We start from the raw sequence: 72,089 nt of genomic DNA, 5'->3' as shown, positions 1-72,089 counted from the left end.
GAGGAGCCCATGATGCCACTCTTCAGATGAGATTCAAACAGGAGAACAACTTGCAAGTGGCCACTTTAAGTAGCTTTTCTCATGATTGCATACACCTGGCTATGAAGTTCAAAGCTCAATGAGGTTAGAAAACAAAAAAAAGTGCTTTAGTAAGTCAGTAAAAAGTAGGTAGGAGTATTCAAAACAAGAAAATGATAAGGGTGCCCATACTTATGCACCTGTCAAATTTTGTTTGAATGCAGATTGCACATTTTCTGTTAGTACAATAAACCTCATTTCAAGGCAGAAACATTACTGTGTCCAACAGTTATTAGATATATGAAACTGAAATAGCTGTTGCAAAAAAACTATTTTTATAACACATTAAGCTTAAGATTAATAGGGGTGCCAAACTTTTTCATATAACTGTAGTTGTTCAGGGGAAGGATACAAAAAGCTGTCTCAGAGATTTAACCTGTCAATTTCCACTGTTAGGAACATAGTAAGGAAATGGAAGAACACAGGTACAGTTCTTGTTAAGGCCAGAAGTGGCAGGCCAAGAAAAACATCAGAAAGGCAGAGTAGAAGAATGGTGAGATCAGTCAATCCTCAGACCACATCCAGAGAGCTGCAGCAACAACTTGCTGCAGATGGTGTCACTGTGCATTGGTCAACTATACAACGCACTTTGCACAAGGAGAAGCTGTATGGGACAGTGATGCAAAAGAAGCCGTTTCTGCAAGCACGCCACAAACAGAGTAGGCTGAGGTATGCAAAAGCACATTTGGAGAAGCCAATTTCTTTTTGGAAGAAGGTCCTGTGGACTGATGAAACCAAGATTGAGTTGTTTGGTCATACAAAAAGGCGTTATGCATGGCGGCCAAAAAACATGTCGGCACATAGTGATTCATAGTGATCCATTGTGCCAAGTACCGCTCATATCAGAAGGTGGTGGCCACTCCTGCACAGCGGCCCACCAGGGGATTCTCCTGTTGGCCAGTCCAAGCCTGGTTGTGTCTATAAAAGATATATCTATAGGGAATGTATATATTAATATTTAACCCCTTAATGACCAGAGGTATTTTAGGTTTTGCATTTTAATTTTTTGCTCCCCTTCTTCCCAGAGCCATAACTTTTTTGTTTTTTTTAGTCAAAGTAGCCATGTGAGGGCCATTGAGGTTGAGTTGTACTTTTGAACAACACCATTGGTTTACCATGTCGTGTACTAGAAAATGGGAAAAAAAATTCCAAGTGCGGTGAAATTGCAAAAAAAGTGCAATTCCACAGTTGTTTTTTGTTTTGCTTTTTTACTAGGTTCGCCAAATGCTAAAACTGACCTGCGAATATGGTTCTCCCAGTCTTTACGAGTTCATAGACACCTAACATGTCTAGGTTCTTTTTTATCTAAGTGCTGAAAAAAAATTCCAAACTTTGTAAAAAAAATACAATCTGATACCCATAGTGTCTCCAATTTTCGTGATCTGGGGTTGGGTGAGGGCTTATTTTTTGCGCACCGAGCTGACATTTTTAATTATTCCATTTTGGTGCAGATACGTTCTTTTGAGCACCCGTTATTGCATTTTAATGCAATGTCGCATCAACCAAAACGTAATTCTGGCGTTTTGACTTTTTTCTCGCTACATAGTTTAGCGATCAGTTTAATCCTTTTTTTATTGATAGATTGGGAGATTCTGAACGCGGTGATGCCAAATATGTGTATGTTTGATTTTTTTTTTTTTTTTACTGTTTTCTTTTGAAAAGGGCGAAAGGGGGTGGTTTGAACTTTCATATTTTTTTTTTTAAATGTTAGATTTTAAAAAACGTTTCTATTACTTTTGGCATGCTTCAATAGTCTCCATGTGAGACTAGAAGCTTCCATAACCCAATCGGCTCTGCTACCTATGGGCGATGATCAAATCACCTGTATGTAGCAGAATACCTCACTTGCTATGCGAGCTCTGCTTGGCATGCCAACCCATCGGTGACCCGCAATCACGTGACGGGTCACCGGTTGGCGGATTTCCAGCACAATTGCCAGAAGCGCATGTTAAATGGGTTAGCAGCCACGGGAGGATCGCGATTCCACCCGCGGCTGTGGCGGGCACATGTGTCGGGAAAGATGTGGCTCACCGCCGGACCCCACATCAAGGGAAGAGTGTCTGACATCAGTGAACTATTACGACCGATGTCGGAAAGAGGTTAAAGGCCCTGTATCTATAAATAGTGTATATATAGAGGATGACCTTACAAACTGTACATTGTATTTATAAGGGAAGCACCTATAGGGTGCATATGTATGAAGGTTTTTCTACAAGGGATGTGCCTATTCGGAGTATATCTAAAAGGGAATGCATCTATATGGTACATGGTAAATGCAGAAACCTCAGTGACATATTCAATGTCATAGAAAAGGGGGATGAGAGGAACCTCCCCACAGAAAAAAACAAGTACCCACTCCAAATATCATGAAAAGAGAAGAAGACGGATCAAATAGGTATTCATAGTAACAATAACAAGTATATAAACAAAAATAGCAGAGATTACAAATGATAAAATCACAGGGTAGAGACAGAGAAACCCAAAGGGTCCATACTCGGCTGCTGACGGACACGTCCTCAAGGTACAGAGATATTTAGGCTGGGTGGCCATTGTTTTTCGCACTTCTCAATTCATTCACGCCCACAACTCCACACCCTTCTTCTTCTTCATCGCTCCTCGTGGCGTGGTAATGGCGGCAGTTTTGGTGGGAATTTTTGGCGGTAAATGGCAATACACAGTCCTTAAGCACAAACAGTTCAAATACGATTCTGGCACAGTTTTAAGGCACACATGACCCGATTCTTCAGGCTTAAGCCTATCCTGTTCGTGACGCCAAGATTTGGATCGCCCCCACGTAAGGGCAATGGGGTACTCGGTACCGGGTCCTTCAGTTCCCTCAGCGAGGATGTCACGGTGGCCCGACCCGGACCGTGGCCCTATGAGGGGCGCCCAATAAAAGGCAGAGTTCGTAGATAACGGTAGTGTTCATGACACCACCTGTGGTATTCGGTCAGAGTGACCGACGCTGCTTAGGGGTCCGCTGGGGTGATGGAATGGCAGCTAGATGGTATACCTTCCCACAGGTGAAGTATTTCCCCAGGGCTTCCCAGAAGTGTAGATGGTGATGATGCAAGGTGCGGTGAATAATGAGGACACACTGGGTGCAGTCTCTTTACCTTTACTGAAGGCTTCAGCATCCACAGTCCAGAGTGCCGGATGACAGGGTAGGCAGGGTCCGGCCGGTCTGATGGCAATTCCAGAGTCCCCCTATCCAGGTGGAAATCAGTAGCCTTCCCCTTGCGCACAGTAACGTAGTAGGTCCCTACTTGCATAAGCTCCCATAGGGTCCTCTGTTGTGAATTCTGTGGCAGAGCTCCCTCCTGTGGTCACAAGTGGTACTTCGGCTGATTCTGTCTATGAGCTTCCGTTGGTGGATGTGAGTGGTACTGCGGCTTCTGAGTTTCCTTCCTCAGGTCATGTGGTGAAGTCGTTAGGTGCTGCTCTATTTAACTCCACCTAGTGCTTTGCTCCTGGCCTCCAGTCAATGTTCTAGTGTTGGTCTTGCTTCCTCCTGGATCGTTCCTGTGGCCTGTCTTCCTGCATAAGCTAAGTTTTGCTTGTGTTATTTTTGTTTGCTATTTTTTCTGTCCAGCTTGCTTAATTGGTTTTTCTTGCTTGCTGGAAGCTCTGGGACGCAGAGGGAGCACCTCCGTATCGTTAGTCGGTGCGGAGGGTCTTTTTGCCCCCTCTGCGTGGTTGTTTGTAGGGTTTTGTGTTGACCGCAAAGCAATCTTTTCTATCCTCGGTCTGTTCAGTAAGTTGGGCCTCACTTTGCTAAATCTATTTCATCTCTGCGTTTGTATTTTCATCTCAACTCACAGTCATTATATGTGGGGGGCTGCCTTTTCCTTTGGGGTATTTCTCTGAGGCAAGGTAGGCTTATTTTTCCTTCTTAGGCCTAGCTAGTTTCTCAGGCTGTGCCGAGTTGCATAGGGAGCGTTAGGCGCAATCCACGGCTGCCTCTAGTGTGGTTGGATAGGATTAGGGATTGCGGTCAGCAGAGTTCCCACGTCTCAGAGCTCGTCCTATGTCTTTTGGTTATTGTCAGGTCACTTTGTGTGCTCTGAACTTCAAGGTCCATTGTGGTTCTGAATTACCTATTCATAACAGTACTGGAGGCCAAAAGTACTAATGCTTCTCAATAGAGGGAAAAAAGAAGTTCTGAGACCATTTTTTTTTCTTTGCACTGTGTTTTGCCTTTTTTTTCCCCTAGACATTTGGGTGGTTCAGGACACAGGTGTAGTGATGGACATTAAAGGTCTGTCTTCTTGTGTGGATAATCTCACTGCAAGAGTACAAAAAATTCAAGACATTATGGTTCAGAAATCTATGTTAGAACCTAGAATTCCTATTCCTGATTTGTTTTCTGGAGATAGAACTAAGTTTCTGAATTTCAAAAATAATTGCAAACTGTTTCTGGCTTTGAAACCTCGCTCCTCTGGTGACCCAGTTCAACAAGTTAGGATTATTATTTCTTTATTACGTGGCGACCCTCAAGACTGGGCATTTTCCCTTGCGCCAGGAGATCCTGCATTATGTAATATTGATGCGTTTTTCCTGGCGCTCGGATTGCTGTACGATGAACCTAATTCGGTGGATCAGGCAGAGAAAAATTTGCTGGCTCTGTGTCAGGGTCAGGATGAGATAGAGATATATTGTCAGAAGTTTAGAAGTGGTCCGTGCTCACTCAATGGAATGAAGGTGCGCTGGCAGCTATTTTCAGAAAGGGTCTCTCTGAAGCCCTTAAGGATGTCATGGTGGGATTTCCTATGCCTGCTGGTCTGAATGAGTCTATGTCTTTGGCCATTCAGATCGGTCGACGCTTGCGTGAGCGTAAATCTGTGCACCATTTGGCGGTATTATCCGAGCATAAACCTGAGCCTATGCAGTGCGATAGGACTTTGACCAGAGTTGAACGGCAAGAACACAGACGTCAGAATGGGCTGTGTTTCTACTGTGGTGATTCGACTCATGCTATCTCCGATTGTCCTAAGCGCACTAAGCGGTTCGCTAGGTCTGCCACCATTGGTACGGTACAGTCAAAATTTCTTTTGTCCGTTACTTTGATCTGCTCTTTGTCATCTTATTCTGTCATGGCATTTGTGGATTCAGGCGCTGCCCTGAATTTGATGGACTTGGAGTATGCTAGGCGTTGTGGGTTTTTCTTGGAGCCCTTGCAGTGTCCTATTCCATTGAGAGGAATTGATGCTACGCCTTTGGCCAAGAATAAGCCTCAGTACTGGACCCAGCTGACCATGTGCATGGCTCCTGCGCATCAGGAGGATATTCGCTTTCTGGTGTTGCATAATCTGCATGATGTGGTCGTGTTGGGGTTGCCATGGCTACAAGTCCATAACCCAGTATTAGATTGGAAATCAATGTCTGTGTCCAGCTGGGGTTGTCAGGGGGTACATGGTGATGTCCCATTTCTGTCTATTTCGTCATCCACCCCTTCTGAGGTCCCAGAGTTCTTGTCTGATTACCGGGATGTATTTGATGAGCCCAAGTCCAATGCCCTACCTCCGCATAGGGATTGTGATTGTGCTATCGACTTGATTCCTGGTAGTAAGTTTCCTAAAGGTCGACTGTTTAATTTATCTGTGCCTGAGCACGCCGCTATGCGGAGTTACGTGAAGGAGTCCTTGGAGAAGGGTCATATTCGCCCGTCATCGTCGCCATTGGGAGCGGGGTTCTTTTTTGTGGCCAAGAAGGATGGTTCGCTGAGACCTTGTATAGATTACCGCCTTCTAAATAAAATCACGGTCAAATTTCAGTACCCCTTGCCGCTGTTATCTGATTTGTTTGCTCGGATCAAGGGGGCTAGTTGGTTCACCAAGATAGATCTTCGTGGTGCGTATAATCTTGTGCGTATTAAGCGAGGCGATGAATGGAAAACTGCATTTAATACGCCCGAGGGCCATTTTGAGTACCTAGTTATGCCATTCGGACTTGCCAATGCTCCATCGGTGTTTCAGTCCTTTATGCATGACATCTTTCGAGAGTACCTGGATAAATTCCTGATTGTATACTTGGATGATATTTTGGTCTTCTCGGATGATTGGGAGTCTCACGTGAAGCAGGTCAGAATGGTGTTCCAGGTCCTGCGTGCTAATTCTTTGTTTGTGAAGGGATCAAAGTGTCTCTTTGGTGTTCAGAAGGTTTCATTTTTGGGGTTCATTTTTTCCCCTTCTACTATCGAGATGGACCCTGTTAAGGTCCAGGCCATCTATGATTGGACTCAGCCGACATCTCTGAAGAGTCTGCAAAAGTTCCTGGGCTTTGCTAATTTTTATCGTCGTTTCATCTGTAATTTTTCTAGTATTGCTAAACCATTGACCGATTTGACCAAGAAGGGTGCTGATGTGGTCAATTGGTCTTCTGCTGCTGTGGAAGCTTTTCAAGAGTTAAAGCGTCGTTTTTCTTCTGCCCCTGTGTTGTGTCAACCAGATGTTTCGCTTCCGTTCCAGGTCGAGGTTGATGCTTCTGAAATTGGAGCGGGGGCTGTTTTGTCTCAAAGAGGTTCTGATTGCTCGGTGATGAAACCATGCGCCTTCTTTTCCAGGAAGTTTTCGCCTGCTGAGCGAAATTATGATGTTGGCAATCGAGAGTTGCTGGCCATGAAGTGATACATACATGCTAGCCACCTTAGGGAGAGACCCAAGTTGGGCTAAATGTAGCGGGACGAAAGAGACCGAAAAGCCCTCTACTTAAAGGAAATACATAGTGGATACTTTCCTGAAACGGAAAGTACTTGCAAGCAGCATAATACAAAGAATAGCAGGACATGAAGTGGGCATTCGAGGAGTGGCGTAATTGGCTTGAAGGAGCTAAGCATCGCGTGGTGGTCTTGACTGATCACAAGAATTTAACTTATCTCGAGTCTGCCAAACGGTTGAATCCTAGACAGGCTCGTTGGTCGCTGTTTTTCTCCCGTTTTGACTTTGTGGTTTCGTACCTTCCGGGCTCTAAAAATATGAAGGCGGATGGCCTGTCTAGGAGTTTTGTGCCCGACTCTCCGGGTTTGTCTGAGCCGGCGGGTATTCTCAAAGAGAGAGTAATTTTGTCTGCCATCTCCCCTGATTTGCGGCGGGTGCTGCAAAAATTTCAGGCTAATAAACCTGATTGTTGCCCAGCGGAGAAACTGTTTGTCCCTGATAGGTGGACGAATAAAGTTATCTCTGAGGTTCATTGTTCGGTGTTGGCTGGTCATCCTGGAATCTTTGGTACCAGAGAGTTAGTGGCTAGATCCTTTTGGTGGCCATCTCTGTCGCGGGATGTGCGTTCTTTTGTGCAGTCCTGTGGGATTTGTGCTCGGGCTAAGCCCTGCTGTTCTCGTGCCAGTGGGTTGCATTTGCCCTTGCCGGTCCCGAAGAGGCCTTGGACACATATCTCTATGGATTTTATTTTGGATCTCCCCGTTTCTCAAAAAATGTCGGTCATTTGGGTGGTTTGTGATCGCTTCTCTAAGATGGTCCATTTGGTACCCTTGTCTAAATTACCTTCCTCCTCTGATTTGGTGCCATTTTTCTTCCAGCATGTGGTTCGTTTACATGGCATTCCAGAGAATATCGTTTCTGACAGAGGTTCCCAGTTTGTTTTGAGGTTTTGGCGAGCCTTTTGTGCTAGGATGGGCATTGATTTGTCTTTTTCCTCGGCTTTCCATCCTCAGACAAATGGCCAGACCGAACGAACCAATCAGACATTGGAAACATATCTGAGATGCTTTGTTTCTGCTGATCAGGATGATTGGGTGTCCTTCTTGCCTTTGGCGGAGTTCGCCCTTAATAATCGGGCCAGGTCGGCTACCTTGGTTTCGCCGTTTTTCTGCAACTCTGGGTTCCATCCTCGTTTCTCTTCAGGGCAGGTTGAGTCTTCGGACTGTCCTGGTGTGGATACTGTGGTGGACAGGTTACAGCAGATTTGGACTCATGTAGTGGACAATTTGACCTTGTCCCAGGAGAAGGCTCAACGTTTTGCTAATCGCAGACGCTGTGTGGGTCCCCGACTTCGTGTTGGGGATTTGGTTTGGTTGTCATCTCGTCATATTCCTATGAAGGTTTCCTCTCCTAAGTTTAAGCCTCGTTTCATTGGTCCGTATAGCATTTCTGAGGTTCTTAATCCTGTGTCTTTTCGTTTGACCCTTCCAGATTCTTTTTCCATCCATAACGTATTCCATAGGTCATTGTTGCGGAGATACGTGGCACCTATGGTTCCATCTGTTGATCCTCCTGCCCCGGTTTTGGTGGAGGGGGAGTTGGAGTATATTGTAGAGAAGATTTTGGATTCTCGTGTTTCGAGACGGAAACTCCAATATCTGGTTAAGTGGAAGGGTTATGGTCAGGAAGATAATTCCTGGGTCTTTGCCTCTGATGTTCATGCTGCCGATCTTGTTCGTGCCTTTCATATGGCTCATCCTGGTCGGCCTGGGGGCTCTGGTGAGGGTTCGGTGACCCCTCCTCAAGGGGGGGGTACTGTTGTGAATTCAGTGGCAGAGCTCCCTCCTGTGGTCACAAGTGGTACTTCGGCTGATTCTGTCTATGAGCTTCCGTTGGTGGATGTGAGTGGTACTGCGGCTTCTGAGTTTCCTTCCTCAGGTCATGTGGTGAAGTCATTAGGTGCTGCTCTATTTAACTCCACCTAGTGCTTTGATCCTGGCCTCCAGTCAATGTTCTAGTGTTGGTCTTGCTTCCTCCTGATTCGTTCCTGTGGCCTGTCTTCCTGCATAAGCTAAGTTTTGCTTGTGTTATTTTTGTTTGCTATTTTTTCTGTCCAGCTTGCTTAATTGGTTTTTCTTGCTTGCTGGAAGCTCTGGGACGCAGAGGGAGCACCTCCGTACCGTTAGTCGGTGCGGAGGGTCTTTTTGCCCCCTCTGCGTGGTTGTTTGTAGGGTTTTGTGTTGACCGCAAAGCAATCTTTTCTATCCTCGGTCTGTTCAGTAAGTTGGGCCTCACTTTGCTAAATCTATTTCATCTCTGCGTTTGTATTTTCATCTCAACTCACAGTTATTATTATTATTTATTATTGTTATACATTTTTATAGCGCCATTTATTCCATGGCGCTTTACATGTGAATACGGGGCAAATATAGACAAATACATTAAACATGAGCAGATAACAAGGCACACGAGTACATAAGGAGGGAGGACCCTGCCCGCGAGGGCTCACAGTCTGCAGGGGGTGGGTGAGGATACACTAGGAGAGGGAAGAGCTGGCTGTGCGGCTGTTCAGTAGGTTGAGGATCACTGCAGGCTGTAGGCTTGTCGGAAGAGATGAGTCTTCAGGTTCTTTTTGAAGGTTTCTATGGTAGGCGCAAGTCTGATGTGTTGGGGTAGAGAGTTCCAGAGTATGGGGGAAGCACGGGAGAAGTCTTGGATGCGGTTATGGGAAGAAGAGATGAGAGGGGAGTAGAGAAGGAGGTCTTGGGAGGATCGGAGGTCGCGTGTAGGTAGGTACCGGGAGACCATGTCACAGATGTATGGAGGAGACAGGTTGTGGATGGCTTTGTATGTCAGTGTGAGGGTTTTGAACTGGAGTCTCTGGGCGATAGGAAGCCAGTGAAGGGCTTGACACAGGGGAGAGGCTGGGGAATAGCGGGGGGACAGGTGGATTAGTCGGGCAGCAGAGTGTAGGATGGATTGGAGTGGTGCCAGAGTGCTAGAGGGGAGTCCAGAGAGTAGGAGGTTGCAGTAGTCGAGGCGGGAGATGATAAGGGCATGCACTAGCGTTTTTGCAGTGTTGCGGTCAAGGAAAGCACGGATCCGGGAAATATTTTTGAGTTTGAGACGACAGGAGGAGGCAAGGGCTTGGATATGTGGCTTGAAAGAGAGGGCAGAGTCGAGGATCACCCCGAGGCATCGGGCGTGTGGGACTGGGGATAGTGAGCAGCCATTGACATTGATGGATAGGTCTGGTGGAGGGGTAGAGTGAGATGGGGGAAAGATGATGAATTCTGTTTTGTCCATGTTCAGTTGTAGAAAGCGAGCAGAAAAGAAGGCTGAAATGGCAGACAGACAGTGCGGGATTTTGGTAAGCAAGGATGAGAGGTCAGGTCCGGAGAGGTAGATCTGCGTGTCGTCAGCGTAGAGATGGTACTGCATACCGTGGGATTCTATGAGCTGTCCCAGGCCCCAACAGTCATTATATGTGGGGGGCTGCCTTTTCCTTTGGGGTATTTCTCTGAGGCAAGGTAGGCTTATTTTTCCTTCTTAGGCCTAGCTAGTTTCTCAGGCTGTGCCAAGTTGCATAGGGAGCGTTAGGCGCAATCCACGGCTGCCTCTAGTGTGGTTGGATAGGATTAGGGATTGCGGTCAGCAGAGTTCCCACTTCTCAGAGCTCGTCCTATGTCTTTTGGTTATTGTCAGGTCACTTTGTGTGCTCTGAACTTCAAGGTCCATTGTGGTTCTGAATTACCTATTCATAACAGTCCTCACTCTTGTTACTTCTCTATCTCTGTCGCCCAGATGGATAGGACAAACCCGTATGACAGTGATGGCCTGAGGCTATTTTATAGGGACCCTAGTGTCGCCCCTCCTCCGCGTTGCCACCTTGTCTGCTTAGGTGTTTAGGTCGGACAGCCAACTTGGAATCGACTGCCCTGCCAGTCTCTGAAGTAAAGCATAGAGTCTATTACTCCCTCCGTGTTCCGGCCACCGGATCTGCGCTTCAAATGGAGGCAGCCTGCTTCTAGCTGGTCTCCCACTGATGTTTCACTCCTGTTGCTATGACTTCTTTTCTCACTCACTACAGCACACTTCCTTTCTTTTCCTTCCTTAGGATGCTGCCGCATGGGTTGCAGGCGCAGCTCCGTGTCCTTCTTTCTTACTGAGCCGCTGATGTTCTTCCTTTTCCCTCTGTCTGCCTGACAGGTGTTCCCTGGGTCGAGCCTAGTCTGCTTCTCTCCCTCTCCTCCTTCCGGCTCTCTGACTGACTCTGACTAACTTCCTAACCAACCCACCATTTTTACCCTGTGTGAGGAGTGGCCTAGTAAGTAGAACCATTAGCTCCCCCTTGTGGACTGGCATGTGAAGTGTGTGTGTGGCTGTGATACCGGGTAAGGTGAACTCCTTTGGTGCCATCAGACGTAACATCACTCCCCCTGATGGAAGAACGACATTACTGCAACGACCAGGACCCTGGAGCGCTGCATTGTCATGCACCAACTGCGTCAAGGTCTGCATCTTGTCACGGAAGCGCATGACATACTCCACTATGGACACTTCCGAAGGGTTCAGCTCCTCTTCCCAGGATTCCCTTTCCAACCCAATGGGTCCCCGGACTCGCCTGCCGTACAGGAGCTCGAAGGGGGAACCTCTTGGTAAGCGAACAGCAGGTGTGGGAGGTACCGCTCCCAGTCGCGCCCTTGGGTCTCAATCAGCATGCGTAGCATCTGTTTGAGGGTACCATTGAAGCACTCACACAAGCCATTGGTCTATGGGTGATACGCACTCGATACCAGGTGCTTCACCTGCATTCTCTTACAGAGAGCCTCCATTAGACGAGACATGAATTGGGTCCTTGATCAGTAAGCATCTCCCTGGGAAATCCTACACGTGAAAAGATAGCCAAAACTGCATCCTCCACCACCTTATCTGCCCTAGTTGAGGACAGAGCTACTGCCTCTGGGTACCGGGTAGCGTAGTTTACCACAGTAAGGATGTATTGCTTTCCAGAGCTGCTGGAGACGTCAGCGGGCCCACAATGTCCACCGTAATCATGTGGAAAGGCTCCTCTATCACTGGCAAAGGGATCAGGGGAACCTTAAGAGCAGGCCCCGCCTTCCCTACTCTTTGACATGTGACACAGAAGCTGCAGTAGTTTGACACATCTGTCCCCATCTTGGGCCAATAGAAGTGTTGTGACAGCTGGGCCTTAGTTTTGCTGATCCCCAAATGTCCAGCGAGTGGAATCTCACAGGCAATCCGCAACAACTCACTCTGGAATTGTTGCGGGATGACCAGCTGTCTTTCTCTCAACCACTCCTTTTGTGATTTTACAGGTACTGTCTCCCAGCAGGGCCATATTTGCCACTAGACACTTGAGGGCATGTGCCTAGGGCGGGGACAGGCGGGGGGCGGCACCTCAGCAAGGTTGTTTTTTTTTCTTTTTTTTTTTTAATACTAGTCCTGTGCGTCCTTTCCTGAAGACAGGGGGCGGCAGAGCGGCAGCCAGAATACGTGGTGCTGGTGCTGACTCTCCCTACTCCCCCTGCTGAGACACAGTGACCCCCTGCTCACAGCCTCACTGGTGCCCGGCCGGAAGGTGACTGTGACTGCTGCTAAGGTGGAGCGGTTGCGCCCTGTGTCCCTACCCTGGGTCCTGTCCTGGACTCACATTGCTGGCCTGGAGGACTCACAGTAGAGCAGTACATACACAGTAAGTAGTGTACGGTCTCTGTAATGATCTCCCTCCTAGCTCCTGCCCATGCGCTGCCTGCTGCACGGCTCTGTCTGTGACTCACCTCACAGTCCTCACCCCTTCCCTTCCCTCACATTCCTCAGTCTCGTTTCTGCCTGTAGTGCCTGAGGCTGGAGGAGCCATGCAAACACAGCAGCCCTTGAAAGTTTGATGTATGTTTGATCTTTACTCCTGGCAGACAGATCCAGAGAGTGAGTGGTGGCGGTGGGGTATAATACACCCCCACTCACTCTATCTGGGACCTGGGAGCAAACATTGCCAGTGCTGGTGTGTGTGGCTGTCTGTATTTGTGTGTCTGTGCGGTGCTGTATGTGTGTGTGTGCGTGGAGCTGTCTGTGTGTGGGGCTGTATGTGCGTGTGCGGGCAGCGAAGCTGTATGTGTGTGTGTGCGCGGGCATCCGAGCTGTATGTGTGTGTGTGTGTGTGTGTGTGCGCGGAGACGTATGTGTGTCTGTGCGGTGCTGTATGTGTGTGCGGAGCTCTGTATGTGGGTGTGTGGAGCTGTATGTATGTGTGTGTCTGTGTGGTGTTGTGTGTGTGTGTGTGCGGAGCTGTATGTGTGTGGGGCTGTATGTGTGGGCAGCGGAACTGTATGTGTGTGTGTGCGCGGGCAGCGGAGCTGTATTTGTGTGTGTGCGCGGAGCTGTATGTATGTGTGTCTGTGCGGTGCTGTATGTGTGTGTGTGTGTGCGCGGAGCTCTGTGTGTGGGTGCGCGGAGCTGTATGTGTGTGTCTGTGCTGTGTTGTGTGTGTGTGGAGTTGTATGTGTGCGGGCAGCGGAGCTATATGTGTGTGTGCGCGGGCAGTGGAGCTGTATGTGAGTGTGCGCGGATCTATATGTATGTGTGTGTCTGTGCGGTGCTGTATGTGTGGGGCTGTATGTGTGTGTGTGGGCAGCGGAGCTGTGTGTGTGCGCAGAGCTGTATGTGTGTGTCTGTGCGGTGCTGTGTGTGTGTGCGCGGAGCTGTATGTGTGTTTGTGCAGAGCTGTATGCTTGTGGAGCTGTATGTATTTGTGGAGCTGTATGTATGTGTGTGTGTGTGTGTGTGAAGCTGTCAGTGCCAGTGTGTCGCCCCATCCCAGACCAACTTTTTACTATTGATGCTGCCTATGCAGCAATAATAGTAAAAAGATATAATGTTAAAAATAATTTAAAAAAATGGAAAAATTGTGCTATTCTCACCTTCCGCCGTCCACCGATGCGTGCGATGCTGCCGCCAGCTTCCGTTCCCAGTGATGCATTGCGAAATTACCCAGATGACTCAGCGGTCTAGACTGCCACTTTTGTGAAATTAAGGACACCCTCTCACAGTGGGGTTTTAAACTTAGTGGGAGTATTGTTGTGTACTTACTGTAAAACCCTGCAGGACATATCTTCTCCCTCCCCCCATTTCAGAGTGCTATACCTTTTTCTTTTTGTTACTCATATCTGCAGCCTTCATTATCGCTTTTTTCGGCGTGCTGCGCATTAGCGAATTGTTCCCGCGCTCAAAAACAACGATGGAAGGCGGTTTAATTAGCGAGGACTTATTCATATGCAACAAAGCTCTGCGCATTCGCGTGCCCAAATCCAAGTGCGAATCCACCAGTAGGTGCACGTGGGTCCTGGTGAACTCATCAGATGGCCCAGTATGCCCACTAAAAATAGTAAAACAATATGCGGTAATAAGACACACAAGCAGATTTTTTTTTCTCTCTCATACAGACGGGTCCCCTCCTACCAAGTATCAATTTCAGGCAATTTTCAAGCAGCGCTTAGCAAAAACCAGTGTTAATCCAAAGGAATACGGGACTCATTCATTCCGAATCAGGGCAGCCACTGCAGCAGCTAGTGCAGGAGTATCGGAGGCCGACGTGCAGAGAATGGCCCACTGGAAATCCGAATGCTTCACCAGATATATAAGACTAGATTTGCTGAAGTAACACGTTTTGTCTCTTACAGGCAGCTGTAAGCCCACAGTTTTGGTATTAGGACATTCATATGTCTACTGGGCGGTGAAAAGGGCCGAGCTTTGGCCTGGAGGTAAAAATCTAGGCTTCCCGAAACTAGAGGTCAACTGGAGAGGTATCAGAGGGCTTCAATGGCAACAGGTTTTCCTGGAGATAGTTAACATCTCCAGGAGGGCCAAAGGGCCGATAATATAAGTGATACACGCCGGTGGCAACAATTCGGGCAAACGCAAAATCGGCGAACTCTATACAGTGATGACAACAGACATTGAACGCTCTACCTATTTCTTCATGGATATGATATTGGTGTGGTCAGATATAGTACCACAAGCTGTCTGGCATGGCGCAAGTGATGCGAAAGCCATAGAGCGTCCAAGGAGAAAGATCAATGTGCGGATGGCGAAATTCGTGAGGAGAAGATGTGGTATTGTGGTTCGTCACCACAAGCTGGAAGGCGATAACTCAGCATTATTAAGATCGGATGGAGTTCACCTCACGGACATTGGTCTTGACATATTTCTGTCCGGCTTACAGGATGGAGTCGATCAGGCCCTAATATTGATGGGTTAGGGTCGGAGTCCAGTGTAGGTCATACACATGATCCTCCGTGGCAGAAATTGTGGAGAAGGGCAAAGGTTCATAACCCCTCATTGGCCTGCTCGCCTGTGTGTCACAGACAGGGCCTTCGGCAATGAGCCCATTATGAAACTTAAGTGCCTTTCTCTGCTTACCAAGTTAATAAACTGTGACCGACATATTCACCCCATCTAGGCCTGTCTGTGCTTTCATTACGGGACTGGTGGGATGTGGGGAAGGCACTGTTTGAGTCACTCAGAAATCGGACAGTATAGTCCTCCATACAGTATTATGGGCACCACATAGTCCTCCATACAGTATAATGAGCCCTGTCGTGATTCCAATGGCAGAGAATCACAAAAGGACAAGCACAAACGAGCTCTAGGGTGATGGAACCTGAGCTGACTGCGACCCTAAACCTGAACACACAAATAACAATAGCCGGGGAACGTGCCTACGTTGATCCTAGACGTCTCGCACCAGCAGAAGATCTAACTTCCCCTATTAGAAGAAACACAGACCTCTCTTGCCTCCAGAGAAATACCCCACAGAAATAGCAGCCCCCCACATATAATGACGGTGAAATGAGAGGAAGGCACATACACAGTATGAAAACAGATTCAGCAAAATGAGGCCCGCTAAAACTAGATAGCAGAGGATACAAAAGTAAACTGCGCGGTCAGCAAAAAAACCTTCAAAAAACCATCCTGTAATTACTTGAACTCATGTTCCAACTCATGGAACATGAGGAGCAATTACAGCCCACTAGAGCAACCAGCAGTAAAGAAACAATTACATGCAAGCTGGACAAGACAAAAATAAAGCAAAACGTGGAACAAGAAAATCAAAAACTTAGCTTGTCCTGAAGATTACTGAAGCCAGAAGCTGAGGTAACAAAACACTCTGATAACCTTGATAGCCGGCGGGGAAATGACAAGAAAGCCCGGTTAAATAGGAAACTCCCAAATCCTAATAGAACAGGTGGACACCAGAGACAGCAGAACACAAATCACCCAGTACCATCAGTAACCACCAGAGGGAGCCCAAAAACAGAACCCACAACAGTACCCCCCCTTGAGGAGGGGTCACCGAACCCTCACGAGAACCACCAGGGCGACCAGGATGAGCCCTATGAAAAGCGCGGACCAAATCATCAGCATGAACATCAGAGGCAACCACCCAAGAATTATCCTCCTGACCATAACCCTTCCACTTGACCAAATATTCGAGTTTCCGTCTGGAAACACGAGAATCCAAGATCTTCTCCACAACATACTCCAATTCTCCCTCCACCAGCACCGGAGCAGGAGGCTCAAGCGAAGGAACAACAGGTACCTCATACCTCCGCAACAACGACCGATGGAACACATTATGAATAGCAAACAATGCCGGGAGATCCAAACGAAACGACACAGGGTTAAGAATTTCCAAGATCCTATAAGGACCGATGAACCGAGGCTTGAACTTAGGAGAAGAGACCTTCATAGGAACAAAACGAGAAGACAACCACACCAAGTCCCCAACACGAAGTCGAGGACCCACGCGGCGACGGCGATTAGCAAACTGCTGAGCCTTCTCCTGGGACAACTTCAAATTGTCCACCACATGACTCCAAATCCGATGCAACCCATCCACCACCATGTCCACTCCTGGACAATCAGAAGGCTCCACCTGACCAGAGGAAAAACAAGGATGAAACCCCGAATTACAAAAGAAAGGAGAAACCAAGGTAGCAGAACTAGCCCGATTATTAAGGGCAAACTCGGCCAGCGGCAAAAAGGTAACCCAGTCATCCTGATCAGCAGAAACAAAAGACCTCAAATAAGTTTCCAAGGTCTGATTAGTTCGCTCCGTCTGGCCATTCGTCTGAGGGTGGAATGCAGACGAAAAGGACAAATCAATGCCCATCTTAGCACAGAACGTCCGCCAAAATCTAGACACAAACTGGGATCCCCTGTCAGAAACGATGTTCTCCGGAATCCCATGCAAACGAACCACGTTCTGGAAAAACAGAGGGACCAACTCAGAGGAGGAAGGCAACTTAGGCAAGGGTACAAGATGAACCATTTTACAAAAGCGGTCACACACAACCCAGATGACGGACATTTTTTGAGAGACAGGGAGATCCGAAATAAAGTCCATGGAAATGTGCGTCCAAGGCCTCTTCGGGATAGGCAAAGGTGACAACAATCCACTGGCTCGAGAACAGCAAGGCTTAGCCCGAGCACAAACCTCACAAGACTGCACAAAAGAACGCACATCCCTCGACAAGGAAGGCCACCAAAAAGACCTGGCCACCAAGTCTCTAGTACCAAATATTCCAGGATGACCTGCCAACGCAGAAGAATGGACCTCGGAGATGACTCTACTGGTCCAACTATCCGGAACAAACAGTCTCTCAGGCGGACAACGATCAGGTTTACCCGCCTGAAACTCCTGCAAAGCACGTCGCAAGTCTGGGAAGACGGCCGACAAAATAACCCCATCCCTAAGGATACCAGTGGGCTCAGAATTTCCAGGGGAGTCAGGCACAAAACTCCTAGAAAGAGCATCCGCCTTCACATTCTTTGAACCTGGCAGGTATGAAACCACAAAATTGAAACGAGAGAAAAACAGTGACCAACGAGCCTGTCTAGGATTCAGACGCCTGGCAGACTCAAGGTAAATCAGATTTTTGTGATCAGTCAAGACCACCACACGATGTCTAGCACCCTCCAGCCAATGACGCCACTCCTCAAATGCCCACTTCATGGCCAAAAGTTCCCGATTACCCACATCATAATTCCGCTCAGCGGGTGAAAATTTTCTAGAAAAGAACGCACATGGCTTCATCACCGAGCAATCGGAGCTTCTCTGTGACAAAACCGCCCCCACTCCAATCTCGGAAGCATCAACCTCAACTTGGAAAGGAAGCGAAACATCAGGCTGACGCAACACAGGAGCAGAAGAAAACCGGCGTTTAAGTTCCTGAAAGGCCTCCACAGCCGCAGGAGACCAATCAGCAACATCAGCACCCTTCTTAGTCAAATCCGTCAAAGGCTTAACAACACTAGAAAAATTAGTTATAAAACGACGATAGAAATTAGCAAAGCCCAAGAACTTCTGCAGACTCTTAAGAGATGCAGGCTGCGTCCAGTCACAAATAGCCCGAACCTTGACGGGATCCATCTCAATAGTAGAAGGGGAAAAAATATACCCCAAGAAAGAAATCTTCTGGACTCCAAAGAGACACTTTGAGCCCTTTACAAACAAGGAATTAGCCCGCAGGACCTGAAACACCTTCCTGACCTGCTGAACATGAGACTCCCAGTCATCAGAAAAAACCAAAATATCATCCAAATACACAATCATAAATTTATCCAGATATTCACGGAAAATATTGTGCATAAAGGACTGGAAGACTGAAGGAGCATTAGAAAGTCCGAAAGGCATTACCAAATACTCAAAATGGCCCTCAGGCGTATTAAATGCGGTTTTCCACTCATCACCTTGCTTTATTCGTATAAGATTATACGCACCCCGTAGATCAATCTTAGTGAACCATTTAGCCCCCTTAATGCGAGCAAACAAATCAGTCAACAAAGGCAAAGGATACTGATATTTTACGGTAATCTTATTCAAAAGACGATAATCTATACAAGGCCTCAAGGACCCATCTTTTTTGGCCACGAAAAAAAAACCTGCTCCCAAAGGGGACGAAGATGGACGGATATGTCCCTTTTCCAAGGACTCCTTAACATAATCCCGCATAGCAGTATGCTCTGGCACTGACAGATTGAACAAACGACCTTTAGGAAATTTACTACCAGGAATTAAATCTATAGCACAATCGCAATCCCTGTGAGGAGGAAGCGAACTGAGCTTAGGCTCCTCAAAAACATCCCGATAATCAGACAAAAATACAGGAACCTCAGAAGGAGTAGATGAAGCGATAGAAATCGGAGGTGCATCATCATGAACCCCCTGACATCCCCAGCTTAACACAGACATTGTTTTCCAGTCAAGGACTGGATTATGAGTTTGTAACCATGGCAGACCAAGTACTAGAACATCATGTAAATTATACAATACCAGGAAGCGAATCACCTCCTGATGAACGGGAGTCACACGCATGGTCACTTGTGTCCAGTACTGAGGTTTATTCATAGCTAAAGGTGTAGAGTCAATTCCCTTCAAAGGAATAGGGACTTCCAGAGGCTCAAGACTAAACCCACATCGCTTGGCAAATGACCAATCCATAAGACTCAGGGCAGCGCCTGAATCTACATAGGCATCGACGGAAATAGATGATAATGAGCAAATCAGAGTCACAGACAGAATGAACTTAGACTGTAACGTACTAATGGCAACAGACTTATCAACCTTTTTTGTGCGTTTAGAGCATGCTGATATAACATGAGCTGAATCACCACAATAAAAGCACAACCCATTTTTCCGCCTATAGTTTTGCCGTTCACTTCTAGACTGAACTCTATCACATTGCATTGTCTCAAGTGCCTGTTCAGAAGACACCGCCAATTGGTGCACAGGTTTGCGCTCCCGTAGACGCCGATCAATCTGAATAGCCATAGTCATAGACTCATTCAGACCCGTAGGCACAGGGAACCCCACCATAACATCTTTAATGGCCTCAGAAAGGCCATCTCTGAACTTTGCAGCCAGGGCGCACTCATTCCACTGAGTAAGCACTGACCATTTCCGAAATTTTTGACAATATATTTCTGCTTCATCTTGCCCCTGAGAGAGAGCTAATAAAGCTTTTTCAGCCTGAATCTCCTGGTTAGGTTCCTCATAGAGCAAACCCAATGCCAGAAAAAACGCATCCACATTAAGCAACGCAGGATCCCCTGGTGCCAATGCAAATGCCCAATTTTGAGGGTCACCCCGCAGGAAAGATATAATAATCTTAACCTGCTGAGCAGGGTCTCCAGAAGAGCGAGATTTCAAAGAAAGGAACAGCTTGCAATTGTTCCTAAAATTCAGAAAACTAGCTCTATCTCCAGCAAAGAACTCTGGAATAGGAATTCTAGGTTCAGACATAGGAGCATGTACAACAAAATCTTGTATATTTTGAACCTTAGCAGCAAGATTATTCAAGCTGGAAGCTAAACTCTGGACGTCCATGATAAACAGCTAAGGTCAGAGCCATTCAAGGATTAAGAGGAGGAAAAAAAAAATCAGCCAGGCTGCAATTAAGGCTAGGCAGCAACCTCAGAGGAGAGAAAAAAAAAAAAAACTTCCTCAGACTACTTTTCCTCCTACTTCAGCCCAAACATTTTGGCCGGCTATACTGTCATGATTCCAATGGCAGAGAATCACAAAAGGACAAGCACAAACGAGCTCTAGGGTGATGGAACCTGAGCTGACCGCGACCCTAAACCTGAACACACAAATAACAATAGCCGGGGAACGTGCCTACGTTGATCCTAGACGTCTCGCACCAGCCGAAGATCTAACTTCCCCTATTAGAAGAAACACAGACCTCTCTTGCCTCCAGAGAAATACCCCACAGAAATAGCAGCCCCCCACATATAATGACGGTGAAATGAGAGGAAGGCACATACACAGTATGAAAACAGATTCAGCAAAATGAGGCCCGCTAAAACTAGATAGCAGAGGATACAAAAGTAAACTGCGCGGTCAGCAAAAAACTCTTCAAAAAACCATCCTGTAATTACTTGAACTCATGTTCCAACTCATGGAACATGAGGAGCAATTACAGCCCACTAGAGCAACCAGCAGCAAAGAAACAATTACATGCAAGCTGGACAAGACAAAAATAAAGCAAAACGTGGAACAAGAAAATCAAAAACTTAGCTTGTCCTGAAGATTACTGAAGCCAGAAGCTGAGGTAACAAAACACTCTGATAACCTTGATAGCCGGCGGGGAAATGACAAGAAAGCCCGGTTAAATAGGAAACTCCCAAATCCTAATAGAACAGGTGGACACCAGAGACAGCAGAACACAAATCACCCAGTACCATCAGTAACCACCAGAGGGAGCCCAAAAACAGAACCCACAACAGAGCCCCATCTATTGCTCCATGTAGAATAATGAACCCCATATATTGCTCAATACAGAATAAAAGGCCTCATATAGTGATCCATACAGTATAATGAGCCCCATATATTGCGCCATACAGAACAATGAGCCTCATATATTGCTCCATACAGTATAATGAGCTCCATATATTGCTTCTTACAGTATAATGAGCCCAATATATTGCTTCTTACAGTATAATGAGCCCCATATATTGCTCCCTACAGTATATTGAGCCCCATATATTGCTCCCTACAGTATAATGAGCCCCATATATTGCGCCATACAGAACAATGAGCCTCATATATTGCTCCCTACAGTATAATGAGCCCCATGTGTTTCTCTCTACTGTATAATGACCCCCATATATTGCTGCCTACAGTATAATGAGCTCCATACAGAATAATGGGACTCACAGAATGCTCCATACAGTATAATGAGCCCCATATAGTGCTTCATACAGTATATGATGGGACCCATATATTGTTCCATACAGAATGGGTCCCATATAATGCTCCTTATACAGTTGTGGCCAAAAGTAGACACCCCTGCAATTCTGTCAGATAATACTCAGTTTCTTCCTGAAAATGATTGCAAACACATTCTTTGGTATTATCATCTTCATTTAACTTGTCTTAAATGAAAAACACAAAAAGAATTGTCCTAAAGCCAAATTGGATATAATTCCACACCAAACATAAAAAAAGGGGGTGGACAAAAGTATTGGCACTGTTCGAAAAATCATGTGATGCTTCTCTAATTTGTGTAATTAACAGCACCTGTAACTTACCTGTGGCACCTAACAGGTGTTGGCAATAACTAAATCACACTTGCAGCCAGTTGACATGGATTAAAGTTGACTCAACCTCTGTCCTGTGTCCTTGTGTGTACCACATTGAGCATGGAGAAAAGAAAGAAGACCAAAGAACTGTCTGAGGACTTGAGAAACCAAATTGTGAAGAACCATGAGCAATCTCAAGGCTACAAGTCCATCTCCAAAGACCTGAATGTTCCTGTGTCTACCGTGCGCAGTGTCATCAAGAAGTGTAAAGCCCATGGCACTGTGGCTAACCTCCCTAGATGTGGACGGAAAAGAAAAATTGACAAGAGATTTCAACGCAAGATTGTGCGGATGTTGGATAAAGAACCTCGACTAACATCCAAACAAGTTCAAGCTGCCCTGCAGTCCGAGGGTACAACAGTGGCAACCCGTACTATCCGTCGGCGTCTGAATAAAAAGGGACTGTATGGTAGGAGACCCCAGAAGACCCCACTTCTTACCCCGAGACATAAAAAAGCCAGGCAGGAGTTTGCCAAAACTTACCTGAAAAAGCCTAAAACGTTTTGGAAGAAGGTTCTCTGGTCAGATGAGACAAAAGTAGAGCTTTTTGGACAAAGGCATCAGCATAGAGTTTACAGGAGAAAAAAAAGAGGCATTTAAAGAAAAGAACACGGTCCCTACAGTCAAACATGGCGGAGGTTCCCTGACGTTTTGGGGTTGCTTTGCTGCCTCTGGCACTGGACTGCTTGACTGTGTGCATGGCATCATGAAGTCTGAAGACAACCAACAAATTTTGCAGCATAATGTAGGGCCCAATGTGAGAAAGCTGGGTCTCCCTCAGAGGTCATGGGTCTTCCAGCAGGACAATGACCCAAAACACACTTCAAAAAGCACTAGAAAATGGTTTGAGAGAAAGCACTGGAGACTGGCGAACTCAGTCAAGGGGTTCAAGAGAGGCCTGGATGTCTTCCTGGAGCAGAACAATATTGTATCATACAATTATTAGGTTCTGTAGAAGGACGTAGATCTGGGTATTTATTATGATGGAATATAGGCTGAACTGGATGGACAAATGTCTTTTTTCGGCCTTACTAACTATGTTACTTCTAAGGTGGCCAGCAATGAGTCCAGACCTGAATCCCATAGATCACCTGTGGAGAGATCTAAAAATGGCAGTCTGGAGAAGGCACCCTTCAAATATCAGGGACCTGGAGCAGTTTGCCAAAGAAGAATGGTCTAAAATTCCAGCAGAGCATTGTAAGAAACTCATTGATGGTTACCGGAAGCGGTTGGTCGCAGTTATTTTGGCTACAGGTTGTGCAACCAAGTATTAGGCTGAGGGTGCCAATACTTTTGTCTGGCCCATTTTTGGAGTTTTGTGTAAAATGATCAACGTTTTGCTTTTTGCTTCAATCTCTTTTGTGTTTTTTTCATTTAAGACAAATTAAATGAAGATAATACCAAATAATTTGTGATTGCAATAATTTTCAGGAAGAAACTGAGTATTATCTGACAGAATTGCAGGGGTGTCAATACTTTTGGCCACAACTGTATAATGGGCCCCATAAGATGATACATATGCAATTGTCCCCCTAAGATGATCCATATATGATTGGGCCCATAAGATGATCCATACGTAATTGGCCACATATACTATTCCAAACATTAAAAAAATGTAAAAATCAATGAAATCCTCACCACTCCTCGCTGGCCGCTGCTCTGTTTCAGACTCCTCAGCGTTGTTGTCTTCTAGCTCTCTGCACTATGACTGCTCAGGCAAAGGATGCACAGGCATGAGTAAGACCTATATGGGTCAAAAAGCGTAGCCGTATTCACACTATCAAATGTTTGGTCTACCTGGTGTAAGGAATTTTTATATTGCTATGTTATCATAATAAAGACTTTTTTTACCCATCTAGCTGGAGCTGGAATATCTACGGTGTTTGGAGTCGCTATTGCAAGACGTCTTGGTCTGGACGGATTCCGTGCCCCGCATCGGATGGTCTGGCTGGTGAGCTGGCTTCGGCTTTTTTAGCCTCTTTTTTCGCTAGGTGCACAGATGTGATGTCATTGTGCCCTCTGACCTGAACGTCAGAGTATTCGGAAGATGCCGCAGCGGTAGAACTGCGAGCAGTAAGTGTTCTGTCCTCACTAGCTGAGGCAGGCTCATACGTAGCTATACAGTCAGCTAAACCGCTATACCGGGGTCCAATAAGGAGACTGTGGTTGAGTCTGTGCTTTATTAAACGTAGTGGTATATTGATGCGGTGAAACTGTGAACAATGATATACATAGAATCAGTGCATGGCATAGAACAGATACATAATACACATGATATACATTATGCATAACATTTAGAAAGCTAGTGACTAAACTGGGAGTACAACTGGTTAAACTAAGCTAATATAGAGCAGGAATATCTATATGAAGCATAAAGACATACCGGCAATGCAATCGCAAGGGGGATGAAGTGAAGCGTCTTTCCTTGAAGGCAAACTGAAGAAAGTGAAAGGAAAAATGGAGGGAAATGGAGGCTGAGCTACCATAATGCATTGCAAAGGAGGAGGAGAATCAGACATGGATAATACAAAAACAAGATTGAACTGCCAACATAACTCTGACCGCTAGAGGGAGCCAAAGCATCACAGATGAATAAAGGCATGAATATATCAATACTGTATACTGAGGAAACTGCAATTATGCAAGCAATTAATCAGGGTAACAATATTAGATGGCGGAGACAGAACACTCCCCGTCTGGCATCAACGGATGTCACTACTCCTTTCTTCCGAAGGCAACAATAGGACCAGTTCATATACCGGTCTGGAAAATGTCTTAGGTTCATTCCCTTTGGTCATCCTTAGCTCAACTTTGCGGACGTTGCCGTCCTTGCTCGGGAACGTTGCGGTAACTAGACCAAGTGGCCACTGGTTCCGGTGAATCTGACAGTCTTTCACAAGAACAAGGTCACCTATGTTCAGATTAGGTTTAGTAGATTGCCACTTCGTCTGTGGCTGCAGGGTAGACAAATATTGTTTGCGCCACCTGTCCCAGAAAGTATTTGCAAGACTTTGTACCTGTCTCCATTGGCGCTTGTAGAGGTCCTTCGCGTCGAATCCTCCTGGAGGGGCACTGGACAGTCCTGTTTTCTGGGTAAGTAAAGTAGCTGGAGTCAATAACAAGGGCTCCTCAGGGTCGTTAAGAACTGGAACCAGGGGTCTTGCATTGATTATAGCTGCAGCTTCAGCCATGAAGGTGATTAGGCTTTCGTGGGTAAGACTCGCTGCTCCTTTAGATTTTTCCATGTCACGAGTTCTGGTGGTCCCGAATGAGCGAACTATATGAGTCAGGCAGGTAATGGCTCGAGTAAGTGACTTCCAACTTGAGAATCTGTCGAACCTGCACTATCCAAGCTGGATAACAGAGGTCATTGTATGTAGTGTAGACACCTGAGGGCGGATTTCAGCATCTGAGTCCTCTCCTACAAGTTCGAAGGTGTCTGGAAAACATTCCTCAATGTACAATAGTTTTGGTCCAGAGAGCCACGTTGTGCTTCCTAGTCGACTTGCGTCAACTGCTCTAGTTGCATGATCTGCGGGATTCTGGTCTGTGGGTATGTAATGCCACTGCTGTGGGTGAACTGATCTCCTGATTCGTAGCACTCTGTTATTGACATAAACGTAGAATCGCCTGGTTTCGTTGTGGATATATCCCAGGACTACTTTGCTGTCTGAGTAGAACTTGGCCTGTGTCAGGTCGATATCCATTTCGGATGCGATGAACTCCGCTAACTCAACGGCTAAGACTGCGGCACAAAGCTCTAACCTGGGTATAGTGTGCTCTGGTTGTGGTGCGAGTTTGGCCTTTCCCATGATGAAACCAATGTGGCACTGACATTTGGAGTCTACAGTTTTGAGGTAGGCAACAGCGGCAATTGCTTTGACAGAAGCATCTGCAAATACGTACAGTCTTTGGCTCTGTATCTCAGTAGATGGCACAGGGGTTTATGGTCTTGGCATATGCAAGTTGGAGAGTGCCGCTAACAAGTTCTTCCACTCTTCCCACTGGATCCTCTTATCAGGTGGCAGAGGTGCATCCCAGTCAGATGTTTCCCTAGTTAAGTCTCTTAGTAGGGCCTTGCCTTGTATAGTAACAGGAGCTGCGAAACCCAAGGGGTCTTACAGACTGTTGATGGTAGACAGGACGCCTCTACGTGTGAAAGGCCTTTCTTCCTGGCTGACCTGAAAGGTGAAAGTGTCTGATTGTAGATTCCATAGAAGCCCGAGGCTGCGTTGCATTGGCGCGGGGTCTGACCCCAGGTCCAGGTCTCTGAGACCATTACATAGGTCCTGAGAAGGGAACGCTTCCATGAGTTCTTGGCTGTTTGAGGCTATTTTATGAAGCCTAAGGTTCGAGCAGGCAAGCATGTCCCTCCTGAGAAGACTGATGGCAGTCTCATTTGAAGGCATGGCTTTTAGACAGTCGTCGACATAAAAGTCCTTTTCTATGAATTGTCTGACATCTGCTCCGTATTCTGGTTCTCCTTCCTGAGCTGACCTTTTGAGTCCGTAAATGGCGACTGCAGGTGAAGGACTGTTGCCAAAGATGTGCACTCTCATGCGATACTCTGTGACTTCTTTAGTAGGATCATTGTCTCTGTACCAGAAGAATCTTAGGAAGTTCCTGTCTCTCTCTCTCACAAGGAAACAATGGAACATTTGCTGGATGTCAGCGATGAAGGCAATGGAATCCTTACGGAAGCGCATAAGTACACCCAGTAGTTTGTTATTGAGGTCTGGTCCTGTCAGCAGAACGTCATTCAGGGAGACATCATTAAATTTAGCACTGGAATCAAACACGACTCTGATCTGGCCTGGTTTCTTAGGGTGGTATACTCCGAACATGGGTAGGAACCAGCATTCTTCAGAGTCTTTGATAGTGGGAGCTAGTTCTGCGTGACGTTTTTCAAAAATCTTTGACATGAAGGAGAAAAAGTGATCTTTCATCTCTGGTTTCTTTTGCAGATTACGAATGAGAGAGGAGAAACGTTGTAATGCCTGATTTCTGTTGTTCGGTAGACGTGGTCTGTGGGTTTTGAAGGGAAGAGGTGCGACCCAGCTGTTGGTCTCATCTTTAACGAGTCCCTTGTCCATTACCTCTAAGAACAACTTGTCCTCTACCGACATTGCCACTTGGTTGTCCTGCTTAGTTCTCTGGAAGACTGTGCCCCCTAACTGATCCTCATAGCTTCCCGATACTATACTGCTGTCGTGAGTAAAGTCTATTAGATGGTTGGGCAGTTGGATGCTGTGTGGCAGTTCCCTGACATGGAACTCATTGTTACAAGGTTGAAACAGAGATGGATGTCCTTTCTCCAATGTATTTGTCAGCATGCTTGTCACAGAAGATGGGGTGTGCATGCGTCCCAAGCATACGTTGCCAATTATGACCCATCCTAGGTCTAGCCTTTGGGCATAGGGAGCATTGTGGAGTCCGTTGATATGACGTCTCACTTTATGAACCTGTAGGATATCTCTCCCCAACAGCAGAATTATCTGGGCCTGATGGTCGAGTTCCGGTATGAGGTGTGCTATTTGTTTTAAGTGAGCGTGATGGATTGCTACATCTGGCGTAGGGATTTCAGATCTGTTGTCTGGGATCTGGTTACATTCGATGATCGTAGGTAGTGGTAGGCAGAATTGTCTGTCTAAAGACTCGATCTGGTAGTCAGTAGCTTTCCTGCCTGCTGTTGTCACAGTACCTGCACACGTCTTTAAGGAGTAGGGAGTGCTTGGTCCTTTGATGTTGAATAGGTCAAAGAACGTTGATCTAGCCAAGGATCGATTACTTTGGTCATCTAAGATAGCATACAGTCTTACAGCTTGGTCTCTATGGCCCTTCGGGTATACTTTGACGAGGCATATTTTTGAACAGGACCTACTGTCTATTGTCCCTTTGCAGACCTCGGTGCATTGTGAAGTGATCTCTGGCGTAGCTGTATCAGTGTTCCTTTCCTCCCCGCCATGCTCACTGTCAGCTGGCGTGTTTTGAGTACTCCATGGAGCTGGGCCAGGGTGTAGAGCAGTGTTATGATCTGTGGTGCCACATTCTGTGCATTTTACACTGACCTTGCAATTCTTGGCGAGATGAGCTGTGGACGAGCAGCACTTGTAGCAGATACCGTTTTCTTTCAGGAAGCTTCTGCGATCTGGCATAGATTTTCCTCTGAAGGCTCTGCATTTCAGGAGAGGATGAGGCTTCTGATGAAGTGGGCACTGCTTGTCAGGGTCCTGCACCTTTGTCTCTGATTGGGAGCAGCCAGCAGACCTGTAATTAGAATCTGAAGAAGAAACATAAGTCTTGTGTACTGCCACAGATGTTCTGCGTGGATTTGCAGGTGGTGATGGTGTGGCATATGGTATATCAAAGTCAAAGCTGGGATCGTTTCTAATTCTCGCTTGTTGTTGTATGAAGTCTACAAAAACGGAGAAGGGAGGGAATGGAACACTGTGTTTGTATTTGTACGTGGAACCATGTGTGAGCCACCTCTCCTGTAGATTGTAGGGCAACTTCTGGACTATAGGGTTAACACCTCTGGCTGTGTCGAGAAATGCAAGTCCCTGTAGGTCGTCCTCATATTTGGCAACTTGGACTTCCTTTAGCAGGTCGCTTAGCTCTCTAAGTTTCTGGAGACCTTTGTTAGATATTTTAGGAAAGTCATCGATTCTTTTGAACAAGGCTCTTTCTATTACTTCTGCTGAGCTGTAACACTCATCCAGCCTTTTCCAGATCTCTTTGAGGCCAGTCTCAGGGCGGTTTATATTAATGTCTCTGATCCTTACTGCGTGTTTGACTGACTCTTCTCCCAGGTATTTGACTAACAGGTCTATCTCTTCCCTGTGTTGTAGCCCCAAGTCTCTGGTGACATTTTGGAAGGAAGCTTTCCAAGCTCTGTAACCTTCAGCTCGGTCAGTGAATTTCATGAGTCCCTTGGCAACCAGTTCACGTCGTGTGAAGAACTTGGCAAATTCTGTCGTGAACCGGTTGTCAGCAGAGTATACTGGTGATGGGTCGCCCTGATAGTGATGTGAGGTGCGTTCGTACCTGTTAGTGTCCTCCTGGTGGCGCCAGCCGGTGTCGTATTGCTTCGGCCTGATGTACGGTGCGTCAGCAGGGTGATCCACGTTGGTTACCTGATGAGGGGCAAGGTAGTCATTAGCAGAGTTGTTTTGCCTCACATTTTCGAGTTTGTTTCTGTCCTGAGCCTCGTGACGACTCTCGCTCACTTCGCTGGAGGTGTCGTATTCTGGTTTTGGTACTGGTTCAGGGTTATAGTTTGGATCAGGAAGGTCATTAACATACTGAGATGTGCGTTGTGGTGAGTCTTGCAGTGGAAACTCCAGACTCGACGTACTGCTTTGGCTATGCAGCTTGGGATTTTGAGCGGCTTCTAGCGATTCTGCTTCGGCGAGGGCTGCGGCAGCTTCCCTTTTTGCTGCTAGGCTTTCTAAGGCGGCATCCACGCGTGCCTTCTCTAACTGCGTTCTTCTCTCTTGGTCGGCTCTCTCTAAGCGTGACCTTCTCTCTTGCTCGTCTCTCTCTAAGAGTGACCTTCTCTCTTCGTCATCTAGGCGTGCTTTTTCTAATTTAAGTTGCATCTCTTGGTCAGCAAAGCTCGCTCGTATTTTGGCGGCTTCAGCATTTGCGCGGGCAATGGCGACCGCGCTGCTGATGGATGTTGTCTTTGAGGAGACGGAAGTAACAGATCTTGTCCTATGTGATTTGTGAGACATGGTGTCTTGGGAGAGTGCTTGGCTGTGCAGAGATTGCTGCAGCTGTATTCAGTCTCTGAGTAGCCGGTGACTTGAATCCCACTAGTTGGATGGCTGCCGTTTCACTGATGAATCCCACTAGTTGGATGATTGCCGTTTCACTGTTCTGTCCTCACTAGCTGAGGCAGGCTCATACGTAGCTATACAGTCAGCTAAACCGCTATACCGGGGTCCAATAAGGAGACTGTGGTTGAGTCTGTGCTTTATTAAACGTAGTGGTATATTGATGCGGTGAAACTGTGAACAATGATATACATAGAATCAGTGCATGGCATAGAACAGATACATAATACACATGATATACATTATGCATAACATTTAGAAAGCTAGTGACTAAACTGGGAGTACAACTGGTTAAACTAAGCTAATATAGAGCAGGAATATCTATATGAAGCATAAAGACATACCGGCAATGCAATCGCAAGGGGGATGAAGTGAAGCGTCTTTCCTTGAAGGCAAACTGAAGAAAGTGAAAGGAAAAATGGAGGGAAATGGAGGCTGAGCTACCATAATGCATTGCAAAGGAGGAGGAGAATCAGACATGGATAATACAAAAACAAGATTGAACTGCCAACATAACTCTGACCGCTAGAGGGAGCCAAAGCATCACAGATGAATAAAGGCATGAATATATCAATATTGTATACTGAGGAAACTGCAATTATGCAAGCAAATAATCAGGGTAACAATATTAGATGGCGGAGACAGAACAGTAAGTATGGCAAGTGTCGGGGCCCGGAGCAGGCAGGGGGCCCACATAGCGCGCCGGTGTCCCCGATGGTGAGTGGACCCCCTGCTTGCTCAGGGTGCTGGCACATGCCCGGGTGCGCAGGGTGCTGACGCCAGCCCTGCTGAACAGTACAGTGATTTATGTCATCTGGCAAATTAGAATTTCAAAGTATTGGATCATCTATAATTGTGAATGATGGCGTAAAGATCACAGCGATTTATAGAGACAGATCCCATAGAACGTGCGGTGAGAGGTCGTGTCACCGCCATAATGTCACTCCATTACCTCTTTACTGCCACAACAAATGTCACAGATGGAAAAAGTGACAGTGAATCAGGAATGTCACAGGTGATCAATTCATGTCATCGACCGAGGAGCAGTGCCGCCAAAATACAACACTAATATTATTACATTCTCCTCTTCATGCTCCTGACGAGCAAGTGATGGATATGTGGAAGTCGCCATGTCGTTTTTTCTTTGGGCCTGGGCGGGCAAGCATGGCAAATGGAGTGTTTAGGATTAATGATATTGAAAATGATAGAGAAAAGATTGAAATTCCTTCATTCCTGAAGCATGCAGATTGGAATATACCTAGGAGCTATGTCTGCCTGCGCTATGTCTGCCTGCGCTGCCAGAGAAGGTCTTGTTCTAACCTTCCACCTCTATATACGCGTCCTATTACCTTCCCGAGTTATCATCCTCTGCTAGATTACAAGAAATCACTGAAAGTTCCCGAAGTTTCTACATCTCCATATTAACCCTTCACTTCTGCAGAGTCACATCTCATTTCCCTTTCTGAAGGTCACTCATTTAAAATAATGATTCCAAAATGTCCGATTAATAAATATCACTGGAATATATTGACAATTATGAGAGCATCTTTAGGGTGTGATGAAGCAACACTGGCCATGTCAGTGAAGGATACAAATCTAGAAGGTTCCTTTAGTAAGAAACTGACGACACGCAGTGATGGTGTTAGGGGCAGGCAGACCAGGCAGCCGCCTAGGGCCCCCGCTGTTCCAGGGGCCCCAGCCATTGGCCGTTATGGGTCCCCTGAGTAAGAGGGGCTGTGGAGAAACTGGGTCAGTGGGTGCTCTCGTCTGCTGGCCCAGATGTCTTTAGCAAGACTGCATTGACCAGGGCTCATACCACTGAACGCCCGCTCTATCTCCCGGTGGGCAATACACTGCACAGACAACACAGGGTTAAGGTAAAACAATGCGGCAATACTTTATTGAACCACAACACACAATAGCAAACAGAACAATCTCAGCAATTACCCCAACGTAGTGCACATGACAGGGTCTCACTCTTCCGTTGTCCCGCCGGGATAATGGTAGATGTTATATCAGAGCTCCCAGGGTCGCTATTCCACCTGTGATATACACACAGAGAAGAGAAATCGACAAGTGTAGGAAGATGATGGAGAACAGTCCATAGAGTCCGTACAAGGTCCAAAGCCAGTTGACATGACGTCAGAGCTCCCAGGGTCACTATTCCACCTGTGATACACACACAGAGAAGAGGTAACGTCAAGTGTAGGGAGATGACCAAGAACTGTCCATAGAGTCCATACAAGGTCCAAAGCCAGTTGACACGAGAGTCACCACCTGGCTTATCTGACCATCTCCATGGAACCAGGCGACCAGTGGGTCCCAACCCTGGCTTTCTCCAAACATATCCATGGTTCAGAGATGGTCACTGGATCAGATCTGTGTCCTTCCAACCGGAGCCGAAAACCCCTAGGTTGTTTCCTATAGAATCAATGATCAGTGTCCCTCGTGATGGTGCCGTGATAAATTGGCTGCAGTCCTTTCTCGTGTCTGTTGGGTGGTTTGCCGAATGTCTGGCTGGTAGCTCTGTGTTACTTCAGACACCCATGATGTGATCTCTGAGTCTTTTTATACCCAAGGCATGTAAGCTATTTTTAGAATTACCCAGGGTCCTTCAGTCCAACATCAAGATAAGGCAAACAATGGTGATGGGATCAAGGTAGCACTATTAGCATATCAGCACATAATCAATAAACAAAGCTTAACACACCCTATGTACAGTCACTATTACAGACTAAGGGTACCGTCACACTATAACATTTCGATCGCTACGACGGTACGATTCGTGACGTTCCAGCGATATCGTTACGATATCGCTGTGTCTGACACGCAGCAGCGATCAGGGATCCTGCTGAGAATCGTACGTCGTAGCAGATCGTTTAGAACTTTCTTTCATCGCTGGATCTCCCGCTGTCATCGCTAGATCGGTGTGTGTGACACCGATCTAGCGATGCGATCCAGCGATGCGTTCGCTTGTAACCAGGGTAAACATCGGGTAACTAAGCGCAGGACCGCGCTTAGTTACCCGATGTTTACCCTGGTTACAAGCGTTAAACTAAAAAAAAACAAACAGCACATACTTACATTCTGGTGTCCGTCAGGTCCCTTGCCGTCTGCTTCCCGCACTGTGACTGCCGGCCGTAAAGTGAAAGCAGAGCACAGCGGCTGTGCTTTCACTTTCACTTTACGGCCGGCAGTCACTGAGTGCGGGAAGCAGACTGCAAGGGACCTGACGGACACCAGAATGTAAGTATGTGCTGTTTGTTTTTTTTTAGTTTAACGCTTGTAACCAGGGTAAACATCGGGTAACTAAGCGCAGTCCTGCGCTTAGTTACCCGATGTTTACCCTGGTTACCCAGGGACTTCGGCATCGTTGGTCGCTGGAGAGCTGTCTGTGTGACAGCTCCCCAGCGACCACACTACGATTTACCTACGATCACGGCCAGGTCATATCGCTGGTCGTGATCGTAGGTAAATCGTATAGTGTGACGGTACCCTAAAGGTACCACACTAAAAGTACCTTCACACATAACGATATTGTTAACGATATCGTTGCTTTTTGTGACGTAGCAACGATATCGTTAATAAAATCGTTATGTGTGACAGCGACCAACGATCAGGCCCCTGCTGGGAGATCGTTGGTCGCTGAAGAAAGTCCAGAACTTTATTTCGTCGCTGGATCTCCCGTGGACATCGCTGGATCGGCATGTGTGACACCGATCCAGCGATGTCTTCACTGGTAACCAGGGTAAACATCGGGTAACTAAGCGCAGGGCCGCGCTTAGTAACCTGATGTTTACCCTGGTTACCATCCTAAAAGTAAAAAAAACAAACACTACATACTTACCTACCGTTGTCTGTCCCCCGGCGCTGTGCTCTGCACTCCTCCTGTACTGGCTGTGAGCGTCGGTCAGCCGGAAAGCAGAGCGGTGACGTCACCGCTCTGCTTTCCGGCCGCTGTGCTCACAGCCAGTACAGGAGGAGTGCAGAGCGCCGGGGACAGACAGCGTTAGGTAAGTATGTAGTGTTTGTTTTTTTTACTTTTAGGATGGTAACCAGGGTAAACATCGGGTTACTAAGCGCGGCCCTGCACTTAGTTACCCGATGTTTACCCTGGTTACGGGCATCGTTGGTCGCTGGAGAGCGGTCTGTGTGACAGCTCTCCAGCGACCAAACAGCGACGCTGCAGCGATCCGGATCGTTGTCAGTATCGCTGCAGCGTCGCTTAATGTGAAGGGGCCTTAAGCGACGCTGCAGCGATCTAGACAACGATGTCGATTGCTGCAGCGTCGCTGTGTGGTCGCTGGAGAGCTGTCACACAGACAGCTCTCCAGCGACCAACGATGCCGAAGTCCCCGGGTAACCAGGGTAAACATCGGGTTACTAAGCGCAGGGCCGCGCTTAGTAACCTGATGTTTACCCTGGTTACCATTGTAAAAGTAAAAACAAACAAACACTACATACTTACCTTCCGCTGTCTGTCCCCCGGCGTTGTGCTTCCCTGCACTGACTGTGAGCGGCAGCCGGAAAGCAGTGCGGTGACGTCACCGCTGTGCTCTGCTTTACGGCCATCCGGCGCTCACAGCCAGTGCAGAAAAGCACAGCGCCGGGGGACAGACACCGGAATGTAAGTATGTAGTGTTTGTTTGTTTTTACTTTTACAATGGTAACCAGGGTAAACATCGGGTTACTAAGCGCGGCCCTGCGCTTAGTAACCCGATGTTTACCCTGGTTACCAGTGAAGACATCGCTGGATCGGCGTCACACACGCCGATTCAGCGATGTCTGCGGGAGAGCCAGCGGCGAAATAAAGTTCTGGCCTTTCTGCTCCGACCAACGACATCACAGCAGGATCCTGATCGCTGCTGCCTGTCAAACTCAACGATATCGCTATCCAGGACGCTGCAACGTCACGGATCACTAGCGATATCGTTGTTAAATTGTTCAGTGTGAAGGTACCTTAAGGGTATGTGCACACGTCAGGATTTCTTGCAGAAATTTCCTGAAATTTTCTGCAAGAAATCCGCATTTTTTTTTGTGTTTTTTTCCCCCGTTTTTTCGCGTTTTTTTTAGCGTTTTGCAAGCGAAATTAGCTTGCAGAATGCTAAAGTTTTCCAAGTGATCTGTAGCATCGCTTGGAAAACTGACTGACAGGTTGGTCACACAAACATAGTGTTTGACAAGTGTGACCAACTTTTTACTATAGATGCTGCCTATGCAGCATCAATAGTAAAAGATAGAATGTTTAAAAATAATAAAAAAAATAAAAAAAATGGTTATACTCACCTGCAGACAGCCGATCTCCTTAGCGGCGTCCGTTCCTATAGATGGTGTGTGTGTGCAGGACCTTCGATGACGTCGCGGTCACGTGAGTGGTCACATGAGCGGTCACGCAACCAATCACAAGATGGCGACGTCATCGCAGGTCCTTCACACAGAGCATCTATACGAACGGAAGCGGCAGCATGCACCGCTGAGAGGCGGGAACACTCCGGGGCCATCAGAGGGTGAGTATATGACTATTTTTTATTTTAATTCTTTTTTTTTACCAATTATATGGTGCCCAGTCCGTGGAGGAGAGTCTCCTCTCCTCCACCCTGGGTACCAACTGCACATAATCTGCTTACTTCCCGCATGGTGTGCACAGCCCCATGCGGAAAGTAAGCAGATCAATGCATTCCTAGGTGTGTGGAATCCCCGCAATTCCGCAAATTTAATGAACATGTTGCTTTTTTTTCCGCAATGCGATTTTTTTCGCGGAAAAAAAAGCAACATTTGCACAAGAAATGTGGAATACACTGTAAATAATAGGAGGCATATGTAAGCATTTTTTTCGCGTTTTTATCATGTTTTCATAGCGAAAAAACGCGAAAAATACTGAACGTGTGCACATGGCCTTACACAGTATGTTAGATAGGATATCAGTTGGCAAGTCTGTCTTCTTGACCCAGCAGACATAAACACTTGAATTCACAAGCCAATATACAGATAAAAAGCCAGTTCTTTTGGTTTGCAAAAAACATGGTTGTCTGGGAAATTAAGATGCAATCTGGTTTCTTCACAGGGGCCCAGCACCGCCCCCTCCCCGCATCGCACATTTAACTTATCGGCATCATAGATGCCAATAAAGTTGAAAGCAGTGATGGAGGAGAGAGGGTCATGTGACACTCCCTCTCCCATCACTCCCTCTTTGCCTGTGACTCAGCGTGTTTCAGCAGGGGAGCTGGTGAGACACTGAGATGCTCTGCAGAAGCCAGAGCAGCAGGGGGGACAAGTAGGAGAGGTAATTATTGTGTGTGTGTGTGTGTGTGTGTTTGTGTGCATTATAGTGTGTGTGAGTCTGCTGCACGATAGTGTGTGTGGGGGACTGCACTATACTGTGTGTTGGGGACTGCATTATACTGTGTATGGGGGCTGCACTATACTGTGTGTTTGTGATGTGTGCATTATACTGTGTGTAGGACTGTATTATACTCTGGAGCTGCATTATACTGTGTGTTAGGGCTGCACTAAGACACTCTGCAGAAGCCAGAGCAGCAGTGGGGACAAAGAGGAGAGGTAAATATTGTGTGTGTCTGCATTATAGTGTGTGTGTTTCTGCAGCACTATAGTGTGTGTGGGGGGACTGCACTATACTGTGTATGGGGGCTGCACTATACTGTGTGTTTGTGGGGGTGCATAGTACTTTGTGTAGGGCTGTATTATACTGTGTGTGGGGGGGCTGCATTATACTGTGTGCAGGGGCTGCACTAAACTGTGCATGGGGGACTGCATTATACTGTGTGTGGGGGGATGCAATACAATGTGTGTGTTTCTGGGGGGTTGCATTATACTCTGGGGGCTGCATTATACTGTGTGGGGGGCTGCATTGCACGGTGTGTGAAAGGGGCTGCAATATACTGTGTGTTTGTGGGAGTGGGGCCTGCATTATATTGTGTGTGTTAGGATGCATTATACTCTGAGGGGGCTGCGTTATACTGAGTGTGGGGGCTGCATTATACTGTGTGTGGGGGGCTGAATTATACTCTCTGAGGGGGGCTGCAGCATACTCTGAGGGGGCTGAATTATACTCTATGAAGGACCATGGGGAGATTTTATTATATACACTATATGGGACCTGCATTATACTGCATTATATCGAGGACCATTTCACCAATCATTCTTCCTCAGACAGTAAGGGTAGGTGCACACGATTAGAAAAGGATGTGGGGTTGGACGTTGTGTACTTGTGCAGCGGCCAGATGGTACAGCATAGTGGATGTGATTTCAAGATATCCCATGCCCACTATGCGTGCACAGATGCTCGCAGCTCATCCGCAGAGAGGAACATGCGGCGCATCTTTCCAGACTGCAGCATATCAATTTATCTTTATTTGTCTCCGTAAGATAAATTTCACCTGTACAATGTATTGAACGCAGTGAGTCCGCACAGTTCACTGAACACATCACAGCGGACATGTGCTGCGTCCAAAGCGCTGCCTATTACTGAACGTGTGCACAGACACTAAAAAGGCTGGGAAACAAGCATGGATCGACTGCAATATTGTCGATCACGCTCGTTTAGCGGCCTGAACTTAGCACTTGTACAGTGGGTATGGAAAGTATTCAGACCCTTTGCTCAGTATTGAGTAGAAGCCCCCTTTTGAGCTAGTACAGCCATGTGTCTTCTTGGGAATGATACAGGTTTTTCACCTCTGGATTTGGGGATCCTCGGCCATTCTTCCTTGCAGATCCTCTCCAGTTCGTCAGGTTGGATGGTGAACATTGGTGGACGCCATTTTCAGGTCTCTCCTGAGATGCTCAATTGGGTTTATGTCAGGGCTCTGGCTGGGCCGGTCAAGAATGGTCACAGAGTTGTTCTGAAGCCACTCCCTTGTTGTTTTAGCTGTGTGCTTAGGGTCATTGTCTTGTTGGAAGGTTAACCTTTGGCCAAGTGCCAAGAGTTCCAGAGCACTCTGGAAGAGGTTTTCATCCAGGATATCTCTGTACTTGGCCGCATTCATGTTTCCTTCAATGACAACCAGTCGTCCTGTCCCTGCAGCTGAAGACATCCCTATAGCACAGACCTGGGCAAGATGCGGCCCGCGGGCCGCATCCGGCCCGCCTGATGATTTTAAACGGCCCGCCAGCTAGCTGTCACTTCTGACAGCCGCCCCCGGCACCGCTCGGCCAGCCGCTTCTGAAGACCACTGGCGGCTGGAGTGAAGGCGACACGCTGTCGGAACTGCGCTTGCAGAGCTGAGGGTGATGAGGAGCCATGTTCCCCTGTGCTGTGTGAGCAGAGCTGAGGGTGATGAGAAGCCATGTTCCCTTGTGCAGGAGGATGCAGCAGCAGCGCCGCCAGGTTCCTGTTTCCTTCTCAATCTTCTGCCCTCCCCCCGCATCCCAGAAGTCAACATGTCGAGTCTGCACACAAGAGCAAGTAAGAGCTGCAGAAGAGGGGAGTCCTGGGCCGGTCATGGGGGCTGCAGGTGGGAGAGGAGGGGTGCATGCAAGGCTCGGGGCAGCCTGCCAGCAGGGGTGACTGGGGGGCAGTTGCTGTCTCTGTGTGGGGGGATAGGAGGGCTCCATGCCTGTGCACCTGTATAGAAAGCTCCTGCTTTGTATCATGCATTGTGTGTTCTATATAACAGATACAAACTCTGTACATCTAGTGCTGCGTGTGATCTCGGGGGGTGCGGAGACCCCATTTCAGTGTTTGGGTGGTCCCCCAGGACACTATGAGGCTGTTACAGATACCTCAGCACTTGGGGCTCCTGTCAGCCCCATAGCCATTGCACATACAGTATGTGTTCCACCACTTGGGCGCAGGATCTTGTGAGCAGACAATCCCTCCTGTGATCAGACAGACAGCTCTTTTCCTGTAGAGGGGTCATAATTGCTCTTCACGGGCCAACCCCTTTAAAAGGGAACTTCCTGGATGTTTTTTCTTTTAAATACGGAAGCAGTGGTGTAAATGTGTCAGTGCTTGTCCCCCCATAAAAAATGAGACTTTTTTTGTAATGATCCAATGTGCTAATCTTGAGAAATCTTGCACAGAAACCATATGCAAATCATGCAAAAAGTGCACTGTGGAATGTCAATGCACTTAAAAGACAATACTGCTGCAGTGACACGCCCCCAGTGCACGTCCAGCCTGATTTGCATGTGACGTCTATACTAGATTTCTCAATATTGGTCCGTTGGATTGCTATACAAAAGGTGTATTGTTATTGGGGACAAAAAGCTCCTCCACAGCAATATTCCTACTGCCAGCTGTAAAGACGCGCTGACGGGCCCCTTTAAGCATTTTACCTTGTCATCCAGTCACTGGGGGTAGGTTTCCCTTTTTTAAGCAGTGATCAGACCCCAACTGGAAAATCCATAGTGCTTTTATGTTACAGTGGGTGGATTTGCTGTTTTAGTACAGTCTTAAAGGGGTTGTCCAAGATTAGGAAAACATGGCTGCATTACTCCAAAAACAGAGCCATCCCTGTCTGTTTGTTTATGAAAAGATAGCATATGTATACTACAGTATGGGTGAAAATGAGTTAATTATATTAGTCCGGCCCTCTAAAACCATCCCAATTTCTCATGCGGCCCCATGGCAAAATTAATTGCCCACCCCTGCTATAGCATGATGCTGCCACCACCATGTTTCACTGTTGGGATTGTATTGGGCAGGTGACGAGCAGTGCCTGGTTTTCTCCACATATACCGCTTAGAATTATCACCAAAAAGGTCTATCTTTGTCTCATCACACCAGAGAATCTTATTTCTCATAGTCTGGGAGTCCTTCATGTGTTTTTTAGCAAACTCTATGCGGCTTTCATATGTCTTGCAGTGAGGAGAGGCTTCCGTCGGCCACTCTGCTATAAAGGCCCGACTGGTGGAGGGCTGCAGAGAAAGCTGACGTTGTGGAACTTTCTCCCATCTCCCTACTGCATCTCTGGAGCTCAGCTACAGTGATCTTGGGGTTCTTCTTTACCTCTCTCACAAAGGCTCTTCTCCCATGATTGCTCAGTTTGGCTGGATGGCCAGGTCTAGTAAGACTTCTGCTGGTCCCAAACTTCTTCCATTTAAGGATTATGGAGGCCACTGTGATCTTAGGAACCTTGAGTACTGCAGAAATTCTGTTGTAGCCTTGGCCAGATCTGCGCCTTGCTACAATTCGGTCTCTGAGCTCCTTGGCCAGTTCCTTTGATCTCATGATTCTCATCTGGTCTGACATGCACTGAGAGCTGTGAGGTCTTATATAGACAGGTGTGCGCCTTCCCAAATCATCTATCAGTTTAATTACACACAGCTGGACTCCAATGAAGGAGCAGAACCATCTCAAGGAGGATCACAAGGAAATGGACAGCATGGGACTTACAGTCATGGTCAAAAGTATTGACACCCCTGCAATTCTGTCAGATAATACTCAGTTTCTTCCTGAAAATGATTGCAATCACAAATTATTTGGTATTATTATCTTCATTTAATTTGTCTTACATGAAAAAACACAAAAGAGAATGAAGCAAAAAGCAAAACATTGATCATTTCACACAAAACTCCAAAAATGGGCCAGACAAAAGTATTGACACCCTCGGCCTAATACTTGGTTGCACAACCTTTAGCCAAAATAACTGCGACCAACCGCTTCCGGTAACCATCAATGAGTTTCTTACAATGCTCTGCTGGAATTTTAGACCATTCTTCTTTGGCAAACTGCTCCAGGTCCCTGATATTTGAAGGGTGCCTTCTCCAAACTGCCATTTTTAGATCTCTCCACAGGTGATCTATGGGATTGAGGTCTGGACTCATTGCTGGCCACCTTAGAAGTCTCCAGTGCTTTCTCTCAAACCATTTTCTAGTGCTTTTTGAAGTGTGTTTTGGGTCATTGTCCTGCTGGAAGACCGGCCATGACCTCTGAGGGAGACCCAGCTTTCTCACAAGTGGGTCCTACATTATGCTGCAATATTTGTTGGTAGTCTTCAGACTTCATAATGCCATGCACACGGTCAAGCAGTCCAGTGCCAGAGGCAGCAAAGCAACCCCAAAACATCAGGGTACCTCCGCTATGTTTGACTGTAGGGACCGTGTTCTTTTCTTTGAATGCCTCTTTTTTTCTCCTGTAAACTCTATGTTGATGCCTTTGCCCAAAAAGCTCTACTTTTGTCTCATCTGACCAGAGAACATTCTTCAAAAACGTTATAGGCTTTTTCAGGTAAGTTTTGGCAAACTCCAGCCTGGCTTTTTTATGTCTCGGGGTAAGAAGTGGGGTCTTCCTGGGTCTCCTACCATACAGTCCCTTTTTATTCAGACGCCGACGGATAGTACGGGTTGCCACTGTTGTACCCTCGGACTGCAGGGCAGCTTGAACTTGTTTGGATGTTAGTCGAGGTTCTTTATCCAACATCCGTACAATCTTGTGTTGAAATCTCTTGTCAATTTTTCTTTTCCATCCACATCTAGGGAGGTTAGCCACAGTGCCATGGGCTTAAGGCTATGTGCACACGTTGCGGATTTTGCTGCGGATCCGCAACAGTTTCCCATGAGTTTACAGTACAATGTAAACTTATGGGAAACCAAAAACGCTGTGCCCATGCTGCGGAAAAAGCCGTGCAGAAACACTTCGGATTATTTTCCGCAGCATGTCAATTCTTTGTGCGGAATCTGCAGCGGTTTTCCATCTGCTCCAATAGAAAACTGCAGATGGAAAACCGCAGCAGAATCCGCAGTAGAATCCACAATAAATCCACAGTAAAAACCGCAGCGGTTTTTCACTGCGGATTTTGCAAATCCGCTGCGGAAAATTCCGCAATGGAATCCGCAACGTGTGCACATAGCCTTACACTTCTTGATGACACTGCGCACGGTAGACACAGGAACAATCAGGTCTTTGGAGATGGACTTGTAGCCTTGAGATTGCTCATGCTTCCTCACAATTTGGTTTCTCAAGTCCTCAGACAGTTCTTTGGTCTTCTTTCTTTTCTCCGTGCTCAATGTGGTACACACAAGGACACAGGACAGCAGTTGAGTCAACTTTACTCCATGTCAACTGGCTGCAAGTGTGATTTAGTTATTGCCAACACCTGTTAGGTGCCACAGGGAAGTTACAGGTGCTGTTAATTACACTAATTACAGAAGCATCACATGATTTTTTGAACAGTGCCAATACTTTTGTCCACCCCCTTTTTTATGTTTGCTGTGGAATTATATCCACTTTGGCTTTAGGACAATTCTTTTTGTGTTTTTTCATTTAAGACAAATTAAATGAAGATAAAAATACCAAATAATTAGTGTTTGCAATCATTTTCAGGAAGAAACTGAGTACTATCTGACAGAATTGCAGGGGTGTCAATACTTTTGGCCATGACTGTACATTATTATTATTATTATTATTATTTATTTATTTATATAGCACCATTGATTCCATGGTGCTGTACATGAGAAGGGGTTACATACAAGTTACAAATATCACATACAGTAAACAAACTAACAATGACGGACTGATACAGAGGGGCGAGGACCCTGCCCTTGCGGGCTTACATTCTACAGGATTATGGGGAAGGAGACAGTAGGTTGAGGGTTGCAGGAGCTCCGGTGTTGGTGAGGCGGTAGCTCCGGTGTTGGTGAGGCGGTAGCTCCGGTGTTGGTGAGGCGGTAGCTCCGGTGTTGGTGAGGCGGTAGCTCCGGTGTTGGTGAGGCGGTAGCTCCGGTGTTGGTGAGGCGGTAGCTCCGGTGTTGGTGAGGCGGTAGCTCCGGTGTTGGTGAGGCGGTAGCTCCGGTGTTGGTGAGGCAGCAGCGGTGTCAGTGCAGGCTGTAGCTTTCCTGAAGAGATGAGTTTTCAGGTTCCGTCTGAAGGATCCGACTGTGATTGATAGTTGGACGTGTTGGGGCAGAGAGTTCCATCTACATCTGAGAGTCTGAGCAAAGGGTCTGAATACTTATGGCCATGTGGTATATAAGTTTTTCTTTTTTATTAAATTTGCAAATATTTCTACATTTCTGTTTTTTTTTCAGTCAAGATGGGGTGCAGATTGTACATTAATGAGGAAAAATGAACTTTTTTGAATTTAACAAATGGCTGCAATGGAAAAAAAAGAGTGAAAAATTTAAAGGGGTCTGAATACTTTCTGTACCACTGTAAATACAACAGAAATGTTTCTGTCTGATGGTGCGATATGTTAGCATTTGGGGCCCCACTTTAAACTTTTTCCCAGGGCCCCACTTTGCCTAAAACCGGCCCTGACAACATGGCAGATGTGCGGTCTGTGGGCTCCAGACACTGAGACCTGTGGAAATCCTGCACAGTCCTGAGTGATCACCAGCTCCATGCGCCATTGACATACTGGAATGTGTCCGACTGATATAGGACTGTTATAGGAGTGATATAGGATTGATATAGGACAGTGTAGCATGGCTAAACGGTGTGTAGTCGACGGGAGGTATGTGTCACCTAGGTGGCGTGTCGCTGTTATGTAGCCCGGAGTGTTTTCTTTATTGCACATAACCATGTATATATGTGTTTCAGGACCTGTGGTGATGTCAGACCACATGTCTAATCATGTGATAGGTTCCTGGATGTGCTTAGCTCTATATAAGTAAGGTTAATGCTTTACACAGCAGATATGTGTGGAGGTGAAACCCTCCTGAGTGTGTTAAGGCTCCAGGACTGAGTCTGAAGGACTGGACACTTGCTTTTCTTTTCCTGGGCCAAAGGCTATTTGCTTTCTGTTATTTTGCCATGTGGTTTATGAAGCAATAAATCCTGTGAACTTTTAAAGGAACGTGCCTCCTGAGTGTTAGCCGTCGCACCTGAGTGAGTGAAATCCCTACAATTGGTGAAGAATGCGGGCAGCGTTCCCAGCGGAGACGTAAGTCTGTTATTGAATGTCCTGGGTCAAGGCTATTGCAAGCCAGCAAACGTTGCCCGGGAAAATGGAGGACCTTCTGAAACACTTGGTCCAGTCGCAGTCACAGCAGCAAGAGACCAACAAGCTGTTGATGCAGCAGATACAACAGAGCCAGCAGGAGCAACGGCAGTTGATACAACAGATCCAGCAGGAGCAACGGCAGCTGATACAACAGAACCAGCAGGAGCATCAGCAGCAGATGCAGCTTCTGGCAACCGCCATCCAAGGCAAGACGAGCGTCCCAACCCCAGGTCTGGCTGATGACACCCATGTCCGGAAGACGGTAAGACGCGCATTGCAGAAAATGATCCCCGGGGATGATGTTGAGGCTTTCCTGTCGGTGTTTGAGAGGGTTACTGAAAGGGAAAAACTTCAGCCAGAGCAGTGGGCAGAGGTACTGGCGCCATACCTGACGGGAGAACCCCAGAAGGCGTACTATGACTTGACCTTGCAGGATGCCAAGGAGTATCACAAATTAAAAGCCGAGATTCTCGCACGTTTGGGGGGGTGTTGTGAATTCTGCTTTTGGGTTCCCTCCAGTGGTAGTAGGTGGTAATGCAGTTGTCCCTGGGTTGCAGTCCTGGCCAGGTGTATCTGCTGATTGCAGTTCTGACTGGGGTATTTAGGTGTGCAGGATTCATTAGTCCTTGCCAGTTGTCCATGGTTCAGGGAGGTTTTGGATCTTTGTCTGGTTCTCCTGCCTTGCTGCCAATTCAGCAAAGATAAGTGTCTGGCTTTTGTTTCTGCGGCACACATGCTGTGTGCTTAATAATTTTGTGCTATTCATTTGTTTTCTCTTGTCCAGCTTAGATTGTGTCAGTGTTTTCTCAGTCTTGTTGGATTCTCAAGAGTTGCAGATATACGCTCCACATCTTTAGTTAGATGGTGGAATTTTTTGTATCATCTGCTGTGGATATTTTTTTGAAGGGTTTTAATACTGACCGCTTAGTATTCTGTCCTATCCTTTCCTATTTAGCTAGAGTGGCCTCTTTTGCTAAATCCTGTTTCCTGCCTGCGTGTGTCTTTCCTCTACTACTCACAGTCAATATTTGTGGGGGGCTGCCTATCCTTTGGGGTTCTGCTCTGAGGCAAGGTAGAATTCCTACTTCCATCTATAGGGGTATTTAGTCCTCCGGCTGTGTCGAGGTGTCTAGGATTTGTTAGGCACACCTCACGGCTACTTCTAGTTGCGGTGTTAAGTTCAGGATTTGCGGTCAGTACAGTTTCCACCAACTCCAGAGAAAGTTCCATGCGGCTCCAGGGCCACCAGATCATAACAGGGGTGACACTGACTGTCAGGGCACATCGAGTTCACGGCTGGGCCTATCACCGGGACAAACCACCTCGCTCCCAAATGTTTGATCTGTTGCACCTGGTCCAGAAATGGCTGCAGCCAGAGTCATCTACACCTGCACAGATGGTAGAACTGGTGATGATGGATCAATTTGTCCATTCCCTCCCGAGGCCTATTCAGTCTTGGGTTGCCCAGGGTGATCCCCAGAATGCCGACGAGCTGATCGGACTGGTTGAGAGATACCAAGGGTTGGAAGGCTCCTCCGGGAGGCAACCCATGTCGTACTGCGGGGTCCCAGAAGGGAATTGAGTCCCAAAAAGGGGTGGGGCGTCCAAGGTCACAAAGGGCGGGGGAGGTGGTGCCCAAGGTCCCTACGGGTGATATTATTTGCTGGAGGTGCCACAAGCATATAGCTGCTCGTTGTTCCCAGACCACTGAGCAGATGGACTGCAGCATGGGACGCCGTAGTTCATACTATGCGTATCCAGCCTGCAGTGTGAACACTCCACCCAAGAGGGACCTCAAGCGTGTCCCGTAAAGGTGAACGGTCGAGCAGTAACGGCATTGTTAGACTCAGGGCGCTTAGTAACCCTGGTGAGCGCCACTTTTCCTCTTCACCTGCTCCCGGGAAAGAAGGTCGGAGTGCGATGCATACATGGTGATGCAAAGGACTACCCTGTGGCCAGGGTGGACATTGAAACGGCATGTGGCACTGAGTCCCACATAGTCGGCGTTGTTCAGGACTTGTTGCACCCTATAATTATTGGCCGGGATTTCTGTTTGTTTTGGGATTTGTGGGGAAAAGGTTCCGAGCCCCCTAGCAAGAGTAGGGAACCAATGAACCCTGGAAGGGTGTCGCCACACCCAGAGACACACAGGTTTCCTTTTTGTGTTCTGGTTGGGGATGAGGAGGAAGTGTCCCCTGCATCTGACATTCTGGAGATAGAGGTAACCGGTGAAAATTTTGGGACTGCACAACATAGGGACCCCACTCTGAGGGAAGCCTTTAATAATGTCACAGTTATTAACGGGGTGGTACAGGAGCCGGGGGCAGACACAAGATTTCCCCATTTTCTCATGAGTGGGGCATTGTTGTACCGGGTCACAAAAATAAGGGAGGTGTTGGTAGAGCAGTTGGTAGAGCCAGGTCCATATAGACGGAAGGTATTGGACATGGCCCATTCACACATCTTGGGTGGACACCTAGGGGTGGAAAAAACACAGGAACGGGTTGTGCAGAGGTTCTATTGGCCTGGGTGTCACCGGGAAATAGTGAACTATTGCAGGTCCTGCTCTACATGTCAGCTAACTGCCCCCACTCCTCATGTCCGGAACCCCCTTGTGCCATTGCCCATTATTGAGGTGCCGTTTGAGAGAATTGCCATGGATTTGGTCGGTCACACAGTGCAATTTTGATCGCTACGACGGCACGATTCGTGACGTTCGAGCGATATAGTTACAAGATCGCAGTGTCTGACATGCTCCTGCGATCAGGGACCCCGCTGAGAATCGTACGTTGTAGCAGATCGTTTGAAACTTTCTTTCGTCGTCTAGTGTCCCACTGTGGCGGCATGATCGCATGGTGTAACATATATCGTATACGATGTGCGCATAGTAACCAACGGCTTCTACATCGCACATACATCATGAAATTATCGCTCCAGCGTCGTAGATTGCAAAGTGTGACAGCAGTCTACGACGCTGGAGCGATATTGTTACGACGCTGGAGCGTCACGGATCGTGCCGTCGTAACGATCAAAATGCCACTGTGTGACGGTACCCTTAGTTAAATCAGCCTGGGGCCATCAGTATATATTAGTCATCCTGGACTATGCCACACGCTATCCTGAGGCAATTCCCTTGAGAAATTCGTCCTCGAAGAGTATAGCCCGCGAGTTGGTCCATGTGTTTTCCCGGACAGGTCTGCCGAAGGAGATCCTGACTGACCAAGGGACACCTTTCATAAGCAAGGTGATGAGGGAATTATGCAAAGTCCTAAAAATCTCCCAGTTAAGGACTTCGGTGTACCATCCCCAGTCAGATGGCCTTGTTGAGAGATTTAACAAGACACTGAAGAGCATGCTGAGAAAAGCTATAGAGAAAGACGGTAGAGACTGGGATTGTCTCTTACCATATCTGATGTTTTCCATTCATGAAGTTCCACAGGCCTCCACAGGGTGCTCACCGTTTGAGCTTCTATATGGCCGACATCCGCGAGGACTCCTGGATATACCCAAGGAAACCTGAGAGGCCGAAGTCACGCCCCACAGAAGCGTCATTGAGCATGTGGCCCTGATGCAGCAGAGGATTGCAAAGGTGATGCCTGTCGTGAAAGAACACCTCCTCCAGGCACAAGAAGCTCAGGCCAGGGTCTACAACTGGTCTGTAGGAGTTAGGCAGTTCAATCCGGGAGACCGAGTTCTTGTGTTAGTTCCGACGGTGGAAAGCAAGTTCTTGGCCAAATGGCAAGGGCCATATGAGGTCGTCGAGAAACTTGGTGAGGTAAATTATAAAATTCACCAACCAGGAAGACGGAAACCATTCCAAGTTTACCATGTCAACCTCATCAAGCCATGGGAAGATAGTGAGCCGGCAGTAACTCCATCTTTGTTGAGCAACCCAGAAGGTGAGGTTGGAGCAGTTACTATAGCGAAGACGCTATCGAAGACCCAGAAACAGCAGTGCCGGGAGTTACTCCAGAAAAACTTGGACCTGTTTTCAGAGTTGCCAGGATACACGAAGGTCATAGAGCACGAGGTCCTAACAGAGCCACATGTGCGGGTGAACGTGAAGCCCTATCGTATTCCTGAGGCTCCTCGAGAAGTAATCTCCAAGGAGGTGGAGCGTATGTTGAAGCTTGGAGTCATTGAGGAATCCAAGAGCGGTTGGTCGAGTCCAATTGTCCTGGTCCCAAAACCTGATGGAGAGTGGAGGTTTTGCAATGGTTATCGGAAGTTGAATGAGGTCTCCAAGTTCGACACTTATCCCATGCCCCGCGTTGATGAGCTCATCGAAAGGCTTGGGCACGCCAGATATATAACCACCTTGGATTTGACGAAGGGGTATGGGCAGATCCCCATGGCACAGGAAGCCAAGGAGAAGACGGTGTTTTCTACACCAGATGGATGCTTCCAGTATGTCGGGATGCCGTTTGGCCTACAGGGAGCTCCGGCGACCTTCCAGAGGGCTATGATATAGGAGTCCTTGCACCCCATAAGCCATACGCTGCTGCGTACCTGGATGATATCGTCATCTTTAGCCTGGACTGGGAGAGTCATCTGGAAAAAGTCCAAGCGGTGTTTGATGCTTTAAGAGAGGCGGGGTTTACAATAAACCCGAAGAAATGTGCCTTGGGTAAGGACAAAGCTAAGTACCTAGGCTATGTAGTGGGTCGTGGAGAAATAAAGCCTCAAATCAGGAAAGTGGAGGCAATCCAAACATGGTCAAAACCACTCTCCAAAAAGCAAGTTAAAGCCTTTCTGGGAATCGTGGGATATTACAGAAGGTTCATCCCGAACTTCGCCACAGTGGCTGCGCCTCTGACCGATCTGCTAAAGGGGACAAAATCAGTGATGGCTAAATGGTCCGAAGAGACAGAATCAGCCTTCCAAGAATTGAAACGGGCTCTATGTAAGCAACCCGTTCTGATGGCCCCAGATTTCAAGAAAGAATTTATTCTTCAGACAGATGCCTCAGATGTTGGGGTAGGAGCAGTCCTTTCCCAAGAGCTACATGGGGAGGAGCATCCTGTTCTCTATCTGAGTAGGAAGCTGTCCTCATCTGAGAGGAACTACTCAGTCGTATAGAAGGAGTGTTTGGCCATAAAGTGGGCGGTGGACACATTACGGTACTATTTGCTGGGACGTAAATTCAGACTAATATCTAACCATGCCCCACTTAAGAGGATGAGGGAAACAAAAGGTAGAAATGCTAGGGTCACCCGTTGGTTCTTAGCCCTGCAGGACTTCAGTTTCCATGTGGAACATAGGGCCGGAAAGCTGCACGGTAATGCGGATGCCCTATCAAGAATCCCTTGTTTAGTGGGAGAAAGTGCCAAGCCCCACAGCTTTAGGCAGAGGGGGAGGTATGTAGCATTGGTAAAGGGTGTGTAGTCGACGGGAGGTATGTGTCACCTAGGTGGCTTGTCGCTGTGATGTAGCCCGGAGTGTTTCTTTATTGCACATAACCATGTATATATGTGTTTCAGTACCTGTGGTGATGTCAGACCACATGTCTAATCATGTGATGGGATACTGGGTGTGGTTAGCTCCCCAGATATAGGGGATATAGATATAAGACTGATATAGGACTCTTATACATCTGATATAGGACTGTTGTAGTATTGATATAGGACTGTTATAGATCTGATATAGGACTGTTATAGAACTGTTATAGGATTGATATAGGACTGATATATGATATAGGACTGTTATAGGTCTGATATAGGACTGTTATAGGATTGATATAGGACTGTTATAGGATTGATATAGGACTGTTATAGGTCTGATATAGGACAGTTATAGGTCTGATATAGGATTGATATAGGACTGATATATGATTGATATAGGATTGATATAGGACTGATATAGGAGTGATACAGGACTGTTTTAGGACTGTTATAGGATTGATATAGGACTGTTATAGGTCTGATATAGTATTGATATAGGACTGATATATGATTGATATAGGATTGATATAGGACTGATATAGGAGTGATACAGGACTGTTTTAGGACTGTTACAGGATTGATATAGGACTGTTATAGGTCTGATATAGGACTGTTATAGAACTGTTATAGGATTGATATAGGACTGATATATGATTGATATAGGACTGATATAGGAGTGATATATGATTGATATATGGTTGATATAGGATTGATATATCATTGAAATAGGACTGTTATGGGACTGTTAAGAGGATTGATATAGGACTGATATATGATTGATATAGGATTGATATAGGACTGTTATAGGATTGATATAGGACTGAAATAGGACTGATGTAGGATTGATATAGGATTGATATAGCATTGATATAGGACTGTTATGGGACTGTTAGAGGATTGATATAGGACTGATATATAATTGATATAGGACTGTTATAGGATTGATATATGACTGTTATAGAACTGTTATAGGACTGTTATAGGACTGTTAAAGGACTGTTATAGGATTGATATAGGACTGAAATAGGACTGATGTAGGATTGATATAGGATTGGTATAGGACTGACATAGGACTGTTATAGGATTGATATAGGACTGACATAGGACTGTTATAGGAGTCATATATGATTGATATAGGACTTTATAGGACTGATATAGGACTGATGTAGGATTGATATAGGACTGTTATAGAAATGATATAGGATTGATATAGGATTGTTATAGGACTGACATGACTGAAATAGCACTGATGTAGGATTGATATAGGATTGATATAGGACTGTTATAGGATTGATATAGGACTGATATAGGAGTGATATAGGAGTGTTATAGGACTGATGTAGGATTGATATAGGATTGATATAGGGTTGTTATAGGACTGTTATAGGACTGATATAGGATTGATATAGGACTGATATAGGATTGATATAGGACTGATATAGGAGTGATATAGAATTGATATAGGACTGATGTAAGACTGTTATAGGACTGATTTATGATATATATAGCATTGATATACACATAATATAGGACTGATACAGGGTTATTATGGGATACTATTGATCTAATTATGGAGGATCTGACAATTCACAACACTCACAATCTGTCAGAGAGCTGCATTCCGATCGGCCCCTTTAAGGGCTGCTCCATCCTTCCCTGACATTGTTACTGGCCCAGATTCAGGGGATATTGTGGGTCCTGTAGGTTGCACACATGAACGGATTGGGCATTATTATCCCTTATTATGAGGTGTCGGACTCCGCCATGCGCTGCACATATCACCACCAGAAGACTAGATTGCTTTTTGCCTCCCTGCTGTGTCTCTGTCCTGATTCAATTCTCTTGTTGGAAAGGCCCCTGAGCCAGAGGCAGTGGGGTCACGGTGCCAATGAGGAGACCCCCATCCACAACATTTAACCCTTTCACTCGGCATCACTGACTGACACCTTCATCTTAATAGTTTAGAGTCCTCAATTTCCAGAACAGCCTTTGGGGGATACATTAGGGGAGGTCTCACCAAAAAAACAGCCCAGTTACCTGAACCAACAACCCCATGGAAATGAGCACTGGATCATTATTATTTGGAAAATAGCTCCACTTTCCATATCACCCCTGACCCAAGAGCAGATGGGGGACGACCTGCGGGGCAATTGTCCATGCGGTGCGTCTTGTTGTTGGGGTCTTCATGTGGCTCTAACCTTCACCGCTGGGATTAGTGCGGATTACCACAGTCGGCCTCATACACAACAGGTTAAACGTTGAACATCCGGAAGTTTCCATTTATCCTTTAATCATCGTCGGATGCGTCTCAGCGGCTTCTCGCTAGATCCAAGAAATCAAAGACAAATGTGAATATTTCATTTCTCGTGTCTAATGGAGTAAGGAGCTGATTGGAGAAATGCGCCGCAGCGTCGCAGAACGCGCTCTCTGTAGAAATGGTTTTGCATTTGGATTTCATTTGCAGAAAATTGCATCATCTCTGGAATAGGACGAGCAGAAGAGAGCGAGCCGCAGGTAATGGATGAACTGCGAGATGGAAGCGGCTGACATTGAAATGACGAGCACACGCACACGCGGCTTCTAACCTTCTCCTGCGCTGCAAGATGAGACCGAGGCGATATTAATAACGAGGAAATGGAGAACGAGACTGGGACGGTGCAAAAGAGGGAGGTGGGAGAGGGCGAGGGCGGTGGGAGAGGGAGGTGGGGGGCATCGGCAGAGGCGCGGATGCTGCTAACAATGTGTCACTGACTGATGAATTCACGCAGGGCTGTGTCCACTCTGACCAAAGAAGAAATGCTGCAAAATGCCCCTCAATCCACGGCAAGCCCTGAAGGTATACAAAGGAACCGCAACCTGAGATTACAGGTGGCCATCAGGGGCTCGAATTGGGGCCACTGAAGGCAGTAATCACTGCTGAGGGTTCACTACCCGTACAATGTACAATGCTCCCAGGGGTGGATTAAGGGTAGCCAGGGCCTCGGGCTGTTCAGACAGTGTGGGCCCCCACCCCGGTCATGTGACGGGGGTCATGTGACGGGGGTCATGTGACGGGGGTCATGTGACGGGGGTCATGATATACCCGAACCAGATTATTCCAGAAAAATGGCCGGGCCCTACTCTACTGTAACCTATTAAATATTTGGTAGAATCTGCAATACAATTTAGGTATATTTTGACCAATAATATCACATACAAGGAACAAATACCACCGTCCCCCGCCACATGACCAGACCACAAATTACATCCACAGTGATCGAATAATATCACATACAAGGAACAAATACCACCGCACCATGACCAGACCACAAATTACAACCACAGTGATCGAATAATATCACATACAAGGAACAAATACCACCGCACCATGTCAAGACCACATATTACCACCACTTGGTGACCAAATATCACATACAAGGGACAAATACCACAACACCATTTCCAGACCACATATTACCACCACATAGTGACTGAATACTACAATACTGATCAGTAAAAAACAACACAATACTATCACCATAAGTGCCAGTATTCACAGGAGATTTGTACTTAGTATGCAGTGTCTGTGTAGAGGTATACAGAGATCACTGTTGACATTATACACAGGACCTCTATATAGTATACAGTGTATAGTGTCAGTGTATAGGTAACACTGACTCACCAGTGACATCTCTAGGTGAAGTCCTTCATCTTTCATCCAGCACAGACCGCCATCATTTCTTCCAGCCAGGACTCGTTTCTGCAGGAAATAACACAGTTATCTCGAGCTCCGCTTGTAGAACACATTACTTAATTTTTCACAACTTCTACATTACACCACATGAAGAAAAAAAGGCGATATAGTGTCACTCTGCACAGTAACAGGACTGACCCCCATTTAAAACAGTATACTCAAAAAATAAAATAAATACATCACTGCAGTAATAATATCCCTTAATTAGCCCCTATGGTAATAATATTCCACATCCTGGCCCCGTGTGTCTCATTCCTGGCTCCAGCCATATGTTCTCGCATCCTGCCCTCATGAGTATCCATTCTACCCCATATGATCTCCACATCCTGCCCCATATGTCTCCATCGTATCCATCCTGCCCCATAATCCAATCCTGCCCCATGTCTTTCATTCTGCCCGGTGTCTCCAATCATGCCCCGTGTCTACATTCTGCCCATGCCTCCAGTCCTGCCCCCAGTGTGTCCAGCAATCTGCCCCAGTATGTCCAGCATATTGCCCCAGTGTCCAGCAATCTGCCCCAGTGTCTCCAGCATATTGCCCCCAGTGTGTCCAGCATTGCCCCCAGACAGTGTGTCCAGCAATCTGCCCCAGTGTGTCCAGCAATCTGCCCCAGTGTGTCCAGCATATTACCCCCAGTGTGTCCAGCAATCTGCCCCAGTATGTCCAGCATAGTGCCCCAGTGTGTCCCGCATATTGCCTCCAGACAGTGTGTCCAGCAATCTGCCCCAGTGCGTCCAGCATTGCCCCAGACAGTGTGCCCAGAATATTACCAACCGTGTGTCCAGCAATCTGCCCCAGTATGTCCAGCATTTCCCCCAGTGTCTCCAGCATTGCCCCAGTGTCTCCAGCAATCTGCCCCAGTGTCTCCAGCAATCTGCCCCAGTGTCCTCCAGCAATCTGCCCCAGTGTCCTCCAGCAATCTGCCCCAGTGTCCTCCAGCCATCTGCCCCAGTGTCCTCCAGCCATCTGCCTCAGTGTCCTCCAGCCATCGGCCCCAGTGTCCTCCAGCCATCTGCCCCAGTGTCCTCCAGCCATCTGCCCCAGTGTCCTCCAGCAATCTGCCCCAGTGTCCTCCAGCAATCTGCCCCAGTGTCCTCCAGCAATCTGCCCCAGTGTCCTCCAGCCATCTGCCCCAGTGTCCTCCTTCATTGCCCCAGTGTCCTCCAGCCATCTGCCCCAGTGTCCTCCAGCATTGCCCCAGTGTCCTCCAGCCATCTGCCCCAGTGTCCTCCAGCCATCTGCCCCAGTGTCCTCCAGCAATCTGCCCCAGTGTCCTCCAGCCATCTGCCCCAGTGTCCTCCAGCATTGCCCCAGTGTCCTCCAGCCATCTGCCCCAGTGTCCTCCAGCATTGCCCCAGTGTCCTCCAGCCATCTGCCCCAGTGTCCTCCAGCCATCTGCCCCAGTGTCCTCCAGCAATCTGCCCCAGTGTCCTCCAGCATTGCCCTCAGTGTGTCCACCATTATAAAAAAAAAACAAAAAAAAAACAAGCAGTCTCCTCACCTGTCCGCGCTCCAGGCGGCGAGCTCCCGGCAGCAGCGCACACTTGCCGGCGACTGACAATGACGTCAGACGCCGGCGACGTGTGCGCCTGCGGCCGACATCAGCCGCCAGCCTCCAATTGGCTGGCGGCTGTTGTTAACTATTGACGTGCGGGAGCGCGCCCGCACGTCAATAGGAAACCGCCGCAGCGCTGGAGGGAGCCCGGTGAGCAGATGAGAAGGGGCCCGATGCGGGCCCCCTCTCTCTGCCCACCGGGTACGGCGGGGGGGCACAAATGCCGGCGGCGGCCGCCGGCATTCACAGATGATTATCAGAGGGTCAATCTGTGCGGTAGCCCAGGGCCCCCCCCAGACCACTGGGCCCTGGGCTACCGCCCATATTGACCCTCTGATAATGCGCCCCTGAATGCTCCTACAACGTGTGAAAGGCGAGGGACAGAAAACCCTTAACCTTGGCCCACCAATGTGTAAAACGCCTGCTGCCCTCCTCATGGTGGGTCCCATTCTGCTCATGAAGATACTGATTCTGCTCATATTGGGCATTCCTCTACCCAGGAAGAGTCTCATCCTGTTAATAAGTACCGTAGTCCTATTCAGCCCCTACCCTAAAGGATCTCATTCTGCCCAGGAAGGGGGTCTTAATATGACCATTGATAATCTCATTCTGCCCATAAAGGGACTTATTCTGCCCATGAAGGGTCTCATTTTGCCTATGAAGGGTCTTATTCTGTCCAAGAAGGGTCTCGTTATGCCTACAAAGTGTCTTATTATGCTGATGACCCCATGAGGAGTCCATAATGGACTATAGCCATCTTAGTGTGGCCTAATAGAAGATTTTGACTGTCTAGTTTTGTGTCAATGGGGTTGATGTCCTGTAATCTAAGGCTGATGAAGCCACAAATCCGACAATAGTGGGGGTTTATGTGGCCCTGAAGGAGGCTCAGTAGAAGGATTGTCTTCTTTCCGATACTGGTGTCAGTGTAATGAAAATCCTGTAACAATAAACAATTGATTTGGAGGAAGAGGTGGGAGCTGGGCAGAGACAAGCGGGCTTCCATGCATCGGGGTAATCTATATATGTCACTGCTTCTTCCCGCCTACACTAAACTAACAATCCCAGCAGCCGTGTCCCCTAGAGCTACTCATTTCTTATTCATTCGACCTAACCCATTATACAACCTGCTCCCCAGCGATCCGCGCTAAATAAGCAGGATGTACAAATCTACGGGAACACAAGTATTCATGGTGACTTCTGCAGGAGGGGACAGCACAAGGCCAGGGCTGCTGCCAAGTGCCACATGTGGTGGACCAAGAATACCACAAACACAGAAGATGAAGAAAGAGTTGCTGGCATCCAGGAAGGTGCCCACCTATAGGTTATTCCACGTATAGATTATCCCACCTATAGGTTATTCCACGTATAGATTATCACACCCATAGGTTATTCCACCTATATGTTAGCCCACCTATACATTATCCCACCTATATGGTATCCCACCTAGAGGTTATCCTACCTATACGTTATCCCACCTATAGGTTATCCCAAGTATATTATCCCACCTATACATTATCCCACCTATATGGTATCCCACCTAGAGGTTATTCTATCTATACGTTATCCCACCTATAGGTTATCCCACGTATGTTATCCCACCTATGTTATTCCACCTGTGCGTTATCTCACCCATAGATTATCCCATCTGTACGTTATCCCACCTATAGGTTATCCCACCTATGTTATTCCACCTATATGTTATGCCTAGTATTTGTCATCCCACCTACACATTATCCCACCTGTGTTATCCTACCTATACGCTATCCTACCTATACATTATCCCACCTATAAGTTATCCCACCTACACATTATTCCACCTATATTTAATGCCTAGTATATGTCATCCCACCTATACGTTATAAAACCTATATGTTATGCCAAGTATATGTCATCCCATCTATACGTTATCCCACCTATAGATTATCTCACCTATAGATTATCCCAGCTATACGTTATCCTACCTATAAGTTATCCTACTTATATGTTATGCCAAGTATATGTCGTCCCACCTATATGTTATCCCACCTCTAGATTATCCCACCTATATGTAATGCCTAAGATATGCCATCCCACGTATACGTTATAACACCTATATATTATGCCAAGTATATGTCATCCCACCTACACGTTATCCCACCTATGTGTCACGGGGCAGAAATAGGAAAACAGGAGATGAGGAATCTGGGCCCCTGAACTGCCCCTCAGGCTAGGGGAAGCCCTGTCTTTCCTTAACCTGGGGGAACCCTTGAAGGTAGGGAGGCCCAAGTCACCGACCTGTCCCTGTCTCCTGTTAAACCCTGAACTAAACCCCCAACCCCCACCCCAGGAGGTGAACAGAGAAAACAGCACCACAAAGCAAATAAACAATATTGAGGGGAACACGATACCAAAAGGTGAATGCACAAACTACAAAGTAACAAAGAAACAATAACACCACACTTAGCTTTCTCTGCTGCAATGCACCGCACAACAGAGTAAGGCACCAGGAATAAGTATTCAGCTGTAGAACAACAACACTCAGCAAGCTCCTATTCCAGCAAGGTTGGTATCCAAAGGACCTGTGTAACCAACAGTCAGCTGATGCACCAGGTGACCTTATAAAGGATGGTGGGAGTGGTCACCAACATCAGCTGACCAGCAGCAATGCAATAACACCAGCGGCCACCGGGGGGAGAAAACTGCATTAACCCCCAATGACCAGAAAGGAAAAAAGGTTTTAATCTGAAGGAAACCAGATCTGCCACAGATCCAAACATGGATCGTGACACTATGTTACGCTATTCTACCTATACATTATTAAACCTATACGTTATCCCACCTGTATGTTATCCCACCTATACGCTATCCCACCTATACGTTATCCCACCTACATGTTATACCACCTATATATTATCCCACCTATAGGTTATCACACCTATACGATATCCCTCCTATAAGCTTTCCCACCTATACATTATCACATCTATATGTTATCCCACCTATAGGTTATCCCATCTATACGTTATCTCACCTATATGTTACCTACCAATACATTATCCCACCTATACGATATCCCTCCTATATGTTATTCCACCTATATGTAATGCCTAGTATATGTTATCCCACCTATACGTTATCGCACCTATATGTTATCCCACCAATAGATAATCCCACTTATACGTTATCCCACCTATACATTATTCTACTTATACGTTATCCCACCTATGTTATGCCAAGTATATGTCATCCCACCTATAGATTATTTCACCTATACATTTTCCTACCTGTACGTTATCCTATCTATAGATTATCCCACCTATACATTATCCTACCTATATGTTATCCCACCTATATGTTATGCCAAATATATATCATCCCACCTATAGATTATACCACCTCTACGTTATCCTACCTATACATTTTCCACCTATAGATTATCCCACCTATGTTATCCCACCTTTATATTGTCAAGGTAAAAATATATGTCTTTATACTCTTTTGTACTTTATGTATTCTTATGCTGTGAAACAATAAGTTTTTCCCGTTATGCTTGCCAAATGCAAATTTAATTGTATTTAAGATGGATACCAGTATTCACCTTTGCCTTAGTTTTTGTACTTGCCAAGAATCTACTTTCATTTCTGAAGCTAAAGTATCGTTTCTGGAGAAATGGAAACTTAAAGTGACGTGGAGGAAGGAGGATCCATCATATGATGTCAGAGCCAACCAGAGGGACTGAATACTAGATACATTGCTTAACCCCCGCCTATCCCCGCCCTCTGCACACCTTCCCCCAATAGGTCATGTAATATTGTGTATCAGGAAATAAAGTTCAGTTGTTGCTGTGACGTTACACACGAGCATGCAATGAGTTTGAACCAGCATTGTGTCTGACTCATTCTTATCCGGTACCAACATGCTTTTAATCTGATTTGGAATGACTGGTGGATGAAGGGTATTGTCGTGACGACCCCGACAATTTGGCGCAACCAACGTGGGGCGTGGCCCGAGATCCGAGACCCCCTGGACCCATGCCTGGACGTCCGTGGATGACAATCGTAGTGGCTGACCTCGAGGACTGATCACCCTCCAAACACGGTAAGTGGAGATCACATACTATGTATGTGTCACACTTGCTAGTGTTTCAGCCATTATTGGTTAGTCTGTGGTCTCCTTGGGTCTGGGGAGTGACCGGTCGAGTGGTGAGACCGAGCGCGATCCCGTGCCACGCTTCGAACCAGCAACTGAGAGACGTCGCACTCTGCGCGTCCTCGTGTACACCACACCTCCTCCACCGGTCATTGTACTCCATTCAACCACCCTACCCGTGACTGTTGCCTAGTAGTGATAGTGAAAGATTGAGGAAGTTTGTGGATTGGGGGCGGCTTTGAGAAAGGGATAGGAGACGCAGCCTCTGTGATATTGTCCAGATAGGTAATTAAGACGTCCCGAGAGGGGACCACCTGTTTTTCTGTGGAGGGCTCTCACTAGGAGACCGCCTCCCAACGTTTAGAATATCGTGACAGGGTAGACTGTTAATCACTGGTGTTCATGGGGTTAGGGACAACACGTCGAACGCGAGGCTCCGTGTTTTTTTCGATGGGAAACCAGTGTTGTTATCGCTGTCAGCGGCCTACTGCAGAAGGGCGTAGTATTCTGTGAGTCATGTTGCGTCTCTTATGGCAGAAGAAGTCCGTGCCCCACGAGATAAGTGAGGATGCTGTGGAAGTCAAGATAATAGTAGAGTCACGGGAGGGCAAGAAGGCAGTCAAGAATTTTGAAAGATGAAGGACTGTTAGAACAAACGCAAGCTCATCTGCGAGTTGCGCGAGGTTTAAAGAACGAGGAATGGAAAGAAGTTGATGGAGAGGAAAGATGAAAGGATGCAGAGCCCGTGTTTGGTTATAAAATACCTCAATCATTAGTTTTTCTAGGGTGTTCTGGCATATGAGTTGTGTGAAGGTTTTGTAGAAATTAATTAAGTCTGAGAACTGCTGTATTTCGTTACTCTGTGGTTTTCCGAGACACCCGATGGGAGGGGTCAAACAGCTGCGCTGTGCCTTCTTTATGTTGAGGAATGCTGTCATGTTCTTATCTGTTCCATGTTTCTGGTATGGAGGGGGTCGAGTCGCTGCGTCCTCTCCTTGTGTAGTAAGAATTATTGTAAGTTTAAAGTAAAATATGGTGTTTTGTTTTAGATTGTTACGTTGAAAAAGGAAAAATTGTCTATTGCTATGACAAAAACTGGATGTTTTGTGGTGCAAGAAGGAACTGAGAAAGTGACTGAGTTTAATGTATTGGGAATGCAAACAATAAGAAATTTGGTACAGGGGGGCTCCCTGTTAGGTAATATGGTCCCTCCCCAGGAAATTAAGTCTCTTTTCCCGACTGTAAGCTCTGTGCCCCTTAACCCCAAGGCACCAATATATCCTAGACTGCCGAGAAGTTCTATGGGCGTCTTATGGTAGTGTTTAAAGATCTGGGGTTTTCACTGTATAATAAAGCCTATTCACACGTTTTTGTGGTAGCTTTGATGTCCGAGTTTTAAATCTGAATTGAAAGAAGCAATAATGTCAGTTAGACCTGACATCGAGAATCCCACTCCGGACGATGCATTAAAAGTAGTACAAAGTTTCCAGAAGAGCTTAACCCATTCTGTATCAGCAGCTGCAGCGATCTCTGCTCGCTCTGTAGCCCCCACCGCTCTCAGCCCCCCCCCCCCCCCGCAGCTTCAAGGACACAGCTTGCAGCTCGCTTCCTTATCAGTGGCCCAAGAAGCAGAAGACTTCAGGTCCAGCTCCCCCTCCCCTACACAAATCCAGTCTCATACTCCAATATTCATTTTAACCCTGTGTCTGGAAATCTCCCTCACCTAAGTGAATTACACTGATTCCTGTCCAGATAAGATCACATGTAGTGATATAAGAAGCTGACACAGGATTGTGGTTAGTGGAGACATTAACTTTTGGGAGTAGGCTGACAGTAATCCTTTTGGGAAGGAGCTGTAGACCAGCATGTCATGTCACCCCCAACCGGTCATCATGTCACCCCCACCACCAGAGAACCAACCACATCAGGTAGTGTAAGACAGATACAGGAGTATTATCCCTGGAAGCCCTCTGACTAGCTAGCTACGCTAAAATAATTGGCTGACCCTGAGAACAAACCTTTCCCATTATACAGACAAAGATGGATGTATAAGTGCACCTGAGCAGACCTAGAGAGTTGGTGAGCCAAGATGATGGTCAGATGGTATTTATGTTATATAACCCCTATGTAGATGAATATAATGAGATGTGTATCTTACACGCCCTTTCCCAATCAGCTTGTAAAAAAAAAAAAAAAAAAAAAATAGGGGGGATAGTGTGTTTAACCCTGTCAGTTAGAATATCCCTATGTCACGCTGCTTCAGTATGTGGGTAATTTTTTTGTTTTTTGTTGTGTACACAGACAGAGCAGGAAGCCATTGTTGCCACTGTTAGTTTTCGCAAGTATCTGGCAGATCTGAACTGTCGGGTTTCGGCCTCAAGACTTCGGTTCTGCCTTGGTCAAGTGATATTTTTGGGTCACTGTCTCCTTCAGGGTGCCAGACACCTCACAGAAGAAAGAAAAATAGCCGTCAGCTACAAAGGATGAGACTGAGCTCCAGCGTTTTCTTGGACTATGTACTTATTGTTGTCAGTGGATACCGGACGCATCCCGCATAATGCAATTTCTCTACAAGGCCCTGAAAGACTGTTCAAGATATGCTGATGATTTTGGCAGATTCCACACAGGATACACTGTTACTACAGAAGATACTGTAGTGCATGCAGCTGCACTCCCTCCCTCCCTGTCAGGACAAGAAGCAGAATTTCGGGATCTGTCTACTGCATGTGTTCTGGCTAAAGACAGGCGGGCTGATATATACACGGACTCACAGTATGCATTTGGTATTGCTCATGATTTCGGAGCCCTATGGGCCAATCGAGGGTTTGTTACTATCGCCGGGACTCAGTGAAGAATGTTGAAGCTGTTAAAGCCCTCATGGACTCAATCAAATTACCTACTCAGGTGGCCATTATCAAAGTTAAGGAGCACGGTACTATGGAACAGGCCACAGACTGTTGGTAACGCCTGTGCGGATATGCAAGCAAAAGCCGCTGCTCTTCTGCCCGTTGAACAGACAATACCAGCTATGGTGACCACACGCTCTCAGCGTAAACAGTTACAATAAACATTGACTCTACAGGAACCTGATGATCTACGACAGACTGAGGTTTTCTGTTGGACCCTGCAAGACTGCTTAATGATGATGCAGAGAATGTCTCCAAAGGAAGAAGTGAAGCAGTGGAAAGCTGATGGAGCACGTATGGACAATGGTCGCTGGAAAAAGGACCAACTTGTGTGTCTCCCTAAGCGGATGTACCCTGCTATTGTCACGTGGGCGCATGGGCCCACACATCGAGGTATCTGTCAGACCTGCAATCCCGGTCAACTTCAACGTGTACCCCCGAAGCACCTTGCTAAGCCCGACTATCCTTTCCAAAGGCTCCAGGTGGACCTCATCACGTTGCCTAAGTCTGGAAGGTATGAATATTGTCTGGTGGTTGTCGACATGTTCTCCAGTTGGCCAGAAGTATTCCCCGTTACCAACGTGACTGCAAAGACCACAGCAAAGAAACTGATCATAGAAGTTATATGCAGATATGGTGTTCCAGAAGTTGCTGAAAGTGACCAAGGCCCGGACTTTCCTTCTCATGTGTATCAGGAGGTTCTGACAATGCTTGGATCCACTGTAGCCCTCCATACTCCGTACTATCCACAATCTAGTTGGAAAGTTAAGAGGCTGAACGACACACTGAGGGGACAATTGACCAAAATGATGCAGGAGACTACGGCTCCATGGCCAGGGCTCTTATATATATTTGTACTACCCCTATTGCAAAACATGGCCTGTCCCCATATGAGATATTGTTTGGTGTTAGGTTCTCAGTTGTAAATTTTCAGTCTCAGTAGTTTTCAGAAGAAACTGACCGTGCTGTTCAATATGTTATTCAGCTTAGTAAAAATGTTGCTAACACCCATGTTTTAGTTTCTTTTTCCCTTCCAGATTCAGCAGAAACCGATATTGGTCACAATTTGAAGCCTGGTGGTTTTATGGTCGCGAAAAGCTATGTCAGTAAAACTTGAAGGAAAGAGCACCTGGATCTACGCTTCACACTGCAAAAGAGACCGAACCAGCGCTTAGTCACAGTGGTGATCGAAGGAAAATGTTGTTGTTGTTTTTGGTCCTGAGGCTGGGGGCCATCTTCGCCCCTACCTCCCCGGCCCCTATTGTAAATAAGAATCCCGGTGCTACTATTCTCTGGGTAAACCTAACGGCCCCGGTAAATATCTGGTGATTTGATTTCTGCAATGTAGTCAAGTGCCCCGAGACTCAGCGGGTGGTAGAGGGAATTATCCAGTATTATATATGTGTTACCAGAGATAACAATTGTGCTGGGAAGATATTTTCATAATGTGTTTAATAGTGGATACTATGGGAATTTAGGCCATATACAGCTCCAGGATATTAGCTTCAGACCAACCAAGGCCCCCGTTACCAGTACAGCTAAAACAGGCCCAGGTGAATGTTTGCAAAATATAGTTAACGAAGTAATCCCCATTCCAGGTCTTAGTTGGCAAGAAGTCTTCTCCATAGAAACACAAACAGCCCCAAGGACAAATTTATGGTTAGAATGGGTAAGATACAATGTAAGAGTCCAGAATATCTCTGTAGGATGTGTTGCTTGTACTGCAGCGAATACACACATGCATTGTTTCTTCCTGATGACAATACCACTGCCTGTGTTATGAATCTGTTGAAGGGTCTAAAGCCCACTGATTGCTCAGATTATGTCCCACTAATTCATGAAGCACCTAAACTAAAGGTCCCAGGAGGAATAACCGTATTAGCTGATAATTATACCTGCTATAATTCCCACGACACTACAGGTACACCAGTAGGGGTCTTCGAGACAGGTTTCTGTAAAGGGAACAGTTCCCTAGATAATGACTTGCTAGCTAATCATACACAGTATATGTACGATATTTATTGGTTATGTGGAGATGGTAAGCTCCATCCTAGGTTGCCTAATGCCTGGATAGGTCAATGTACCCTTGTTAAACTAGCTGTGCAGTTCAAGATTTTACCTTGGGATCCAGAGACACCTGATGACTATACCAGAAAGAGGAGAAGTCTCGATCAGCTCCATATGAGTTATGAAGAAGATCCATTAGTATATGTCGATGGCATTGGAGTGCCAAGGGGGGTGCCTGACCAATTTAAAACCCAGAACCAGATCTATGCTGGCTTTGCTTCTATAATACCACAGGTGCAGATTAATAAAAATGTTGATGGGATCAATTACATATATTACAGTGAACAAAGGTTTGTCAATTTTATCTGTGATGCTTTCCAATGTATAGTTGAGGAGTTAGGCCCTAACACTAGAATGACCCTCCAAAACCGACTAGCCCTTGATATGATCTTAGCTGAGAAAGGAGGAGTCTGTGGGATGGTGGGAGAGGAATGTTGTACCTATATCCCTCAGAACTCTGGGGTAAATGGAAAGACCATGATAGCCCTTAAAAAGATAAATGGATTAGCAGCAGAATTAAAATCTAATGCTGGAGTAGACACATTTTCTTTTCCGGTTGGTTGGGTGGGCTCAAAGGATCCCTTCAACAAGCTTGTCTAGTACTGATTGCCCTTCTTGTAGTTGGATCAATAATCCTCTGTTGTGTCATTCCCCTGTATAAAAAGGTTATCACTGAGGCAACTCCGACTGGCACCTTCCTTAACCAAGAAGTAGACCCACCAGAGTACAATGGCACTGATCCAGGGGAAATCTCTAAGTATGTCCCCCTCAAGATGTTAGACAAAACCCTTTACTTTCAGATGATGTAAAGAGATTTAGTTTAGGGACAGCGGGAGAACTCCATGTGAAGCTAGTGAAGGGTTCAGCTGCCTGGAGGCCTCTCACAAGGGGAGAGCTTCTGAGGTGTCTGGATGAAGAAATCCACCTCCCCTTTCCCCATCACATGGACAGTCTCGAAGGATCTTTCTTCTTAGGGAAAAACTTAGTGTTTAGGGGGGATTGTCAAGGTAAAAATATATGTCTTTATACTCTTTTGTACTTTATGTATTCTTATGCTGTGAAACAATGTTTTTCCCGTTATGCTTGCCAAATGCAAATTTAATTGTATTTAAGATGGCTGCCAGTATTCACCTTTGCCTTAGTTTTTGTACTTGCCAAGAGTCTACTTTCGTTTCTGAAGCTAAAGTATCGTTTCTGGAGAAATGGAAACTTAAAGTGACGTGGAGGAAGGAGGATCCATCATATGATGTCAGAGCCAACCAGAGGGACTGAATACTAGATACATTGCTTAACCCCCGCCTATCCCCGCCCTCTGCACACCTTCCCCCAATAGGTCATGTAATATTGTGTATCAGGAAATAAAGTTCAGTTGTTGCTGTGACGTTACACACGAGCATGCAATGAGTTTGAACCAGCATTGTGTCTGACTCATTCTTATCCGGTACCAACATGCTTTTAATCTGATTTGGAATGACTGGTGGATGAAGGGTATTGTCGTGACGACCCCGACAATATTATATCATCTATAGATTATCCCACCTGTATGTCATTCCACCTATATGTTATCGCACCTACAGTACAGACCAAAAGTTTGGACACACCTTCTCATTTAAAGATTTTTCTGTATTTTCCTGACTATGAAAATTGTACATTCACACTGAAGGCATCAAAACTATGAATTAACACATGTGGAATTATATACTTAACAAAAAAGTGTGAAACAACTGAAATTATGTTTTATATTCTAGGTTCTTCAAAGTAGCCACCTTTTGCTTTGATGACTGCTTTGCACACTCTTGGCATTCTCTTGATGAGCTTCAAGAGGTTGTCACCGGGAATGGTCTTCCAACAATCTTGAAGGAGTTCCCAGAGATGCTTAGCACTTGTTGGCCCTTTTGCCTTCACTCTGCGGTCCAGCTCACCCCAAACCATCTCGATTGGGTTCAGGTCTGGTGACTGGAGGCCAGGTCATCTGGTGTAGCCCCCCATCACTCTCCTTCTTGGTCAAATAGCCCTTACACAGCCTGGAGGTGTTTGGGGTCATTGTCCTGATGAAAAACAAATGATGGTCCAACTAAACGCAAACCGGATGGAATAGCATGCCGCTCCAAGATGCTGTGGTAGCCATGCTGGTTCAGTATACCTTCAATTTTGAATAAATCCCCAACAGTGTCACCAGCAAAGCCCCCCCACACCATCACACCTCCTCCTCCATGCTTCACGGTGGGAACCAGGCATGTAGAGTCCATCCGTTCACCTTTTCTGCGTCGCACAAAGACACGGTGGTTGGAACCAAAGATCTCAAATTTGGACTCATCAGACCAAAGCACAGAATTCCACTGGTCTAATGTCCATTCCTTGTGTTCTTTAGCCCAAACAAGTCTCTTCTGCTTGTTGCCTGTCCTCAGCAGTGGTTTCCTAGCAACTATTTTACCATGAAGGCCTGCTGCACAAAGTCTCCTCTTAACAGTTGTGGTAGAGATGTCTGCTGCTAGAACTCTGTGTGGCATTGACCTGGTCTCTAATCTGAGCTGCTGTTAACCTGTGATTTCTGAGGCTGGAGACTCGGATAAACTTATCCTCAGAAGCAGAGGTGACTCTTGGTCTTCCTTTCCTGGGGCGGTCCTCATGTGAGACAGTTTCTTTGTAGTGCTTGACGGTTTTTGCCACTGCACTTGGGGACACTTTCAAAGTTTTCCCAATTTTTCGGACTGACTGACCTTCCTTTCTTATAGTAATGATTGCCACTCGTTTTTCTTTACTTCGTTGCTTTTTTCTTGCCATAATGCAAATTCTAACAGTCTATTCAGTAGGACTATCAGCTGTGTATCCACCAGACTTCTGCACAACACAACTGATGGTCCCAACCCCATTTTTAAGGCAAGAAATCCCACTTATTAAACCTGACAGGGCACACCTGTGAAGGGAAAACCATTCCTGGTGACTACCTCTAGAAGCTCATCAAGAGAATGCCAAGAGTGTGCAAAGCAGTCATCAAAGCAAAAGGTGGCTACTTTGAAGAACCTAGAATATAAGACATATCTTCAGTTGTTTCACACTTTTTTGTTAAGTATATAATTCCACATGTGTTAATTCATAGTTTTGATGCCTTCAGTGTGAATGTACAATTTTCATAGTCATGAAAATACAGAAAAATCTTTAAATGAGGTGTGTCCAAACTTTTGGTCTGTACTGTATCTGTTATCCCACCAATAGATTATCCCACCTATACGTTATCCTACCTATGTTTCCCACCTATGTTATACCAAGTATATGTCATCCCACCTATAGATTATCCCACCTATACTCTATCCTGCCTATACATTATCCCAACTATATGTTATGCCAAGTATATGTCATCCCACCTATAGATTATCCCACCTATGCGTTATCCCACCTATACATTATTGCACCTATTTTATCCTACCTGTACATTATCCCACCTATGTTATGCCAAGTATATGTCATCCCACTTATATATTATCCCACCTATATGTTATCGTACCTATACGTTCTGCCTAGTATACGTCATCCCACCTATACGCTATCCTACCTATACGTTATCCCACCTGTATGTTCTGCCTAGTATACGTCATCCCACCTATATGTTATCCCACCTACACGCTATCCTGCCTATACGTTATCCCAACTATATGTTATGCCAAGTATATGTCATCCCACCTATAGATTATCCCACCTATACTCTATCCTGCCTATACATTATCCCAACTATATGTTATGCCAAGTATATGTCATCCCACCTATAGATTATCCCACCTATACATTATCGCACCTATTTTATCCCACCAATAGATTATCCCACCTATACGTCATCCTACCTATACATTATCCCACCTATGTTATGCCAAGTATATGTAATCCCACTTATATATTATCCCACCTATACGTTATCGTACCTATATGTTCTGCCTAGTATACGTCATCCCACCTATACGCTATCCTACCTATACGTTATCCCACCTGTATTTTCTGCCTAGTATACGTCATCCCACCTATATGTTATCCCACCTATACGCTATCCTACCTATACGTTATCCCACGTGTATGTTCTGCCTAGTATACGTCATCCCACCTATATGTTATCCCACCTATACGTCATCCTACCTATACGTTATCCCACGTGTATGTTCTGCCAAGTATACGTCATACCACCTATATGTTATCCCACCTATATGTTATCCCACCTATACGCTATCCCACCTGTATGTTCTGCCTAGTATACATCATCCCACCTATATGTTATTCCATCGATATGTTATCTCACTGTAGCTGCAAGTTGCCCCCAATTCCACGACTGGGGACACTATGAATTTCCCAAGAAGCACTTTACCCGGCTCCAGCCTTCACGCTCTTCCTCCGCTAATGCCTTTAGCAGATGTCTTAATAATCCAGATGAAAAATGAGCCATCAAGAAATATGGATTAACTTGGCTGGACTGTAATACTTCGCATAATGAGATTTGATCCGCCACAGATGCAGTGTTTGACTTGATTACGTGTTGAGTTTGGAAAACCTTTTAATTAGGATCTGATAATTGCATGAACTAAACATGCTGCTCAGACATAAAGCAAAATATCCAAAGAGCCTTAACTGCTGCAAAGTGGCCATGAGGCCCTCGAATCTGGAGAAACAAGGCGCACGCTGGTCTTTGCAGTCCAACCTCAGATAACAGGAAAGTCTTCAGAAGTTACTAGAGATTTCCTAGATATTGTAGGTGGACAGAACCATCGCAGCAAACATCGCTCTGCTTATTGAGTTCTGGTCATCCTGTCTAAACAGCCAATCGGCGGCCATTTAGCATCCATGCTCGGCTTGTCTAACCCATAAACTGCAGCCTCTACATCTGAACCAGTCAGATTATCTGACATCTCTGGGAGGGTATCCTGGAGGTGGTGAGATCTTACTATGCTGACTTGTTTCAGAGGAAAGTTTTGGATAAAGATAAGATGGCTCAATTCTTGGAGACAACTCCTGCGCCTGATACTAATGATCTGGACTTTCTCCCTTTGACAGCAGAGTTAACGGTGGAGGAAGTTAAGGAGGCTATTGATAAATTACATCTGAAGAAGGCACCAGGTCCAGATGGCATAACAGCAGAATTTTATAGGAAATTCAGAGACCTCCTGGCTCCAATCCTCGTGGATGTGTATAGAAGTTGTCTAGAAAATCACCTGATGCCTCCATCCATGAGAGTGTCCTCGTTGATTCTGCTGTCTAAAGGTAAAGAGCCAAGCGACATCAACAACTGGTGGCCGATTGCCCTCTTGAATGTGGACAGGAAGATTCTAGCAAAGATCCTGTTTTCTAGATTAGTCTGTTTGTCCCCAGCACTGTTGGCAGGCTCTCAGTTTGGCACTGTAAAGGGCGGAACATCTCTGGAGCAGTCATCTCGATACGGGAGATGTTTGAGAGATGTAAAGCTCTGCGGTGTGGGAAATATATTGTTAGTCTGGACCAGGTTAAAGCCTTTGACAGGGTTGATCATGACTATCTGTGGGCCACTTTGTCAAAGTACGGTATTCCGGGACAATTTGTGGATTGGCTGAAGACATTGTACAGAGAGGCGGTGAGCTTTCCTCTGATTAATGGTTGGCAGGGTGACACTTTTGGAGTTGAGGCAGGGGTGAGACAGGGTTGCCCACTGAGTCCGCTCCTGTATGTTTTTGCCCTAGACCCGTTTCTGAGGTCACTGCAGGAGTGTGATTTTCAGGGGGTGCCGGTCCCCCATTGCCTGCCTCTGAATGTTGTTGCCTATGCGGATGATGTGACGTTGGTGATCTCTAATCCTCAAGAGGTGCAGATGTTATCTGCTCTATCAGAATTTACTCAGAGGCCTCCGGGTCTTTGGTCAACCTTGAGAAGAGTCAAGCTCTGTGGACATTAGATACTGATCCCAGCTATGATCTGCGGCAGTTTGCCAAAGCCTCCACCCATATTAAGATCCTCGGGGTTAAATTTGGGAGGGATGATAATGCCACTCTAAATTGGGAGGAGAAATTGGAAACCGGAAATGCAAAGGTTCAGCGATGGAAGAACTGGAGGCTGACCTACAGAGAAAGGGTCGCAATGTTGAAGACTTATCTGGTCCCTGTTTTCTTGTATGTCTCTGTCATTTTCCCTTTGCCAGAATCTTTCTCAGCGAGGCTCTTCAGCCTGTTCTTCCAGCTCTTGTGGGGGAATAGGTTGAACCTAATAAAGAGGGGAATAACCTACCTACGGCGGAGAGAGGGTGGGCTGGATATGTTGAATCCAAGGGTTTTCTTTGACTCCTTGTTTCTAAAGGTAAATTTTGGGAACATGGACTCAAACAGTAGCTCCCTGTGGGTAAATAGTATCAGGTACTGGATATTGCCTTTTGCAGAATCTTGGGTGCGAGGCGGCAGTCTCAAGAGGAGGAGATGGACAGCTGACCACCTCCCCCAGTATCTGGACTACGGTCTGAAGTGTGTTAGAAGGTGGGGACTGGATAAGTCTTACATTGAGAGCAGTACGAGAAGAGACCTGTATGCTCATGTATGTAGGACTTTCTTTTACTCTCCACTGGCCCTGAGAGATTGTGTCACCACCACCCTGCAGGAAAGCCTTAGGTTCCTAAATGGGAAACGACTTCCTCCTAAACTGTTTGATGTCACTTGGCTTTCACTGCATAGTCGGCTCTTTGTCAGGGGGAACCTGAAACATCTGAGTCTCTCTGATCGGAATTGTCCCCTTGGTTGTCAGCAGGAGGAGACTATGGAGCACTTTATATGTGATTGCTGGGGAGGGAGGAAGATCTGGGAGGAAGTGTCTGATAATCTAAAAATCCCCAGACTGCGGACTCTAAAGTATCCTGACATTATCTATGGTGTCCCCAACACTGTTAGTAACATCGACAGAGAGACGATGTACATTATAATAAGCGTCATTAAATACTATCATTGGCACATGAGAACCCGGGTGTCACTGCACAATGAGCTGTTCGATCACACTGCTGCGGCTGGTCAGGTTATGTCAGAACTCCGGTGGATAAAATCGCTAGAAGTTGGAAGGAGTCCGAGAAATATTAAGTTATGGAGGAATGTAAAATTCAGTTAGAAAATATGATATGACTTTTTTTTTTTTTGTTTAATTTTCTTCTACCTCCAGGTGTGGACACTTTAATTTATGTATCAATATGATCTGATTATTTAGTACTTGTGTATATATGACCAAAGTGAATTGTGTTTTGTAATTCTTGTAATTCTGGGTGATTTTTGTTTTTATTATAATTGTATTTATGTTTGGTTTTTATAATAAAAATTGCCCCCTATGTACAAGAATATAACTACTATATTACTGCTCCTATGTACAAGAATATAACTACTATAATACTGCCCCTATGTACAAGAATATAACTACTATAATACTGCCCCTATATACAAGAATATAACTACTATAATACTGTCCTCTATGTACAAGAATATAACTACTATAATACTGCCCCTATGTACAAGAATATAACTACTATAATACTGCCCCTATGTACAAGAATATAACTACTATAATACTGTCCTCTATGTACAAGAATATAACTACTATAATACTGCCCCTATGTACAAGAATATAACTACTATAAAACTGTCCTCTATGTACAAGAATATAACTACTATAATACTGCTCCTATATACAAGAATATAACTACTATAATACTGTCCTCTATGTACAAGAATATAACTACTATAATACTGCTCCTATGTACAAGAATATAACTACTATAATACTGTCCTCTATGTACAAGAATATAACTATTATAATACAGCTCCTATGTACAAGCATATAACTACTATAATACTGCCCCTATGTACAAGAATATAACTACTATGATACTGCACCTATGTACAAGAATATAACTACTATAATACTGCCCCTATGTACAAGAATATAACTGCTATAATACTGCCCCTATGTACAAGAATATCACTACTATAATACTGCTCCTATGTACAAGAATATAACTACTATAATACTGCCCCTATGTACAAGAATATCACTACTATAATACTGCTCCTATGTACAAGAATATAACTACTATAATACAGCCCCTATGTACAAGAATATAACTACTATAATACTGCCCCTATATACAAGAATATAACTACTATAATACTGTCCTCTATGTACAAGAATATAACTACTATAATACTGCCCCTATGTACAAGAATATAACTACTATAAAACTGTCCTCTATGTACAAGAATATAACTACTATAATACTGCTCCTATATACAAGAATATAACTACTATAAAACTGTCCTCTATGTACAAGAATATAACTACTATAATACTGCTCCTATGTACAAGAATATAACTACTATAATACTGTCCTCTATGTACAAGAATATAACTATTATAATACAGCTCCTATGTACAAGCATATAACTACTATAATACTGCCCCTATGTACAAGAATATAACTACTATAATACTGCACCTATGTACAAGAATATAACTACTATAATACTGCCCCTATGTACAAGAATATAACTGTTATAATACTGCCCCTATGTACAAGAATATCACTACTATAATACTGCTCCTATGTACAAGAATATAACTACTATAATACTGCCCCTATGTACAAGAAT

At 46.1% G+C, this 72,089-nt stretch overlaps 1 long non-coding RNA gene across 1 annotated transcript; it reads left to right on the top strand.

Annotated features, from left to right (window-relative positions):
• The first annotated feature begins 38,074 nt into the window (after nucleotides 1-38,074).
• LOC138647077 (uncharacterized) lies at nucleotides 38,075-64,851 on the top strand. The gene is made up of 2 exons (XR_011314867.1): nucleotides 38,075-38,156; nucleotides 62,436-64,851. It is a non-coding gene; the product is annotated as an uncharacterized lncRNA (long non-coding RNA).
• The last annotated feature ends 7,238 nt before the right edge of the window (nucleotides 64,852-72,089 follow it).

Source organism: Ranitomeya imitator, chromosome 8 (assembly GCF_032444005.1).
Source record: "Ranitomeya imitator isolate aRanImi1 chromosome 8, aRanImi1.pri, whole genome shotgun sequence".
NCBI lineage: Eukaryota > Metazoa > Chordata > Amphibia > Anura > Dendrobatidae > Ranitomeya > Ranitomeya imitator.
This window is presented reverse-complemented; position numbering and strand designations above follow the sequence as displayed.